This window comes from Daphnia magna, linkage group LG10 (assembly GCF_020631705.1).
Source record: "Daphnia magna isolate NIES linkage group LG10, ASM2063170v1.1, whole genome shotgun sequence".
In the NCBI taxonomy this organism is placed as follows: domain Eukaryota; kingdom Metazoa; phylum Arthropoda; class Branchiopoda; order Diplostraca; family Daphniidae; genus Daphnia; species Daphnia magna.
Genome location: NC_059191.1, coordinates 2,625,119 through 2,695,638, shown reverse-complemented (window position 1 = coordinate 2,695,638; position 70,520 = coordinate 2,625,119). Strand labels below are relative to the sequence as shown.

The window sequence follows — 70,520 nt, the reverse complement described above, 5'->3', positions numbered from 1 at the left end:
AGTGTTGAACTCGACAAAAGGTGGATGGTCAGAGCAATGTCTGGATTGGTCTCGATGGAGACAAGAGAACAGGTTGTGACTGTTAAAAGCGAGAGCATTGATAACAACACAATATGTACCTCAGAAGAAATAGGTTCAGTTCCATCGGTTACGAATTGGACTCCTGCCTCCTCTAATGCAACATTCAACCCAAGCCTCCATAATGGTAGGTTTGTTCCGTCAAACGTGATCACGTGGCTCACACGTCTGTTTGAACAATTGCCTGTGCATGCCATTCTATACTCTTTGTATAAAAGAAAATAATTATTAAGCAACAAACGAGTCTCATAATCTGTTGAAAATATTAACGAAATACAGGAGTGTATGACAGGTTACTTGTAAAATGTATTGTAGAAACTTGAGAAGAAGCTTTTACAATATTACCTTTCAGATAAGAAGATAGTTGAGAGAGTGTGGGACTATACGTAGGGAGACAACTGAGGAAAGAGAGGTACTAAACAATATCTTTCCCGAACAAGTGCACGTCTTTTGTTTTGTTTTTGTTTTTTTTAACAAGAAGTGCTAAACAGCATCTTTCCTAAAAGTGTGTGTCTTTTTGTCTCTTCAACAAGTCTAAGTCTACAATTATAAGTTAAATGAGCTGTAACATACCAATTGGGAACGGTTGAACAACGTTATAGGGAATATCCAATTCACTGAATTAAATTCACTGAATTGAACTGATACATTTAAAAAGATTCGTTAGCTCACAGAGCTCAGAAGGGAGCCGGGATGGAACCGGAAAGGAAACTAAAAAAGGACTCGTCGGGCGCCCGAAAGGAACTGTCTATGAGAGGAAAGCCACGGCACTTTCAGATGGAAAATATGTGGCCGTGACCCAAATAAAGAAAACAATAGGGAAAGAAAGCCCCGTGCAAGTGCAACCCACGATTTGAGTTGACAGTTCCGCCAACTCATTTAAATCGAATTTTAGGGAGGTTAAGAAGTACCCATCCGCTAGGATAAAAGGTGAGAAGAATTATAGTTTTAGGCCGTACTCTCTAAAAAGAGATGTCTAGAAAGGTAGACAATTGTCTACTTTTATCTAGACATTTTTTAAACTTAGTAACTCCGAGACATTGTGTCTAAAATTATACAGACACAGTGTCTTGTGGTGTGGCGGGTAAATGCCCCTATGTCGTTCCCCGTGTTACCTAGGCAAGGGATTTTTTTCTTAATTTTGCTTTCAAGGTCGTTTTGAATGTATTTCCGAAAGAGATATTTCGGAACACTTAATTGTCTTTAGATTAAATACCTTTAGTGCATAAACAGAACATCAATTGTTTTATCTTTATAAGCAAATAAATCTACAGGACTCGAACCCTGACCTCAAGATCAAGATCAAGACGATGTCGAACTTAGGTTAAACCAGAAGCGTATAAATTGCAATTAAACAATTTATGCTAAATATTTTTTTAAATTTTAAACTTCAGCATGAATTATTAAGTTTAAAGTAGTTTTTTATTATTTGAAATTAAAATTCTATCATCAGTATACTTGCTTCGAAAATTATTCATTGTCGAATAATATATATTTTCTGTAAGTTAATTTCCAATGGCTTGGTTCCCGTAAGCTAAACGGCAAGCTTGTGCAAACAAACTCACGACTTATATATATTTTATTCATTTTTTGTAATAAATTTAAAAATAAACCATCCGGCAAATAGATAACTACTCCTTTATTTTTTTTAAATTTTTTGTATTAAATGCTGGACTTAAAATAAAAATACGTCCAAGGAAAAATTTGCACACGGTTAAGTTCTCCCCTTTTGGAAACAAATAAATTTTGACAATTAATAATGAAACTTAGCGATCGGCCCCAATTAGCTCTAATCGAGTTAACCACCCCGCCCCGATAAAGTGCATTCGGGGCTGAATTGAGGTGCCACTTTTTTACCGGGGCGGTGTGGGGGGAAATTTGAGGTTAACCCGTTACCTCGACGCAATTTTTAAACAATGCCGTTCTTTCAGTTTCAGAGTAAAAATCGGGGCAGGCGGGTAGAACGAGCTATTATCGGGGTTGTTATCGGATCAATCGGGTGAAACAGTCAATCGATTATGTTTTTTGCATCGATGAATCGATTGATTGCAATCGGGGTAGCTTCCCTGATTAAGTACCTCGATCAAACCCCAATTGAATTCGGGAAGAAGAATTTTCCACCCTGTGCCACGCCTCGTTGGCCCGAAATGAAAAAACCGATTGGCAAAAAAGCGCCCCGATTGGCTCGAGGCCGATCCTTAAACGAAACAATTGAAAATCTTCTTGGCTGTGGGAAGGAGGTCCATAGAATATAATTTTCGCACATCCATTGCACTTCCAAGGTGACTAGCCGACGGACATCTTTGGAGTACATGGATATCTAACGGATGTTCGGCCATCCGACGGCAGAAATGTGCTATATGGGTGCTGTAAACCACTAAGCAGCCAATAACTGAAATGTCGGAAAACCCGATATCAACCGAAGAAATTCGACGATAGGAGCAAGGAAACCAAGCTTCAATGCCTCCATCCACTCGTCCACAATGTCGGATGTGCAAAAATTTGACTATCTTAAGGGGAGGCATACTTGTGCGTAGGAAATCTGAAGCTGACCATTCTGCCATCCCTTTCACAATCATTTCAACTATATTTTGTCACTGAATCAAAATATTGTGAAATACTTGTGATATGTTTGCTGCTAGGGATGCCCAACAGCTGTCTTATATAATTATCAGCTTAGTATAATTTTAAAATAATTTAAAACTTGCATAGACTTGTATTATTTTCATTGTATTATTTTTATTTTGCTGTTCCTATTACACTACGAATCACTCATACAAATTATCGAGCACACTTATATAAAAAAATGTAAATGAAACAGTAAAACTTAATTTCTCGTTACGGTTTTTTTCAAAATTTTTATAAAAAGCCAAGAGTTTGTCTTAAACCTCCCCCCTCCCCCCCAAAAAAAAACCCAGGCTAGCCCTTCCATGTGAAAAGCCAAAAACATTGTGGTGGAAAATTAAAGTCCCCTTGAGTTTTAAACAAAATTTTTTTGTTTGTCAATAAAAAACAAAACATTAACAAATCTTCTTTGCTGTGAAATGGACGTCCGTAGAATCAAATTTTTGAACATCCATTTGCACTTAAATTGTTGCTATCCGATGGACATCCCTGGAACTACTCATAGAGTACATAGATATCAAACAGATGTTCGGCCATTAATCGGACATCCCACGGCAGCAGTGTGCTATGTAGGTCGCCTTCCCAGTTGAGGCCTACGGAAGAATATTCCAACCAGAAGCTTGAGCATACCTCCAGAAGCCATAAAGAAAAGCGGAAAATCGTAAAAGAAGAACTGAAACGGCAGATGAACTTCGATTTATTGCTGTTTTGGAAACTGGAACACTTCGCCATTTTAGAGGATTCTGATGCAGTGGAGCCGGACTACCCACTTAGCTCCTTTAGAGACAAAATCACCCGTTAAGAAGACGAGCGATACTGCACCCAATCTGCGATACTCAACCCCGATCTGCAAGCCGTTTTAATGCGATTCCATTTACATCGAATCGCATGGATAGCAGACATCGAAAAAGCATTTTTGAACATCGCCCTGCATCCTGAAGACGCTGAGGGTGGAAGATTCCTGTGGGTTACAGAGCCAGAAACGCCAGGCTCACCTCTAGCCGCCTACAAGTGGAAACAAGTTCCATTTGAACTTAGCTCTAGCCCATTCTTGCTAAGAGTTACCCTTAACAAGCACCTAGACGGCATGGAGCTAAAGCCACAGTAAAACAGCTGAAGGAGCAAATTTACGTCGACGACTACCTCGGTGGCGCCGATAGCATTTCCACAGCGAAAACAAGGATACCAGAAACAAAATCCATCTTCCAGGAGGCAAAACGAGTCTTTTCCGCCAGCTTAGCCTCATGGTGGTTAGGGTTTGGGGAACGCATGGTGCGGACGATGAAGCATTTACTGCGGCGATCGAATGGTCACGCATGCTTGAAATATGACGAAATAGAAGTCAGTCTTATTGAGACCAAAAGTGTGGTGAATGCCAGGCCACTCATTTATGTGGGAAAAGGCAACGACGACCCGCTACCCATCACCCAAAATCAGTTTCTCAATAATAGACGTTCGAATTGTACTCCACCAGAGCCAGCAGTGAACCTCATGACTCCCGATGCAAACAACGCACGCCTATTGAAAATGTATCGGCAACGCCGGGAATATGTCAGCAACATCTGCGAGCGCTTCATGACTGACTACCTACTCCAAATCGACAAGTTCCACTGCAAAGAAATACACGGGCTGACCTATACTTCACGTTGTGGGCTTTAATAAGTGGTGATATTTAAATGTGAACATGGGTGATCAAAATGGTGGTGATAACATTTTTCAAAATATTAATCTCTTTGAGCTTTAAAAAAAAAGAGAAAATTCAGGCCTGAATGCTAAAAGATCACAAAAACAAACAAAAACGACTAAACAGCACCACAGGCTTTGGGCTCGGCCTCCAATAGATGGGCGAGCATTTTCATCGATCCGGTATGGGGATTTTTTTTTTCGGTGAGGGGATTGCGAGGATCGTGGTACGCGGTGCCATCCCAAATTCAATAATAGGTAATTCTCTATAGGGCTTTTCGACCTCTTTTTGTTACCCTTTCCAGATTATGCAACGCACAATCTATGGAACATTTCGTCTGCTATGACAGTATTTTTTATTAGAATTTTTTTTATTATGGCAACGCCACACGGGAGCAATCATAAACAAAACAATCGTCATCTTTACTTATATTTGGTTTTAATATTGAAAAAGAAAAAATTCCCAATGAAAAATTTTTTTTTTTGCGTTTTGTCGCTTAGGTCTAATACTGCGCTAGATCGATTGAATGAAAAAAATGTGTTTCATTGGGAATTTTTTTTTCAAATATTTTCAATGAAATACACCGAGTAGATAGCCCTTATTAATGACCTTTCGATTGCCGTAAAATTGATGTAAATCCGCTTAAAACTTAGATCGTAATTAACTTTTTTATTTTATGATATTTTGGAAGGGGTGGAAAGAGGAGGGACCAAAAATAGAAATATTTTTTACGTTGTTTGGTTATTAATATAAACCAAGCTAAACAGAAAATATGTCTCTTAGATTCTTTATTATCTCTAGAATGTTTTGATATGATAGTTTACTTTGATTTTTATAGCATAAGAACCAAAAATGTCAATAAAATTTACTCCCCTTCCCGACATCCATTGCGGTGGCCATTTTGATGACACACCTAATTCAAATTTGAATTCTGACGATTACTTATTATTATTCAAACGTTGTAAATTACCATGAATGTTTTATGAACACACAAGTACCTTTTAAAGAGAATCTCGGTGTATTCTAAAGAGTAAGTAGCAAGTGTCTTACTCAAATACAACACAAAACTTATACAACGAATGAAAAAAACAAATGGTTTTTATAATTTTATTGTTAAAATACATTTATACATTTAAAAATACCTAATTAGATTTAAAAGTGTGTCCTAAGTTGTATGGTAGGCTTGGAAAGTTGCTTTCCAACTGAATGTTCAGTTGCTGGTTGTTGTCTCGTTTTCAAACCAGTAAGATTCCGGTACCTGGAAAGGGAAAATATAAGGGTGAAGTCAGGGCTATAGCCAAGAGAGGCAAGAGAAGAGGCAGAGGTAGAAAGGGAAGAGACAGAAGGAAAGAGATGACGGCACAGAAATGACCGAAGAGGACTATAATTTTTCAATTAGAACCGAGGAAACGGAAACTATTATTCAAGAGAATAGTGAAGAAGAAGGAGAAACAGTGAAAGGAGAGGAAAGTGAAGAAGAAGATTCCGAATCAACCCACATGACAATTTAATGCAGTAACTCATCCTAAATCTGTCTTACTAGGACGTGCAGTACTTGACCGCAAAAGGACGTTAGGACGACGCGCTTAAGCCATGGTCCATTTAAAAAAGAAATCACGTCCCTCGGAAGACGTCTTATTTTGAACCATTTCTTTAAAAGCCACGTTGCCACAATTAACAGTGTAGCGTTGGGGTTCAACTTTGTAAGAAATACGTACACCACATCAAATAATAATCTAGAATTGCTTTTTTTAATACGTCATGAATACGTACTACGCGTTTAATACGTACTAGGATTTCTTTATTCTGTCCTGAAATCCTACAATGACGGCTTAAAGATGTTCGTTGGAAATCTTATGCAGACTCCACCAAGCAAGACGAAGATGGACATTATGTTTCACCGCTCCCATGGAATGAGAGCAAACAAAACCTAAACAAGAATGATGTCATGGCAGAGAGTCGGGCACGGGCGCTGATGAGAAGAATTGAGAAGGATACGGAGACGAAGACTTCATACTGTTGTAAGATAGAGGAATTGAGTAGGGACACACTTAGAAAATACTAAACGTTCGACTGTATTACAGACACTGGAGTCATACACGAAGGAGACACACACAATATGGAACCAGTCTAACTACCAGACTGACCTGGCTTGATACTTGTATCAACCACTACTCCCTTGATTGGACCTAGGTATCCTATCTTACAAGATTATACCGACGTTCCAGAGTATGGTGGCTACCATACTCTAGTCCGTAATTTGGTACGCTGGCTACTTGCATCTAGCCATAGTTTTGGTACAATACGAAGCCGAGTTCAGCTAACTGACATAACTTTGGTTCATCTCTAGATCAGACACTAATATCAAGGGTATCTACACGATTCTACCCCATCATCTGGTTGTCCGTAAGGACAAAATCACTAACAAAGTGAAACCTGTTTTCAATGGTTCTGAGAAGCCGAAAACAGGATTTAGTGCCAATGACTGTCTCGAAGAATCTCTATCAGAATCCTGACATTCTTGGTGTTATCTTGTCGTTTAGGCTCAACTAAATTGCCTGTACAGCTGATATCAGACAAGTATTTTTAATGGTAAAATTGCTAAACGAGGACGCAAAAGCGTTAAGATTCCTTTTAGAAGACGAAAATGTCCCAGGATCACTGCAAACTTAGAAAAGGGATAAATTACCATTTGGGCTAACATGTAACCCGGCAGTGCTCAGGACCATCCTAAAGAAACACCTCGAGTCTTAAGAAGGCGAACTAACAGGAAGCAGTCGACAAATGTTACACCATATATATTGTTGCGGTTATTGAAGCCCCATGGACTAGTTGTCACGTCCGGCGCTCCTGTATCGGCTATTGACCGCAACTGTACCCGAGATGTCCGGCAGTCTTGTCAAAACGAAGAGTTGCAACAGATTTCAAGGTTGGGGATGAAGTCCTGGTGTATGAACCTTTTCGCAAAATAGGGCGGTCTGAAAAGTTACTAGATCGATGGCGAGGACCCTACGTGGTTGTCCGTGAAACGTCGTCGTTAAATTACGAGGTAAAGTGGCCACGGGCGCGGAAATCAGAAATTGTTCACGTGGTCAGCATGAAAAAATTTGCTAGAGGTTCGCCAGAGGTGACGGGTAGGCCTAACGAAGAAAACTTCCTAGGGGATACTTTACCAGTAACGCCGCCACTGGAGGGGAGTCAACGGTTTTAACAACTGAACCCCGACGTGGAAAAGACCCAACCATGCATCAGCAGAGAGAGGAGAAAGGGGGAGGAACTGCACGCCTAGAAGAAATCCAGGAGGAGCCAGAGGAGGAGGAGGGTGTCGATCCCAAAATATCCCGCCCGGAACCACAAGCACCTGAGCAAAGTAAGGGAGGGGAGAGGAGATCGGAGGGAAGTCGAAAAAAACCCAATCGCTAAGGCAACCCAATAACCTTCAGCCCCTTTATGCTACGCTTGACGCTACTATGTGGGGCAATCCCATGTTGGGCATCTCCTCGGGAGAGATTCGTAATGAGTGGGGCAGTTTTTCAAAATCTTGGGGAAGTCAACTTCAGCGATTCGGAATGGGTAGTCGTGACTGAGGTGTCTTTTCGACAAGTTGAGGCTACCCTGGGCCATCTTGGACAATGGCTGGCGGAGAAACTAACACAGCACGATGGTGGGCCGCTAAACGAGGATTTTAAGATCGGTAATGGAATCAAAGAACAATTAACGGAACGTGCGACAGGCTGCCTAGAGGAACTAGGGGTAGTCAAGAGTAGATTCAATCACCTGAAAGAAGCAATATCCGGAAAACAGCAGAGGGCCAAGAGATGATTAATTGATGCCGGTGGGAGTGCCCTGAAATGGCTTTTCGGCGTAGCAACGGATCGAGAACTGGAGGAGCTTAGTAAACATCTCGACTCTCTGTCAAAAGAGACATCCGGTATTGTGAGCACGCTGGCTGAGCAAGCGACCCTTGTCAATGAAAGCTTGTGGGAACTACATGAGCACACTGTAGTCTTGGGTCAATTGGAGCGAGCCCATCAGACGCTGGAAAAGGAATTAAATAGAGCCAAAATAAATTTCGTAAACGCAATGAATGTACTGGAACGATAATCAATAGTCACGGCAAGAGTGGATGAGGCTTTCCGATCGGCACACCGGTTATTGGAATGGACCAAGATGACAGTAGACAACACAAGCATTGGGTTAGCTCTACTGGCGTCTGGCCGATTGCCTCCCGAAATGTTTCCTCCCGCATAATTAAGAACGGTTCTGTCAGAAATCCGTTCCTCTCTAGCCTCAGGGTTGGCCCTAACTCCCGCACTTCAAAGAGGAGATCTTTGGCGGGCTTATCAGGAGGCTAATGTTGTGACAGCATCCACAGAGAATGGTCTCAAGTTATTCATTCATTTCCCTATAGTAGAATTTGAAAAGACTTTTGAGTTATATGACATTTTTGTGTTACCCGTGTATGACGCAGAAGGTGGGGTAGGACTTCGTCATTCTTCTTTACCCAAATTTTTGGCAGTAGCAGGAGATCAACAAACGTTCATCGAATTAACCGAGGAAGAAGTAAGATCCTGCAAAGATAACTCGGGTTCGGTATGCCCCCTCGCAAGGGCCATCTAGCGGAAAAATGCAAAGAAAACGTGTTCCATGGCGTTGTTTTTACAAGATACAGAAAAGCAAAAACTTGATTGTGAACACTTGTTTGTTAAATGGAAAGGACCTGAAATTTTGTATATTGGACAGCGTCAGTGGGCGTTTTCAATAGGGAGAACCCAAACGTTGGTAATCACGTGCCCGGCGTGAGCTGGAAGTCGGAAACAGTATAAACGAGAGTTGGCGACCGTCGAAATTGTGGAAATTCCAAAAGGGTGTTCGGGTCAGACAGATGACTGGATCCTTCAGGCAAGCTATCAGAGGGAGTCAGCCACTTCCTGGGAGGATTCCTCGCCATCCCAACTGAAGGGCATCAAGTGGACACTCCCAACAGGATCGATAGACAAGCCCCAAAAATCGGCGTCGACGTCACTACAGGCTATGATCTTCTCGACCCTTGGAAAAAACAAGGCAGCCAGAACAATGGCCGATATAGTTGGGAAATCTACACGTCAGCTGAAAGAAGAGGATGAAATCCGAATACGTCTACAGTCAACCCCGCCGTCTTACCCATACGAGTTGTTGATGGGTACGATACTCACGGTTATGGCAAATCTCATTTTGTGGTTTCTATTTTACAGGGAAAAGCAACAACATGACCGGGAAAGAATCGAGGTGAGAAAGCGACTCGAGGTGTTGGAGACAACAGGCAGCGTGGAAGGTGCAGGTGACGGAGAGCAGGCTGCACAACGGAGCACTCAGCTGGCTAAGTTGGAGGTTCGAATAATAGAACATGAGCAGCACTGTATTGAGACGCTTCGAAGTCTGGAGCAGTTAACTAAATAGAAGCGGCAAATCCCCCTACGGATGTTATTCCATTTTCTGATGACTGTTTTATTTTTTCTTGATGCTTCGCATAGTGTTGACCTTGTAATGGGTAGACCAGATCAAATGGCTTCCATAGTTTAGTCAAAAGAGGCTATAGCGCTCTTACAGTATCCGAATAAAAGTAAAGAAAGCTTTGAACCATGGGCCTTAGTGGGAAACAGTAGTATAGTGAATTGTAGAAATTTTAGCAAAAGGGAGAAGTTTCGAAATTTGGATTCGTTTTTCTGGTTAAAAATAAATAATAGCGGTCGGGACGACTCGCTATCTAGGGAGGGAGATGTCGCGGTTATTGAAGCCCCATGGACTAGTTGTCACGTCCGGCGCTCCTGTATCGGCTTTTGACCGCAACTCTACCCGAGATGTCCGGCAGTCTTGTCAACAGATATTTCTCCCGGTAGCTGATGTCTACGTTAGTGCATAAATACTTGTGTGTGTCCCTTGCTGCGCCCCAGTCTAGTTGTAACTGTTTGTTAGTACTGTGTGTGTGTGAGCGCATCGACAGTGAATACAATCTATCTTAATCGCTACTTGAGTCTCAGCATTATTCCTCCGTGCTACAATATGTAGACTACTACATGTCAAATCGCCTACATTAGAAGCGGCAAAGACCGTAATCGGTACAATGCTGAAGCTTTTTGCAGAGGCAAAAATGGAATAGGAGAACTCATCCAGTTGTTGGTGCAGAGCGCGGATGGACGCGACCCTCTTTGATTCATTGGACCTATAACACTGCAGTTCAAGATACTACGTGTACGTGTTCTGTGACGCTTCAACAAAAGCATATGGAGCAGCCAAGAACTCCCAAATTCATCCTACTTGTTTGTTATAAAACTAGAGCAGCACCAATCCCGAAAAACGAAGTTTCACTACCAAAGCCGGAACTGCTTAGCGCCGAACTCGGCAGTGTGGTCTTAACTGAACGAATTGTCAACGCCATCGACAAAGTGAAGTGGGAAGCGACACTATGGACTGACTCTATGGAAGCGTTAGGGTGGATATAAGGAGATCAAAGACGGTGGAAACTATTCGTAAGAAATAGAGGAGAAGCAATTCAGAAAAGATTCGAACCAGAACATTGGAAACATTGTCCTGGAAAAGACAATCAAGCGGATTTCACATCTCGAAGTTTCTCCGTAAAAAATTTACAGAGGCTTTTTCCTGGTGGGGAGGTCCCTCCTTGCTGAAACAAGAATCGACTGAATGGCCTTATCAAGACAACCCGATTTCGGATGATATACAATCAATGGAAGTCGAGACAAAATCCAAGTAAAGAATGCAAATTCTAGCAGTTTGTAATATTTCAGATTGGCTGGACTCATTGGTTTTGAGAGTAAGCTTTATCTGCGGTTATTGAGAACAATAGCCTGGATATTTAGAATAGTCAACACAGCAATAGTGTCACACTTGACTTTCAAAGGATGTATAAAATCTCAGAAAAAAAAGAATTCACAAGAAATGAATTACACTCTTGCGAAAATAGTGGGTTTTATACTAGCCTTGAAAAAACGCCCTTTCCCTAAGGTTACCCGACTCTAATGTACTTTCTTATTCTATTCTGGAATTTTTACTTATTAAAGAGTAATGCCCGATGAAATCACAACAAGTTTTAATATTCGTAACTACAGCGTCGGCTGTAGCGTCTCTAGGAAGAGATAAGCACATCTGCTATTGTTCCCCCACGACAGGTCCCCCTTCTTTAAGACAGTAGACCCAACTGTACTACAAATAGCATGGAAAGTGAAACAACATGATAAAAGGTGGGAAACTGGAAAGAGCAAAAGAACTTGAAGATTTTTCTACAGTTATTAAAAGATAGCTGAAGAGAGGTAATAGCGGGAGATGATTAAAAAAAGTGATGTAAATTCATCTGTGAACTTTAAAAAAATTCACTTTTTTTTCTAAACTAGAACCTCGTTTTTTCTTTCTTCAGCACAATAAAATGCCTACACTTCTTGTGTCTCTATTTCCTTTCTCCCGCGTTCTACGGGGGGAGGGTTGTCTTACCGCTCATGTGTGGCTAAGCGCACACTGAGCTTATACAATTTGTATGCGAGGGCAATTATCCCTAAGGCAAGAAGTGAGATTGCAGTCACCAATTCGTAAGGGTAACGTATAGAAGACGTTTCTTTTTGTTTTCAGTCTCAATGGTGAGATTGTGGATTTGCTCTCCTGTAATTTCCGTTGGAAGGCTGGCTTGAGCATTGCGATGTAACAGTTGACTGATGATGTCTATTGACGATGTGTTTTCTCGCGGAAGTTCCACGAAGGTATGTTTCTTGCTCGCAGTAGTGTTGACATCTTGAGAGAAAATTTTAACTCTCGGTAGGACAACTTCTTGTAATTTTGATGCCTTTATGTTGCGTTCCATACTAGCTGGGGAAACCCATTCTTCTGTACGTGTGGTGCATCCCAAAGGTATTTCGAACATTCCTACCAGCGGTAATGTTGCTGTTCTTAGTGGTTGTTGTTCGCCACCAGGTGGAAACGAGAAAACAATTTCATGCGGCTTTGTTGCTGAATAAACCCATTGGTTGGTTCCCATGTTAACGACTTCAGGACCACGCCATTCCGTAAATTTCTTTCTGCATTGTGTATTAATTATTGGTGTATCATTCAGGAACACAGCTATTCCGCAGGATTTTCGAGCAGTTCTTTTATTGATGCCGTTGTGGAACTTGCAGAGAGGGCGTCCTACCTTACTGCAGTCTTGAACATCATCTTTGGAAAGTTCCAAAAACGTTTCGATGTCTGCGGACACAACAAGGTAATCTGGTAAATTTCCGAACAAAACGCAATGAGTTTCATTATCTGTTGCTCCTGGCAGGTTGATAATCTGGAAGAGCTTGTAGGGGAGAACGGGGTCAACTTGGACATGGGTCATATTGGACAAAGACCCTAAGTGCTACATGTTATGGGAAAAAATTATTTTTTTTAAATTTTTGTATAGACTGCAATGTTTAACGTTCTAGAAAAAATATTGATTAAAATCGAATCATTATTGTTCTTGTTATCGCAAAATTAAAAAAATGGCCCTGTTTGATGTAATATTCTTCCCTATTACTGTAAGTATTTTTAAAGTGAAAAACACTACAAATGAATAAAATAATGATATGTGAAATAGCCAATTCATTTCTTTAATGATTGATAAAAAACTTAAATTTTAATGCCTTTCCAGTGTTAAGTTATTAACGAAATGCTTAATAGCACCGGGTTGGGTCATTTTGGACACACAGTTTTGGGGTCATATCGGACAACTTCGATATTGGAGTGGGAGGTGCTTGTGGAGAAGCCATATACGCCCGTTTGTTTACATTCGCTAAAAATAAGATCTCGATTACAAATCGATACTCGATACTCTGTTAAGCCCTCCCATTTTACTCTACCCGCCTACAAATTGTCCATTTCAGCCCCCTATTTCGTAAAATGAAATAACTCTCTATTTTTCATTTCTATTGCAAATATTTCAATATGAATGAATAAAATATTGAATAAGCAATCTACCCATATTTTTTTTAAATTTATTTTATGTCTCCTTATGAGGAAAACTGGCAGTGTCCAATCTCACACCGTCACTGTCCAGTTTCGCCCCGCCGTTTAAATAAAAACAAAAAAAAACCGACTTCATTAAAATCCTTATAACTCGTTTATTTTAAGATTTAAAAATTACAAAAAAATTGTGGAGTTACCCAAGAAGGTGCTGCACCATTAACTAAAAATAAATATTAGAAAAAGAACATAGAAAACTAAATAAAGAGGAAAGAAATTTTTTGTCCAGTTTGACCCCGTTCTCCCCTACTGCTGGGCGTGGTCAAAAATAGGAACATGTATGTGTTGGGAATATGGTGTGAAATGTAACTCCATTTAGCAACAGCACATATATGTGTATATTTAATCGTCTCATAGACGTATCACCTCTTGTTGTAAAAGATATTGAAACTTACCTCAATAAACTTGTAGGAATTAAACAAGATATAAGTAGAATACAATGATGATGAAACACTTGTCTATTCAACACGAGGTGAGAAGATTACACACAGAATATGGTACAGAATAGTAGTCAAATGATATAGCAGACAGAAACGAGATCAGACAGAATAAACAGTGTTGCCAGATTGTTAATAAAGGATACACGCATCTGTATTTCCAACACTCTCTCTCAGATGCGTCTTTCCTGTTTCCAGTAATCCCTAGTGTGGAACTTGAACAATACCCAGCCTATTACGGAGATCAGTTAAGCGTGATACAGGAAGTGGCTTGGTTAAAATGTCCGCCAGTTGATCAGCCGATTTCCTGTACTCAAGGACTATCTCTTTTTTCCTCTGCTGCTCTCTGATGTAGTGATAGTGAATGTCAACCATCTTGGTGCTCTGCCGCTGATGTTGATGAGCCGTTAGTAAAATCGCCGCTTGGTTGTCACAAAAGATTCGAACAGGCAGCTGCCCCCCTCCTGAAATGAGATCGGGAAGAATGCGACGAATCCATACAGCGTCTGAAGCCGTTTCGCTAACTGCTATGTTCTCCGAAACTGTCGGGGATTTCGAAACACACTTCTGACGACGACTTTTCCATGCAATTGGTCCTCCATGTAGAAGGAATACGCTTCCTGTTGTGGACTTCCTGCTGTCGAGACACCCTGCATGATCTGAATCTGAGTAAGCGAGTAGTGTCGGACCTGATGTAGATCCATTGTAACAGATGCCAAATTGTGAGGTGCCCTTCAAATAGGAGATAATTCGACGAACGGCATTCCAATGGGTTTGATCATCTTTTCTGAATATCGTGAGACCAAACCGACGGCAAAAGAAATATCCGGCCTAGTCATTAAAGCCAGATAAAGAAGACTGCCCACGGCTTCTCTGTAAGGGACATTGATGAGTAAACTTTGGTCGTTTACTGGTTTGATGAGACGCACATTTGGATCGGCCGGAACGTCCTTTGGAGCACATGACTCCATGTTGAAAGCCCCAACGATCTTGGTAATGTAGTCTTCCTGCGAAAGATAGATTTTCCGTGCCACACGATCCCTGTTGATGTCAATGCCAACGAAGCGGGTGACTGGATGAGTCCTTATCTTGAAAGTTTCGTCCATAGTGGTCAGAAGAGCGTCGATTGCTGACTGCTGGCTGCTGGCAATGATGGCGTCGTCAACCCAGATAGCCAAGTATGTGCGCTCCTCGACCCTCAAGCGAATAAAAAAGCATGGGTCAGCAGTGCTGGATTTAAAACTCTGATCCTTAAGGAAACTGGTGAAGAGTTCCCCCCAGACATGTGGAGCCTGCTTGAGACCATACATGCTCCTCTTCAGTCTGCACACATCTTGCTCTCGTCCAGAGAGAATGAAACCCTCTGGCTGTTCCATAAAAATTTCCTCTTCAAGAAGAGGTTGGAGAAAAGCGTTTCTGACATCTGATTTGTGCATTTACAAATCTTGTGAGGCAATAACTGAAAACAAAGCTCTTAAAGTGTCGTGTGAGACCACAGCAGCGTATGTCTCGTCGAAATCGATTCCAGGTCGCTGGCTGAAACCTTTGGCCACTAGTCTCGCCTTGTATCTTGGTGGTACTCCATTTGGGGCTGGTTGGACTTTAAAAACCCAGCGACACTTAATTGGTGTTCTTTCAGGTGGGCAAAGAACAATTTCCCAAGTGTCGTTCTCTATCAACGCGTCGTACTCTTCCTGAATTGAATCCTTCCACTTTTCGTACTCGGGACAATTCATGGCATCCTTGTAACTGGAGGGTTCATAAGGTGCACTGTATCCAAACTTGGCCGACCTTGCCTTCCATTCTCTTTTTGGAATTCTAGCCCTCAAAGAGCGTCGCGATGGCAGATGTTGATCATCTTCTGGCTCTCTCTTGTCAGGTGGATTCGTGACGTCTTTTGAAGGGTCGATTTCTTCCGGAGAAGGAGATGGCTGCTTTTCTTCAACTGTAATCGGATCATCAACCCCTTTAACCAGCAAATCCGCTGATGTCGGCTCGACTAAAGAAATAGTGTGTTGATTGGGTTCAAAAACAATTGAATTATTATTAGGAGGGTGAACATGAGCAGACGTCTCCTTTGGTACATCGGCGAGGCGGTGATGCTCATCGAAGATTTCATCCCTACTGATCTTGATGGCTCTTGTTACAGGCTCCCAAAAACGATAAGCCTTCAGAGTTAAACTGTAACCAACGAAGATGCAGCGTAAACTCTTTTGGTCAAGCTTGCGTCGTTCAGCTTTTGGAACATGAACAAACGAAATTGATCCGAAAACGCGCAGATGAGAGAGATTAGGTCGCTTGTTGTGGTATTTTTCAAAAGGAGTGACAGGAAAAGACGTTTTGCAGAGAACCCGATTCAATGAGTAAACTGTGAAGTTGGCCGCCTCAGCCCACAGACAAAGTGGAAGTCGACAGTCCTTAATGAGCTCGGTGGTTCCACTGCTAACTTCCTCTCCCCACTACTCAGATGGGGCTGGAGAATCGTAAAGACAGCTGCGCGCCCCTTCTGTGACGGTGCGAATACCTCTTTCTGACACTCCATCTTGTTCAGGGGTGTGCGGTGCACTAGACTCGTGACGGATTCCTTTTCGCAACAGCCACTCAGCAAAAACGTTGCTTGACCACTCTCCACCTCCATCAGTTCTCAGAGTGCGGACAAGATTGCCAGTTTCTCCTCGTAAAACATTGATGAGTTCCATGAACTTAGAAGCCGCTTCCGATTTGTATTTGAGGAAAAATATGAATCTCCAACTGCTGTAATCATCTATAAATAAGACGAAATACAGAGCTCCATTAGGTGTAGCTTTTTCCATTGGACCACAAAGATCAGAATTAATCAGCTGGCCAGTGTAGGTCGCTCGAACTCGCCCAACTGGAAACTTTAGTCGTTGATGTTTTCCATATGCGCATCCAGTGCACGGTTCCGAAGGAATGACTGTACTGGCTATGTCAAGTCCATCAACTACTCCGCTGGAGGCCATTTTGACGATCGTGTTATAACTGACATGAGCTAACCGCCGATGCCACGTTGAAATGCCTGGTGAGATAGACGAAGGACGTGCAATAGTTGATTCAGCCTCTTCTTCATAGCGTGGGTTAATGGCGAGATGATATAGTGTGCGCCCGACACGTTTCCCGAACATTATGTTTTCTTCATCTGCAGATGAGAAATGAACATTTGCGCCTGTTAAAGTGGCCATCCACCCAAGATCCGTGGCAGCTGCAATCGAAAACAAATTCATTCCAAGACCCGGAACATACAGAACTCCTTTTATTGTGGCTGGTTTCTTGACTCCGTTTGTCGTAACGATCCAAACCTGAACGTCTCCAGAGCCCCTTACAGGATAGTTTGAGGAACCTATTCCCTTGACAGTCCAAGAACCATCTGGTACGCTGGTGAAATTGGTCAGCCACTCTCTCTGATCCGTCATATGTTGAGTGGCACCGGAATCTGCAAACCAGTCTCCATTGCTTCTTGTTTCAAAACGCGGAGTGATGGACATTAGGCTATAATCCTGATCCTCCAGAGGAACATCGATGACTGAATCAAAGATTGCCTTTTTTCCGTGATCTCTCTTGACTCGTTTAGCCATCTGCTCTCTCTCACGATCTGTGCGTTCATGGCGCTTCCTTGTGTTGCAATAAACAGTATTGTGATTATCCATTGTACAGTAATCACATTTCTTTGTTGATTTGTTGTGTTGATCGTCATGCTGACTGGCCTGACGATCATTTTCATGCTAATGGCGAGTGTTGCTTCATCCTCCTCTTTTAGGGTGGTTACGATTGTTGTGGTGTGATGAACCAGCCGTTGGATGAGCATAAAGACCATGTTGTGTAGACTGATTGTTCCCACCATCAGACGGGACCGATTGTTTTGCGTGAAAAGCCGCCTCTTGACTGCTGCCTCCTTTAGGAGTCCATCGACCGATTTCTCTTTCTTCTTGCAAAAGAAGAGACGTGAGAGAGACTATTGTCTGTCTATCCACAGATATGTGTCTCCAAGATGACACAAAATTTCGAAAAGGAGCTGGGAGAGTGCATACAATCTTCGTAATAATGTAAAACCCCTACTTACTTCATCTTTAAGTAAATAGCTTTTACTCTGTTGCAGACGGCCCCGTCTGTCTCCTTACTCCACCTATGAGTCCCTTTCTGTATTGTTTGGGTGCCCTGAGGGCCCTTGTGATTGTCCCTTGTGACCGTCAGTTGGCGTGACTGTCACGTAAGCCGGCCGGCGCACGAGAAAGACGGTGAGACCTGGCGTAGCAGTTGAGACAAGTGTGTCTCCGTAAGTCTTACTGTCGTAAGCCAGTTTAAGAGAGAGCTTTGGCCAATACCTGGCTCCTTCGCGTGCATCGTGTTTCTTGTGTTTAATATATTCGTGTAAGCACCCTAATTCATTTGTCGTGTACTTATTTATTCGTGTAATTTAACCAATCTGATTAGTCGCATCCGCTCGTCGGGTGAGCAGATTGCAACAACTCGATTAAGGGAAGCTGCGGACTTCGTTCGATGGTATATTCCCGTAAAATGTTAACATGATTCAAACAAGTCGAGGAATGTCTCAAACGATTGGAGGCATACATACAGGCCGTAGCCGTATAGCCAGGGTCAAGCACAACAAAGACACAAATAAGACAAGTTTAAACGGGGAACGAGCAAGCCAGTAGCAGGTCGAATAAACGACCTGACACTTGACTCGCGAAGGGGTGAATCAACACTAGACTGGGTGAACAGCCCAGTGTTGACTAACGAAGAATTACAATTGATGGGGTTTTATACGACAAACAAAGTCAACGCGATCACCAACGCAAGGTGAGCGTAATGAAAGGATGGAAAGGAAAATGACTTGTTTCCAGGAATGAGAGGGAGGATATTTTTCCAAGAAAGAGTGAGCTGATGCATTCCTTACAATAAGCTCTCTTTCTTCTATAGCCTTGTCAACTTCATCTAGGTGATGAGCAATTGCCTTGATGTCAGCGATATGCGTTTTCATATCATTGCCCTCCTTGTATTGGTATTGATAGAATCTGGCCTGAAGATCGTAGAGATTGTCTGAGGCTTGCTCGAGATGTTGGGCAGATAGAACCTGCCACATCTGATATGCTGATGTGCAGTCTATGAGAATCCTTTGCTGAGATACTTCAATCGTGGACAAGATATAGCCCCTTGCCTTACAATCTCTTTGTTTCCAGCTCGCAATGGCATCTGCGTTGGCAAGATTGCCAGCAAGATTCTGCTTGTTGAAAGAGAAAAGAGTTGAAAGATAAATGGTGTCTAAAGTGAACAAAGCTAATTTAGACTTTTTATACCATATCGGGAAGTAGTTCTTCTCCCTGGACAATGCCAAACAAGTTGTGTTGTTCGAGAAGAACCCATAGTCCTAACTTCCACACAGAGAAATTTATGCCATCATATGTAGCAATATGTGCTGTTTCTTTTGAGTTTGACATAGCGCTTGTAGTGTTCTATCGCGTCAATTCTGGGCCCATAACCTGTTGGGAATATGGTGTGAAATGTAACTCCATTTAGTAACAGCACATATATGTGTATATATAATTCTCTCATAGACGTATCACCTCTTGGTGTAAAAGATATTGAAACTTACCTAAATAAACTTGTAGGAATTAAACAAGATATAAGTAGAGTACAATGATGATGAAACACTTGTCTATTCAACACGAGGTGAGAAGATTACACACAGAATATGGTACAGAATAGTAGTCAAGTGATATAGCAGACAGAAACGAGATCAGACAGAATAAACAGTGTTGCCAGATTGTTAATAAAGGATACACGCATCTGTATTTCCAACAGTATGAAGAGGCGAAAGGAATTTTCCATGACCGCTACTGAGACAATAGACTCTCGGTAAGCGACCCAAAGTTCGTCGCTAGAAATAGAACATCCTCTTGGTAATTGACCATTGATGGTTTTGATGACTTTGTTGATTTTAGCTGGAGAGATGATTTGAGGGGCCAAATGCCCGTTGGCTAGGAGACTAAAACCGACGTCGAGGCTATCAGCCAGGTGTTGTAGCCACAGCAAGATTTGATTCATTGCTTCAAATGTTTCATCCAGTTGGAAAAAATATTAGAAGTGACTCAGTTCTACGTTTTCCATGTCAGCTATTTTTTCCATAATGTTTGTGGTCACATTTTTCAGCATGGAGTATTGGCCTCGTAGTTCTCTAATTAAGTTTGCGTTAGTTCTTGTTTCCCACAGTGATTCATTCAAAACTGTTGCTTGCTTGTCGAAAATATGGATTACTTTTCGTTGATTTCGGGAGAGAAGTTGAGTTTGATTGTTCAGCTCTTCCAAATCTTTCTGTGTCGACACTTCAAAAAGCCATTGAAGGATTGTTCCTCCCCCGTCAACGAGACTTTTACGATTTCTTTGGTTTGTATTCAAGGCTTTTTTATATTTGATAATTAATCTGCCGCGTTCTCCATTTCTTTCAGGAAAGACTACATTCTGTTGGTGATTCCCTTGGCTGCTATTTTTCGGGGTCTTGAACCTTGATTCTTCCATCTTTCTGCTGGAGGAGAGGAGGTCACTTCATTACCGGTAGTGTCAGGTGACACGGGAATTCCCTCAGATACTGTTACTTCTTCTTCAGGTTAAGGTTGTGAATGAACTGAATCGCCGAAATTCCCGGCGAGGCCAAATTCTTCTCTACGTTCGACGCGGCCAACGGGAATTATCAAATCCCCCTGTCACCCGCATCGCAACACCTGACCGTTTTGATGACTCCATGGGGAAGATATAAATACCTGCGTGCGCCGATCGGCGGTGGAATGGGGTACGCACTGCTCCAGCTCCACGGATCTACAGGGAAACTCGTCGACGTGAATTTGCGTTGGTGTACCAAAACGGAATTCCAATATGCCATAGTGGAGCTGGAGCTCACCGCGGTCGAGTGGGCGATGCGGAAATGCCGTCTCTACCTACTAGGTCTGCAGGGGTTCCAGCTCGTTGTCGACCACCAAGCCCTAGTTACCATCTTGGACAAGTACACCTTAGACGCTGTAAAGAATCCCAAGCTGCAGCGCCTCAAGGAGCGCTTATCGCCATTCGTCTTTACCCCGGCGTGACGCAAGGGACGCACCCACTCCATTCCAGACGCTCTCTCCAGAGCACCAGTGAATGACCCCGGCCCCGACGACGAGGCCACCAATTCCGATGTCCAAGCATTCGCCAGACGCGTAATGGTCTTCCAAATCAATAGCATGGAATCGGCCACCGACGACGAGGTGACCGCGGAGACGCCCCACCTACCAGATCGCCTCCTAGACGAACTGAGAGAAGCCGCCGCATCAGATCCGGACTATAACGTGCTCATGACGGCCGTCGCAACCAGTTTCTCCGCCCCCCGTCATCAAACGGCTCAGTATATCCGCCAGTACTGGTTAATCCGCGAAGAATCGGTGGTGGACGACGGGCTCGTCTTATTCGGCCTCCGCATCGTCATCCCTGGATCGGCCCGCAAAGACGTTCTACACAAACTTCACGCGGCCCATCAAGGGATCGTCCGGATGAAGCGACGGGCGCGCCAGACCTTATCCTAGCCCGGGATCACCAACGACCTCACGGGTGAGAGCTGCCAATCGTGCCAAGAGCGGCTGCCAGGCCAACCACAAGAGCCCCTTCTGCGCGATCCCCCGTCACGGGTGTTCGAAGACGTATCGGCGGATCTCTTCCAGGTGGGATCCTTACACTTCCTCGTCTACGCAGACAGCCTCTCCGGCTGGCCCATCGTTCATCAATGGTGGCACGACACATCGGTCCGTGAAGACACCCAGGCCATTGTCGGGAACTTCGTTGATCTGGGGGTTCCGGTTCAGATGCACCCGACAACGGCCCACAGTTCAACGCCCACAGCTTTCAAACCAAGTTGTGCCAGTGGGGAGTGGCTTGGGGCAACTCGACGCTACACTACCCCCAATGCAGCGGCCACGCAGAGGCAGTGGTCGCTGCCATGAAAGACCTGGTGACCAAAATTTCCCGCCGCGGTGATATAACGTCGGACGAGTTAGCCCGCGGTATGTTAGAATTCCGGAACACCCCCAGGGAGAACGGCCTATCTCCGGCGGAAATGGTTTTCGGCCACCCCCTACGATCCATCATTCTGCACACCGGACATCGTACGCCACCCGCTTGCAAGCGGTTATGGAGGGACGCAACCGGCAAGCTGAGCTCGACGCCGCGGTCAAGTTTAAATACGATGAACGCTCCCGGCCCCTCGCCCCCCTGCCGCTGGGTTCCCACGTCCGCGTGCGCGACCCGGCCTCAAAACTTGCGTTCATCGTTTTTACGCTCGTGGCAGTGCCGGATTACCCATTGGGCAAACCTGGGCAGCTGCCCGGGGCCCCGAGAGCTGGGAGGGGGCCTCGGCTTCTTAAGCCGGATGCGGATGCATCGCTGGAGGGGTCGTTGGCCTTGAATTAGTTGAGTCAATCATTGCGTCAGTTAGTGTCTCGATGGGTTTTATGACTGGTGTTTTGCGTAGAATTAGCACTGTTAGTTGAGAGCCAACGACTAGGACCAAAAATGAAGAAAAGTGACAGTGGAAATTTAAAAAGGAAAAAAGCAGCTGAGCGCGTTGATTTTGTAGCTTAACTTCCTAAAGTGACCTCTTTTTTTCAAAAAAATCTACTTTGCTTACTCTCAGTGAAGAGGAAATACCTGATGAAAGCTTCGAAAAGATTCAGGAAAACTGTGAAGTACCAGGTTTGACAACAAACGTATTAGATGGCCCAAGTAGGATAGACAATGAAGAATTTGAGACCATCAATCAAGCTGTGCCAAGTACTGTGGCTCTTGAAACACCATCTGAGCAAAAACCACTAACAATTTACTAACAAACAGCTAGCATACTGATAAGAATAATTTTGGGTTTCCATATGCTACCCGATTACCCGACCCCATAATGACAATAACGAGTAATGGAAAGACTATTTTGTATTGCAAAAATTGTTCTACTTCACCGGGGGGTAGGGGAGTCTACCGATGATACAGTCTACACTTTTTCAAGACATTCAATACCTAGGGCAAAAAAAAGGTGTCTGGACTGACACTACCCAACCCCCCTTATGATGATTTTGCGCCAAAACCGCCCTACCTCTCCTTAAAAAGGTAAACTATTAATATTTTCTACCCACAGATGGCTTTTTAAAAAAAAATCGGTGTTCACCTTTTTGTGCAGGATACTGTACCTTGCTATTATATCGTGGTTCAACCATGGTCTGGACTGTGGTTGAGCTTTTAGAAAAGATCTCGTTCAATTTGGTAGAGCTCAACCTTGGTTGATCTTTTAGTGAACCATAAAACGGAAATCGAGCTCAACTGTGACGAATTGGTTAACGAAAAAATACTAGTCGGGGAGCCGAGGAGGTTTTTGTCAGAAACCATTTGTACAAAGGTTTAAGACGATATTATTACTAACTAAGAAACGCTGAGAACGAAACCCTAATTCTGGTCCACCACAAATTATGCAAATATGTCACCAGGTGATCCCGAAGTCGGCACGATCAGGGACCCAAACCTCTGAAAAATATCTGTTTCTCTGACCATTCTGTTTCAGATACTTTGAAAACCGAAATGTCTGTTTTTGATTTCGGTTCTCACCTTAACACAAAAGAATTGGCCGCTTCTTTTCGGATATCGTGGTTTCAGTAGAAGGATAGGAGAAGTGGCGTTTTTTTCATGAAAAGTGGGGGTAGGGCCTACAACATCCCTGTAAAAAACAATAACAGAAGGCAGAGATAGGGGTAATACGGGCTTGTGGTATATAAGAAAAATAAGGGAGGTATAAGGCAAGATCGTTCCGATGAAGCCGTTTCTTACTCGAAATCGAACGTAGAATACAAACAACTGAAGCCCTCTGAATTCAAATTGACCTTCGAATCGAACATGTATTGATAGATTATTTTTCAAATTTCTCATTGCATCGAATCAAAAGAATGTCCTCTAATATTGAAGGAGTCAAATTATTCCGATAAGCAGAAAGAACAAACTTGAGGCTAGAGAAACATCTTTCTACACTGACTTGAGTAACAGGTACCCCATGAACAATTTCGGCTAGAATAAATAATTCTGGCATGTCAGTTCGTGCATTATACCACCACTCCAGTAAATTTTCAGTCGAATTTATTCGCGGATGACCCTCAAAGTTTTCCAGAAGGTGGTCGATTCGTTTGTTTTCAATGGTGAATGCCGGAGAAACCATAAAATTTTCACGTTCCCGCATGGCTGATTCAAACTTATCAAGGGGCCCAATGAAAGACTCAGCGTGTCCGTGTGGGAAAGAGTTATTGTTAGAGTTTCTGTCTAACCTCATTTGATGGACAGCTTGCCACAGATTGACCAAATAAGCTTTGGCTTTTACCCTCTCATCAGTAGACAGAATTACCTAACAAACAAAACATGTTAATCTTAGTTACACAAAGCGAAGCTATTTAATTTTACAACTAACCTTAATTCTAGGATCTAGATATATTGCTGATCGGAAAATATCATTATCCATCAACAAATTTTCCCGTGTTTGAAGGGCCACGGAAAAAGCTTTCGCAAATACTGTGTCGATTTCTTCTACGTCCATTTTATACGACGTCCACAATTTGTAAAAATCTCCTATGGTCAGCTGTTGCATTTGCAACCTGACTGATGCTTTTCGGGCCGGCTCGAGAACGGAGCATATCTCCTGAATGCCAATCCTTTGAATCTCACTGATCTTTAAATCTGCATGAGAATTTTCTATTTCAGTAATGAATTCCCGAAGCTCAAGAAGACGAGCTAGCATCGCAAGTGTCGAGTTCCACCTGTCGTTATCAAATAATAGTTTAAAAAAGGGACATACGACGGTTATTTATATCTCACCTGGTTTTCCCATCAAGTATTGTTTTTTTCAATTTACTACGCCGAATCGAAACCATAAACACCTGATTTTTCAAAGCTTTCATCGCCGCACGGGCTTTTCCAATTAATCTGTCAACAGATTTCAATTTAAGCGCGTCCAGCACTGCGAGTTGTAATGTGTGCGCTGCACACCGAAATCCGCGCACAACATCGCGAATGCTTTCCGAGAGTTCGTTAATAACAAGTTCTTCTTCTTCTTCGTCATTATTTATGTTCAGTTCGTCAAAATCAATGTCTTCTTCTTCTTCGTCTCCATCCAAGAAAAGTTGCACAGATTTAATCATGTTGCTGCCGTTATCAGTTGTAAGGGAATATATATGATTGGCAGAAATCCCGTAACTGAAGATGCATTCTAGCATCAATTCTTTTATATGTTCTCCTGTATGTCTCCCATACACTTCTATCATTCCAAGGGTTTTTAGAATTATTTTACCTTTTTCAGCATATTGGATGTTTATTCCAAGTATAGAACGATCAAGACGTGTGCAACAGTCAAATTTCACACATAAGAGTTTCCCAGCTACCTCTTTGGAAATAGAGGCGCGTCTATCAGATGCCACTTTAAGTATTTCTTGGCGAACGTTTTGACAATTAATCGCAAAATTAGGTTCAAGAGCTTTAATTATAGGGTCAATAATCATTTGAAAACCACTATCTTCTATTAATGAAATAGGGCGCCCATTGACAGCCACGATATTTACGCACGCTGCCATCAGTTTTTCTTTACTCATCTTAATTGTAATTTTGTTTAATTTTAATTGAGGAGAGTCTTCATGGTCTTCATTATTTTTACGCTTTCTTGCGTTTTCTTTTAATTTCATTATCTCAGAAAAAATATCAGCATGAAAGGCCCTAATATGACTTTCTAAATTAGTAGCATGTTTCCCTTTCAAAACTCGCTTGCATTCCCCTATTTTGCACCTACTTGTATTTCCAGTTGCATCGTAATCGAAGTAATTGTGACAAGGGTTTTCGTTATTCCTCCCCATGCTTACACGACACGAAATAAGAAACACGAATAACGGTGAAAACTTGGAACACACACACACACACGAACAAGGGGACGCAATATAGACCTATCCTTAAAAAACAGCTGATAGTATTGTATGAAACAGAAAAAAGGGGTAAAAAACGCCCCTCTTTCGGTGGTCTATTTGCATATTTTTCGATTTTCTGTTTGGGTTTTTCTTTGTGGCCAAAACAGGGGAGCGGGTTAAAATACCGGTATTTTTCTGTTGTTTTTTCATCGTTTCGATACGCTGGGCGTGATATAACACCAAATCTGAAATCACGGGTACAACATATTTTTTAAATTATTATATAGAGAATGGTATTGTGAGTAATAATATGAAAGGCCAGAACTGGTTTTGTGGTGCAAAATACACACCAGAACAGGGTGTGTAATAGCTTTTTTACCATAAAACCTAAAATTAGTTGTACTAAATACTAAATATACGATAAAATAGAGAAAGAAAAACTCTCTTTAAATATGCACTCCCAAAATAGATTAAGAGGTGCAAAATGATGACCAGAATGAAGTGCGTAACTTAAATTTGGGTACCGGGTAGCAAATCTTCGTGTACGGCAATGCTGCTTTCAGCCCGCGTTTTTTTTAATCTCAATGCAAGCATTGAGACCAGTATTACTAGTAACTACTAAAAAACATCTGAAATAATCAAAAGAATTCTTACATTTACTGCTATACAGTTTTTATTTAATAAAAATTTTAAACTTGGCAACGCAGTTGTCGTCTGCTATGTTGTTGGCAAAACAATTGTGACGCAATTACCTGCGCGGATTTTCAAATGTAACAAACAAGTAAAAAATGAGTTTCACCAGTGTTACCGAAGCAGATTCCACCAGGATTTGTGTTTTACATGTGAACGATGAAGTTCAATCGAAAGATAAAGTTTTGCTGTTTACGGAAACATCCTTAGCAAAGTGCAAAAATGCTGAAGTGGTGTTTCGTTTTCGTAGCAATTCAAAGTTTTCTAAAATCCAAATTCCAACAGCTCTGAGTGATAGTATTGGCTATCATGTGAAATGCTACAAAAATTACACGGCAGTTTCACAAGATGAAATAAAAGCTGCCACTGGTAAATTAGCTGAGCAAAGCTCTGAAGCACAACTTCAAGTTGTCGTAGAAAGTATTCAGCCAACACCAGGACTTGAGTCGGGTAATATTAAAATTTACTAATAGAATGTTTTCTTTTCATCTAACTTTCATTTGTGTTGGTGTGTTGAAATAGATAACTTAAACGTCGTAGTTCGCTCGTTGCGTTCTGGAGAGAAACGTAATCCAACACCAAATGTTGTTTTCGATAACAACTGTATATTCTGTGGAAAAACGCGAATAGTATTGAAAGACAAAGCTCGAGAACCTTTGAGTCAATGCCAAACTATGGATTTGAGAGGGAAAATAGAAGAGGATGCCAAACTCCTAAACGATACAAATTTTTTTGGAAAAATTACGGCGATTGGTGATTTTATCGCCAATGAAGTCAAGTATCACCGCTCATGTCGAACAGTTTATCATAACAGAGCTGACACCATTAAAAAGCAGAGTGTTAATAAAGCAGCTTTTGCCTGGCAGAGGAAAACAGATGTCTGCGAAAGAGCCTTCCAAACAACAACTGCGTTTATGGAAACCAAACTATTTTTTTTCGGTGATGTTTTGCGTATGGCAGACATTTTGAGACATTATTTTTTTGCTTTGGAAGAATTTGGCCTCTGCGATGCTGACATTGAAAAAGAAAATGCCAAAAAAATTCGTTTGGGGGAAAAATTCTTAATTCATTTTGGTGGCCGAGTGAAGTCGTTCATCCATCCAACGATTAGTATAGGAAAAATAGTTTTCAAATCCACACTTTCTATGGATGAAGCATTGAGCACAAAATTTGGTAAAGACAAGAAGATTCCCGTTCAGGTAAAGATATTTTAAAAATCGATGTATGTTGTTGATTGTATAAAGTAATATTATTTCCTTCCTTTTAGATCAGGAATGCGGCTTATATTCTTCGCAACGTCATTTTTAAGCAGCCCAAAAAAGCATTTTCTACCAAAGTAACTGTAAATGATGTGATGGAAGGAGAAGTTCAAGTTCCACCACTTCTAAAAGAGTTTTTTGAGTGCCTTGTTGCTGGTCACATCAACCCAGCCAAAATTCGAGAAGGAAAACAGATAAGAATAAAATCTTTGTGTGAAGATTCAATTTTCTCTGTCACCAATGGAAGGTAGAGACCTTCGAAACATGTTGTTCTTTCATTGGTAATGAAATCTGTAACAGAGAGCCGGAAAGTGTGTTGGGAATATATCTCGTTCCCAACATCCGACAACACGAGCTGGAAGACGGACGCGACTTCCATTACGTTTTATTGAATATGATTTGGGTGGCCCTCGCTAAGAGGCCACCATGTCACAATTTATTTTGTGTAGCCCCGCCCCTCGGCCTACCGGCCGGAAAATGTACAGGGCAAGGGGCAATCAGTTACAAAATATACCTCACACCGTCTAGACAGCAGCCAGTGCTCCCGTGTGTTCTTATTTCATCATCACATTTTTCTCTTTACTAAGGTAAGTTCAGTCACGGGCTGAACAATATCCTACATGGTCCTTCGAACCGGAGACTAATATCTTACATGGTCCTTCGAACTAGTTAAGTAATTTAAATTTACTAAGAAATTTCGCTGTAAGTAGACTGTGGGGAGACGTAACTCACCCCTAAAATTTTTTCTTTCTTTTCTTATTCGGTGAACACCACGTGTTAGCCGCAGGGCAAATTTTTCCCTTTTTTCATTTTTTGCTACTTACGTCGTAGTAACTGCGACAGTAGACGGGTAAATAATTGTCTTGTAAAAAAAAATTTTTTTTTTCTTTTCTCCTTTTTTTTCTCCACCGCGTGGTCAGTGGCGGCCATTACGGTGGGTTCAACCTAGCTCAAACTAGGAATCTTTGGAGAGACCTCCACGAAGGTTACCTCCCCGTAAAATATTTTTTTTTTGTTGAAACACTTTAATTCTTTTTTCTTTTTTTCTCGTTTGCTACTTTTTTTTCTCTTCCCTATTTCGAGCCAAAGAGTTTGAGTTTTTTTTTTTGCCTCTCACTCACGTGGTCGGTGGCGGCCATATTGGATTGAATTTCGTTACTCTTCCTTTTCAAAAAATTTTTTTTTCTTCTTCTTTGTTTTGTTGGAGGTTCCTCCATTAATTTCCCTTCTTCTCGTTTGTCCTCCGCCATAGCGGAGCACCTCGGGTCTCCAAACAAGCCTAAAAAATTAGGGACTCAGAGAAGATCAAAAGGGCGCAGAGGCGTAAGGCGGGTCTGGAAAGGCCGTGGACAGGGCCCACACTTCCGAGAAGATTCCACAACACCCCGGAAGGTCGGCGCCAAGTTGCAGTCTACAACCACCACGTGGAAGCAACCGCTGCAGCCAATCCAGATACCCAAAAGACAACAACCTCGCTCCTGGAGTCTCTTCTCCCAATAATCGTGCGGCACATGCCACTCTCGGAATTGAAGGAGGCCATCACTCCAAAGTACTCCGGAGACATCCGGTACAAACCGAAGGTAGAGGAAGGGGCGGCAGCATCAGCAACACCAATCGGGCACCCCGAACGCGATCCCGGGCCTTCAACAGCGGAAGCCCCGGATAACGACCTGATACAACTGTTCCCAGAGGAAGAACCGGAGCCCCTCCCACCACCAAGTCGTATCGAATATAATGAATTTAAGTATGGCTCGAAAATCAAAGGTGGACGCGGACATCCTCTAAACCTTCCACACCTCGACCCAACGCCTTATATTCCACCTGATACCCGAAATAAATTCCGCCCCAAAAGTATCCTGGACAAACCGCACCGCGACCCGACCCCCGTGATCAAACCCATCACCATCAACGAGACAGAAGGAAAGAAAGAAGAGAAGGAAGAAGAGAAAGAGAAAGGAAAAGAAGGACAAGAAATAGTAATAGAAGAAGAAGAAGACATCATAATTATCGAAATTGACCCTGACGATCTAATCGATCTCTACCACGAATTGTGATTGTTCTTCTGTAATAAACATAAAACTAAAAATCCATTGTTGCCATTTCCTTTTCTTTTTTCTAAACTGGAGAGTAATTTAATAATTACACTCCCTAAACGAAAAAACTTTCTCACATATTTAGAAATTAGGCAACGCCAATCTCTATTTATTTAAATTTCGAGGCAGCAAACGCCATCTAGCGCTCGAAATTCTAATCACTTTTCTCAAACTTTCAAAAAACTTTCAAAATTCCATTCTAACTGAAAGCAAACGCCATCTGGCGTTCAAATCTACAAACCTATTACTCAATTTTTTTTCCTTCCCTCTCAAATTCAAATATTTTTTTTCTTTTTCTCATCTACTGAACGCCTAGGCCATCTGGCGCTCAGAATAAGCAATCTTTTTTCCTTTTCAAAAAATTTAAACATTTTTCTTCATCTACTGAACGCCTACGCCATCTGGCGCTCAAAATAGCAAACTTTTTTCCCTTTTTAAATTGTCAAACATTTTCTTCAGAGCTGAACGTCTTACGCCATCTAGCGCTCAGATTCGAAACTCTTTCCTCCTTTTTTGTTGGTGATCTCAAAATCAAAAATTTTTTTTTTCTCTTTCAAAGAAACGAACGTCTACGCCACATAGCGTTCAAAATTACAACTTCTTTTGTACACTTCAGAAATTCTGATTTTTTCTTTTTATATTGAAGTAGTACGCCACTAATTATTATATTCTTTCCAAGAATTCCAAAATTTTCATTTATTTCATAAAAAATTGCAAATTAATGCCACCTAGCCTTTAGAAATAACGCTATGGTGGATCCCTTTTTTTTTAACTTATGATTTCTTCGCTACTCTTGAAACCTTGCTTTGAATTCTTTATGCCATTGGAGGAGCCAAATTTTTTTTGCACTCCGCTTAATGTCCAATAATCTTAGATCGTGCTAAGCCATTGTCCAAACCTCGTGACACCTGTATAACTGACAACAAAGTCGGTAAAGTGCTCTAAGTTACCGAAAGCTAACTAAGAGCCAAATTTATTCGCCACATCTCACAGTCGCCTAATAAAGGAAGGAAGAACATCCCAAGCCAGTGGAGTTTAAAAAATACGCCCACTGTTTGGAGTACAGCGAAACGCTACTCCCTTCCATTACTCGCAACTGGTGGCAACACGAAAGCTAAAAGCTTTCAATTTTTCGCCCACTTCTTTAAGGGAAATCCAGAAGTCGGACCCAGCTGTTACTACTAAGAATCAAGCAACGGAAAAGGTCGGCAAAACCCGACATCAACTGAAGAAATTTCGGTGATAGGAGCAGGAAAATCCAAGCCTCCCTTTTCTCTTTTTGCCTGAGTTCGTTCCAGCAACCAAAATAAAAATGTCACGAGGGGCATCGGCAACACGAGCAGGCCTGAAAGGCCACCTTACTAGGACGATGGACAAAATCAAGCAGTACAAAAACCTCTCCATGACGGCAGAACTGGATAACGACCTTGCAACGGAAACCGAACTCCTCAAGCAACGTTACCAGAAATTCATCAAGGCAAGCGACCAAGTTAGATGGAACTTACAATCCACTAACGCCACCGAGGAGCAAATCGAACAAGATTACTCCGCAGTGGCAGAAGTCGAAGAAGACATGAGTGCTGTACTCGCTCTAGCCAAAAACAAACGCGAGGAGTACAAACGGCAACTGGACGCTGAGTTCCAAGACCAGCAAAGAAAAGACGAGCGAAAACGGGAAGAAGACAGAAGCAAGGTGCTGCATGATTTGCTCACACAACAGCAGCAAGCCTTTGCAGCACAAGTCCTTCAGCAACAACAGGCCTACGCGCAACAAATTCAGCAGCTGATAGCTCAAAACCAAGCTACGGCACAAATTGCAGCCGCAGCCGCTGCTGCTCCAATAGCAGCCGCTTCTGCTCCAGTAGCAGCCATACCTGCACCACAATCAACACGCCTTCCCCAAAGGCAAATCAAACATTTTAAAGGAGATATCCTTGAGTGGACGTCATTCTGGGAGAGCTTTAACGCCTCCATCCACTCGTCCACAATGTCGGACGTCCAAAAATTCGACTATCTCAAAGAATATCTCAAGGGGGAAGCATACTTGTGCGTGGAAAACTTGGAACTGACTGCAGCAAACTACAACATCGCCATTGCTGAATTGAAAAGGGTCTATGCCAAACCAAAGGCCCTCATTCAAACCCATCTATGCAAATTTGATAACCTGGCTCCTGTTAAGTCTATGACAGACGTATCGGCTCTTCGAAGACTTCAGCTCACCGTCCAGTCGCACATAAATGCCTTGGAGACACTCGGGGTACAAAAAGACACCTTTGGAGGACTCCTTGGCACAAAATTAATGAAATTGCTTCCTGCAGAATTGCAGAAAGAATGGTCGAGTTCCGATGCAAACGACATCACCGACATGACAGCCCTGCTGAATTTCATCAGGGATCAAGTCGACGCTGCTGAAAGGTACAGCCGATGGAAATCGGAAACGGTTAAACTCCACAGCAGACGACAACAACTACACCAGCTGCTACAGCCTCTCAACTGGCGATTGGAGCTAGATCCCAACTAGCTCCACAAGCCAGAAGATATTCAAAACAAAGCACACAGCCATCAAATACACCACCAGGACGACAAGACAACTTCATCGTCCGACAATGCACAAGACCGTGCATTTTCTGTGGGGAAATACACTACCCCACGGTTTGTCCAGTAAACCTCAAGGACAAAAAGGCCATAATCGCCAGGCAGAAAAGGTGCGTCAGATGTTTCAGCCCTAATCACTGTTATGATCGAGTAGGCGAGTAAACGGCTCGATCGCGAATCTTTGTATTTCGCACAGGGAAACGACGACCTTCGTTCTACTCGGTCGTCACGAGACTGAGGCCTAGCTGTTAGCTCTCGGCTTGACATGGGGGCACTCTAGCGGCCAGACAGGTCACAACATCCCCCCACAAGCTTTCACAGAATGGGGAAGCGAACAAACAACGGACAAAAAAGGGAAAAAGCACACTCGAGATCTGAATTAAGAATGAAGGCGATAGGTTGCATGAAGACAGCGATAAATGGCAGGGGGAGCATGAAGTGAACATAACATAAAGTGGCTGTAATTGTTATAGATCGAGGCGATTGGGGGCTCGGCGTTCACGATGGCTACGTCGCGGGGGGGAATCAGATGATGAGCGATTGGTTGCTGGATGTGGAGCGGTTCCGTTTGCTTCCTCATCGCGAGGTGGCGTGTTCGGGCTTCCTTCAGGATCTGGGGCAACTGCGGCTCGGATCGGACGTAGGAAGCGCCGGTTTCGCCACAGGACGCTCCCGCTTGCAAATTTTACGCGATAGGAGCGGAATTTCCCGATGGCTACGATGACGCCGACTTTTTCCCATAACTTGGTTTTCTCATCTTGAATGCGGACTTCAGTTCCGATTTTGAGCGGTGCCAAAGCATGAGCGTGTGCGTCGTAGTAGATTTTCGCTTTGGCTGAAGCGGCGGCGATGCGATCACGCTCCATTGTGGCGGCTTTCCAGCGAGGTGCATATGAAGAATGGTGGGCCGGTACGATTGAACGCAGGTTGTGGACGAAGACAATTTCGGCCGGGGAAGATCCCGTTTCTCCAGGGGTGTTGCGTAGCTCTAGTAGGCCCTGGGAAAATGCTTCGGTGGAAAAATCGCCAGTGGGGGCGAGCTTGAGCACCAAAGACTCCATTGTTTTGACGGCCGCTTCGGCGTGGCCGTTGCCCTGAGGATAGTGCGGAGACGATGGGGCCGGCGCTACACCCCAACGATGAAGAAATTGCTGGAAAGATCCTGCTGCAAACTGGGGTCCGCCGTCCGAGCGGAATCGGATGGGCACGCCTAAATCGACGAAGTTCTCGGCGATGGCTGCAATGACGTCTTTGGCCGTCGGATCTCGATGCCACTTGTGTACTGCCGGCTAGCCGGACAAGCGATCGATATAGACCAGCACGTGCAGATTCCCGTGCTGGAAAAGGTCAGCCGAGACGTCCTCGAAGATGCGATGCGGTGGTGGCTCCACCAACATGGGTTCCCTGGGTAGGCTCGGGCGGACTTGCTGGCATGATTGGCACCCTTCGATGAGTAGGACTATGTCGTTGGACATTCCGGGCCAGTAAAGCGCCTGCCGCGCGCGTCGTTTCGTCCTAGTGATGCCTTGGTGGGACGAATGGAGCTTCTGGAGGATATCACGTCGCGCTGCTTGGGGCACCACGATCCGACCGTTGTATAGCACCAATCCGTCGTCGACGGAAAGATCCATGCGGATGGCCCAGAATTGACGGATGTTGGCAGACGTGTGGCGGCGCTCCGACGGAAAGCCGTTTGAAATGGCCTGGATTAACTCGTCGTAGGCCGTGTCCGTTGCGGCTAACGATCGCAAATTGTCAAGAAGTGGGTCGCGCAGGTACGGTGTAGTTTCCGGAGCCTCCTCGTCACTCACCGACTGAATGCGACGTACGATGTAGTGATGCGCGTGCGATGAGATGTCCGCGTTGACGGCGACGTCTTCTTCCGAGGGCTGGCCGACGGGGGAGCGGGATAAAGCGTCGGGAATGGAATGATCTTTACCCTTCCTCCAAATCGTGGTGAAGACAAATGGAGAGAGACGTTCTTTGAGGCGTTGTAATTTGGGGTTTTCCACCATGTCGAGAGTCTGCCGGTCCAAGATCGAGACGAGTGGCTGGTGGTCGACCAATAGTGTGAATTTCGGGAGACCTAACAGAAACAAACGACACTTGCGCACCGCCCATTCGACGGCCGCCAACTCAAGCTCGACAATAGCATAGCGTGTCTCCGGATCAGTGCACCAGCGGGAATTGCATTCCACGAGCTTCCAGATTGTGCCGTGCCGTTGCAGCAGGGCGTAGCCCAATCCGTGTTTGATTGACGCGTCCGTCTGTAGCATAGTTTCCAGCTGCGGGTCGAACTGCGTGAGGATTGGGGGACTGATGAGCGCCTTCTTGACGTCCTGGAACGCTTTTTCGTGGTCTGGGGTCCAGATGAATGGGTTGGACGTGCGTAGCAGTGGGCGGAGTGGTTCTTTTAACCCGCTTATGGAGCTGGAGAAACCGGCGAGCTGTTCCACTAGGCCTAAAAATGAGCGGAGTTCGGTGATGTCCTGTGGCCGTGGAAAGTCGGCGATTGCCTTTAATTTGTCGGGGTCCGCGCCGATGCCGCCGCGCTGGATGATGTAGCCGACCCATTTCACGCGCTCCTGAGCAAAGAAGAATTTTTTCGGATTGAACGTGAAGCCGGCGTCGCGTGCCGCTTGGAGCACGGAGCAGACGCCTCGCACGTGGGCCGGGAAGGAGCGGTCGAAGCGCAGCAGGTCGTCCACGACGCGCACGGTGTTGGATAGGTGGCTGAAAGCAGCGTCGGCTCGGCGATTGAACTCGTCGCTGCTGCAGCTCAGCCCCATGGAAGCTCGCAAGTACTTATACCGACCCCACGGGGTCATAAAGACCGTGAGGTGTTGACTGGCTTCATCCAATGGGATCTGGAAGTAACCATTTTTGGCGTCGAAGCAACTAAAGTAGACGGCGTCGCTGTCGACTTCCGATACGGCGTCGCGGGGTGTCCGAACTGGATGGGTTGGCCGGCGAACGTATCTGTTTAACCGGGTATGGTCAACGCAAACACGTAGTCTCCCATCCTGTTTCCGCAAGACGACGAGGGGGGCAGCCCAGTCGGACGGTTCGGTCACGCGGACAATAATTCCGGCGGCTTCCATATCGTCCAACATTTGTTTCACTTCCGGTCGGTCAGCATACGCAATGGGGCGGGCGCCGTTGACGTAGTACGGCACGAAGTCGTTGGTCAGCTCGATGGTCATGGCTGGTCCATCAATACAGCGTAGGCCCTGGGACTGGTCGAAAACGACGTCGAAGTGAGCCATGATGGCCGAACGGGTTTGGCTGATAAATTCCTCCGTCGGTTTTTCGGGTAGAGGGCCACCTAAGAAGGAAATAGGATCGGATGGTGGGGTGGACTGACCGACGGATCGGATGGACGATTGGTCGCCGGCTGGAAGGGGTTTAGGATAAGTGGGGTGCAAAATGCCCAGCGAAATGCAATCTACGCAAGAAAGTAGCATGCCACGTATTGCCGGGCAAAAGATCACGGTGCATTGCGCCTCGCGCGGTCCGTAGCGGACTGTAAGTTCCAGCTGTCCGATGGATAGTAGAGTGGAGGAGCGGTCTGCCTGGACGAGGTCGTATTTGGCTCCGGAAAGGTCAGTTTCGGCAAGGCCGAGGCTGTTCAACACGTCGAGACCGGCGACGGATACTTCCGCTCCCGGATCCGGAATTGCTGATGTAACTGCGGTAAATGCTCTTGCGGAGCCCGTGCGTAAATCCAGGGTGATAATTGGAGTTTTCCGGTGACCATTAGTGACCTGAAGGTTGCACACAGCAATGTGCGGCACCTTGGCCTTGAATCGGACCGATTTCTCTCGCGACGTGGACTCACTTTGCGGTCGTTTCGGGCAGCGTGGCGAAAAATGATCTGCTTCGTTGCAGATATGGCACTTCCGACCGATGGCCGGGCAAACTTCTTCCTTGTTATGGGCCGATCTGCCGCAAGTGTTGCATGTTGCTGTTCCGGGTGGCAGTGGCTGTCGACGTGGCCTGGCATTTAACGCGTTGACGGATGATTGTCCGCTTAGCGTGCGTTCGTTAGCGCGGGCGGATTCCTCTCCGCGGCATAAGTTCACCGCTTGCTGCAGGGTCGGGAAGGGGGATAGACTCAATAATTTCCTTCGCGATTCGCCGTCTCTCACGCCGGCCATGACTCGGGTCGCCAAACGCTCGTCCGAGCAATGAATACAGAGTTCCGCCGTTCCCGCCAGTCTCTTCAACCGGATAAAAAATTCGTCGAAAGTTTCGTTGGCTGATTGGTGACATTCTTCGAATGCAACGCGGTCCAATGCCACGTTTCGCTTTAGGCGAATATGGTTTGCGATGGCGTCCAAGATTTCCGATGGCAGAGTGGTATTGTTGGGCGTAAAATTCAAAGCCACCTCAACAGTTTGTTGCATCGTGGTGTCTAGCGATAGGCGGAGGGCAGCTGTCTGCTCCTCCACCGGGTAGGTCGATAGTTGGTTCAGTCGGCCAAAGTCGTCCCATCGGTTGCGCCACGTCTTGAAATCAACGAGCGGAATATCACCGTGTAATTTCTCGAGTGACGACGTATCAAGCCGACGTCTGGGAGTAGGAATTGCTGCGGTGGGGGCTAGTTGAGGTGGCGGAGGTGGAGGCGGCGGATTTGGTGGCACGATATTTCCGCGAGGGGCGTTGAGGAGAAGCTGCAGCTGATTTGATATCGTATCAAATTTGGTTTGAAGGGCGGCTTGCCCTTGCTCGAGGAAGTCGAAACGGGCTGCAGCGTCGGCGGCGGCGTCGTCTGCGTCACCCATTTTGCCGCGTACGTTGGACGAACTGGTAGGCGTGTTGGTGTAATCAAAGCGCAGCATTGAACGCAACCGGACGGAGCACTGTGTCACACGATGTCGCAGGATAAACTTTGGTCGACGTAACGACGACGCAAGATGGCGGGGCTAAACCATGGGATGTTGAGAACGACCACGCGAAAGGGGAGTGGAAGGGCGATAACGGGCAATTCGTACGTGTGGTGGCTTCCAGTTAGTCAAAGAGATTTGGGGAAAAAAAAACACACAGAGGGAATACGAACGTGTTTCTACAACTGCACCATGTTATGATAGAGTAGGCGAGTAAACGGCTCGATCGCGAATCTTTGTATTTCGCACAGGGAAACGACGACCTTCGTTCTACTCGGTCGTCACGAGACTGAGGCCTAGCTGTTAGCTCTCGGCTTGACATGGGGGCACTCTAGCGGCCAGACAGGTCACAACAATCACGAAACTTCAAACTGCCCCACCAACTACTTATGCAAACACTGCCAGGCGACACACCACACCGCCCTCTGTGACAAAATGGTGACAAGATTTGCACACACTGGAAACAATGCCCCAACGAACGTCATGGCATCTGTCTCCAGTGCAAACACCTACGGCGATCTCGTGGTGAAAACGGCAACAGTGATGGTGGTAGGCCCCAATGGTAAAGAAACCAGGGCAATATTATTTATTGATGATGGCAGCCATAGATCCTGGGTCACCAGATCTATTTCGAAATCGCTGAATTTGAAGATAGTGGCTGTGGAAAATATCGGGACGAGAGTCTTCAAACAAAGAAAACCCAATCCAGTAGAGCAAATCAACACAGTGGAATTGACAGTTCGGGGCACCTGGAAAGGAGCCCCACTCGTCAAAATAACAGCCCTGGAAACGGACTACATCGGAGACACTGGACCCTACTCCCACACGGCATTCGCAAGACACCTGTGGTTGGAAGACGAAAAAATGGCTGACGACAGGTTTGAAACCAACAGCCAAGAAAAAGAAGTCGGCATTTTAATCGGAGTCGACCAAATGTTTAAAATCATTCCTAACGAACCGGCTATCCAAAGTCCGAGAGCATACAACACAAAACTAGGTCGCATGATAGCTGGACCTTCGAAGGAAAAAAGATCGAAAAAAGAAAAGGCAATAATCCAGCAAATGCTACAATGCAGTAGCTTTTCCAATCATCAGACAGTATCATCGTACGCAGCCAGATGTCTCGATTCAGAATTTTATTTTACGAATCCCTCCGAAGATATGGACGTAATGGGAGCCGGCAAGGAGGCCAAAGAATTTTCGCCCGCCCAGCCGAGGCCTACGGAAGAAATTTCCAGCCAGGAGCTCAACCATACCTCCAAAAACAAAAAGGAAAAACGGAAAATCGTAAAAGAAGAATTGAAACGGCAAACGGACTTTGACTTATCTCTGTTCTGGAAGCTGGAACACTTTGCCATTTTAGACGATTGTGATGCAGTGGAGCCAGACGATGCTCTCAGCTCCTTTGGCGACAAAATCACCCGTCAAAAAGATGGGCGATACTGCACCCCAATCCCGTGGAAAACGGACAAATGGAGGCTAGAAAAGAATTTCCTGATGGCAAAAGGAAGACTGGAGAGTCTATTGAAAAGACTCAAAAGAACACCAGAACTTCTATCAGCCTACCATAAGGAAATAGACCAGCTTCGCGTCCAAAACTTCGTAGAGGAGGCAGACCAGAATTACGAAGGACTCCACACTTATCTGCCACACCATCCTGTCATCCGACAGGACAAAAAATCCACGAAGATTCGACTGGTATTCGACGGGGCGGCAAAATCAAAGTATGGCCCAAGCCTCAACGATGTCTTAGAAACCGGCCCGAACCTAAATCCCGATCTGCTAGCCGTCTTAATGCGATTCCGTTTGAACAAAATCGCATGGATAGCAGACATCGAAAAAGCTTTCTTAAACATCGCCCTGCATCCTGAAGACGCCGAAGCTGTCAGATTCCTGTGGATCACGGAGCCAGAAACGCCAAATTCGCCTCTAGTGGCATACAAGTGGAAACGAGTCCCATTTGGGCTCAGCTCCAGCCCATTTTTGCTGCGAGCTACCCTAAACAAACACCTAGACGGCATGGAATCAATCTACTCCACCACAGTAAGACAGCTCAAGGAGCAAATTTATGTTGACGACTACCTTGGAGGCGCCGACAACATTTCCACAGCCAAAACCAGGATACAGGAGACGAAATCCATCTTCCAGGAGGCAAAACTCAACATGCGAAGTTGGGTCACCAACGACAAAACAGTTCGCAAATTTCTCAGTGAAAAGGGGCTCATCAACCCCATAGTGAAAATTTTTACTCAGAAACTGGAAGAAGGTCAGCCTAAGGTCCTAGGGATTCGATGGGATACCGAATCTGACACCTTCCAATTCGATCCCGCACCTATCATCGAAGCTGCGACAGAATTGGGAGAACTAGTGACCAAAAGAAATATTTTAAGAATATCGGCAAGAGTATTCGATCCCATTGGGTTTCTAGCACCCACAACGCTCCTGCTGAAAATAATCTACCAGAAACTTTGGGAAGCCGAAATTGACTGGGATGTGGAAGCGCCTCCTGAAATACGGAAGACATGGATAGCAGCCATGACTGGGTTGAACGAGTTTGCCAACTTAAAAATCCCACGTTGGATAGGCTACTCGAAAAGGGTCATAAAAAATGCAGAAATTCATGTCTTCGGCGACGCATCCGAGGCCGCTTATGGAGCCGTTGCCTACGCAAGGCTACAAAGCAAAAACGGCGACACAGTCATCCATTTTCTTGCTAGCAAGACAAAAGTGGCGCCTCTCCCAAAGAAAAAGGTCACCTTACCAAGATTGGAGCTTTTAAGCTCACTTTTGGCGGCACGATTGGGAGAAAAACTCAAGAACTTTCTCCACATCGAATCGTGGCGAACTATATTCTGGGCTGACTCTCTAGTGGCACTTGGCTGGATCCGAGGAGACACCAACAGGTGGAAACCATTCGTCAGGAACCAAGTCGATGCTATTAAGAAACTTTCTGGCCCAAATTGGTGGCGGCACTGTCCAGGCGTCCAAAATCCTGCGGATCTCGCCTCGCGGGGAGCGCCAGCCGCAACGCTGGTACACTCCGAGCTATGGTGGAACGGACCATCATGGCTGAAAGAAGACGAAACCAAATGGCCGGATTCAACGCCCGAGGTAGAAGAACCCAGTATCCATGAAAGAATCGAAGCGGAAGCAAAACCAAAAACCGTCACCATGTCGGTAGCTTCCGTGGAGCCAGACACTCCAGTGGAATGGCACCTGGATCGAATTCCGTCTTGGAATCGACTACTCAGAAGAACTGCTTGGATACTGAGATTCGCCTCCAAAAACCGCCCCACAAACGCCACACAAGTGAAGACTCCAATCAAGACAGGAGACGGAAAACAGATAATGGTAGAACATCTAAAAGTAGAGGAACTGACGAATGCAGAGCTATTTCAGGATCTGCAAGAAGGGCGGCAACCGCACCATAAGGAGAAAATTGCCGCACTCCGACCCGTGTGGGACGCAAGAGACAAGTTGATTAGAATAACAGGAAGAGTAGAGCTAGCGCTAAGAGACAGGGAGATTGAACCCGCCATCTTGCTTCCCGCTCAACATCCAGTCGTCAAACTAATCATCCAAGATCGACACGTCTCGCTAAAACACGCTGGAGTTAAAACCACTCTATCGGATCTAAGAGAACGTTTTTGGATCATCAAAGGACGCCAACAGACCAAATCAGTCTGGCACGCCTGCGTCAAGTGCCAACGGCTATCTTCACTGCCATTCAGAGAAATAGCTGCACCTCTACCGATTAATCGACTGAAACAAGCGAAAGCCTTCGAAATCACGGGTGTTGATTTCGCAGGGCCGCTATATTACAAACACCCAACATTGCGTAAGAAACGCAAGCAAACGGATCCTACATCCTCCACGGATCCCTCGCAAACGGATGGTTCGGCTTTGGAGCCTACGGTAGACCCTCCAGCGATGGAGCCCATTGAAGAACCTCCAACCACAGAACCATCGGAGGAAAATGAAGAAAATCTCCAATTGGACGAATCCTCAGCCAAAAAGAAAGGCACAATTAAACAGCCAAAGAGCTATGCCTGCCTATTTACCTGTGCTGTAACGAGGGCCGTCCATCTGGAGCTAACAAAAACGATGTCCGCGCGCGACTTCCTCCTCGCATTTCGAAGATTTTCCGCCAGGAGAGGTAGCGTCTCCATCATGTATTCGGACAATGCCCAAACCTTCAGATGCGTCTCGAAACACTTGAAAGTCTTAAGATCCGACCCAGCGATCCACGACCTTCTGGCAATGCGGAAAACCGAATGGATTTTCTCGGCCAGCCTAGCCCCATGGTGGGGAGGGTTCTGGGAGCGCATGGTGCGGACGATGAAGGATTTGTTGAGGCGCTCCAATGGTCGTGCATGTCTGGAATACGACGAGCTAGAGGTTAGTCTCATTGAAACCGAGAGCGTGGTGAATGCACGGCCACTAACCTACGTGGCAGAAGGGAGCGACGACCCGCTCCCCATCACCCCGAACCAGTTTCTCAACAATAGGCGTTCGAACTGCACTCCGCCGGAGCCAGCCGAAAACCTCATGGCTCCCGACGCAACCAATTTGAAACTGCTGGAAATGGATCGTCAACGTAGGGAGTATGTCAGCGATATCTGCGAACGATTTGTGACGGATTACCTTCTCCAAATCGACAAGTTCCACTGTAAAGGGGGACCCGGCCGCAAGATCCGGGTAGGAGAAGTTGTCATCATTCACGATGACAACACCAAGCGCCTTATGTGGACGATAGGAGTAGTGAAGGAGCTAATCACTAGCAGAGACGGGTTGATCCGTTCGGTTATGGTCAAGACGCCGAACGGGAATCTTATCAACCGTGCCATTCAATCGTTACACCCCTTAGAGCTACGTGAGGATCAGCCGGACGACGTCATTCCACCTACGCCAGAGCTGGAATTGGAACCAGAAGAAGCAACTCCACCCGTGGCCGCCGCAGATCCAGTCGAGCAGGGAGAGCCGTGGACCACGGGCTCTGGTGGGGAGTGTGTTGGGAATATATCTCGTTCCCAACATCCGACAACACGAGCTGGAAGACGGACGCGACTTCCATTACGTTTTATTTCATATGATTTGGGTGGCCCTCGCTAGGAGGCCACCATGTCACAATTTATTTTGTGTAGCCCCGCCCCTCGGCCTACCGGCCGGAAAATGTACAGGGCAAGGGGCAATCAGTTACAAAATATACCTCACACCGTCTAGACAGCAGCCAGTGCTCCCGTGTGTTCTTATTTCATCATCACATTTTTCTCTTTACTAAGGTAAGTTCAGTCACGGGCTGAACAATATCCTACAAAGTGATTGAAGTCCTCAACAAACTGGGACACGGTATAAATTATCACGCAGCAGAAGAACTCGAAACAGAGCTAACCTTTTCTACATGTCGTGAATCAAGACTTTTACCGTGGGGTTTAGAACGTCAACAACATCTACAAACTGGTAAATGTGAACATGCTTCTTACTTCAAGATAAAGATTAACAAAATTAGTATGGGTTATATAATTATAGGAGTCGCCTTTGACAACTACGATCGATTTGTGGAAACCCTTACTGGGAAAGACACACTTCACGATACCGTAGGTATCGTGTATCAAGATGTCTCTGAATGTATCCAGGAAAATCCGGACGAAGATGAAGTCAATCCGGAGGACAATGAAGACAACCAAGCAACATCATTTGACGGAAGACGACCGTCATACGACCGGACTATACTGATTGAGCTCAGTTTAGGTTCGGGTTGAGCTCAAAAGTTGACGATAAAACGCACCCATAGTTGGTTTACGGACGAGTCGGCCCGACCTAGTTAATTGCCCGTCAGATGGCAGTTCGTGATCCGCAACATCTGTTAAAGTCAACCATCGTCAGCAAGGTAGACCGAAAGTAGTAATGGAGAAGCTGAGAATACAACTGGTCTACAGCAGAGAAGCAACGTTTTAACAGGTTGCTGAGTAAGTTAATTTCTTTTTTGAGTTACCAAATTGTTATTGCATGCAAAAAAATCGTGTTTTTGGTGATCGTTTTCAAGCGGCTCCTCCTGCCGTCCAATGGGCATCTATTTCATCTAATGATAAATTGGGCAGCCAAAGTCTAACACCAGGAAGCTTGACTGAAAGTATTGATGGTGGTCTAACATTGGAGGTCCCTGAACTGTCGTCTGCTAGGTGATTCGTCTGCTATTTCCACGGACAAATTTTGGGGCACTCGCTAGGGGCGCTGACTACCCGGATCAGTCATAACATTCCCTCCAAAACGTTGTCAACAATGGGGAGAGTAGTCGCTTGTGACTGTTTTCCGCGGATGCTGGATTAAAAATTCAAAATATACTACAAAAAAAAAGGAAACCTGAATCAATTCCTCTTCGTATTACATACCTTAATATACATTAATACACATTAATTGACCATCTTAGACAGTTTGCGCAGCTTATGCTGCTCTTCTTTTAATTTCTGACTAAAGGTACGTTCACACGACATAAATTATTAATTTGTTGCACTAATCACTTACTAAATCGCAGGATAACTGGTGGTCCGAAAACACGCAAGGCTTAGGCGATGAAGAAGAGCCAGCCAAAGAAGAGGAAGAAGTTCCTTGCGTTCGTCCAACTAAACCCAAGACCCGCAAACAGAAAATCAGAACCAAGGCTCTGAAATGGCAAGACTGCGGCGAAAGAAACTGAAAGCAGCTAAAAAGCGTTTGCTGGAACTTGACAGGTAGTTTTGATCTGTTTAAATATGAATATCGTTTCCTATTGTCCATCCCTTTTTCATTAGACAGAGGTAAATTCGCCGTGAAATTCGAAGTCTGAAGAGCTGACTGCCAAGTGGATTGAAATAAGAAAGAAGAAAAAAGAGGCCAAAATGTTTAAGTCAGCCATGCTGGGCTGACATAAATACGTGCCCCCGCCAATTGAGGTGAACCTCAGTTATGAGATTACTGGCACTCTTCATGGATTGAAAACAGAAGGCTCCGGCTATTAATTTCATGATTTAAAAGATAAGCGCATCTTCTATTTTAACATGCAATATCTTTCCTTATCCAGGCCATGTCTTGATCGAGCGGTTTAAATCAATTCAGCGACACAACATAATTGAGCCCCGAGTCGGACAGACGGTCGTGTTCAAGTACAAGCATCAAGTCTTTACAAAACGCAGCTACTGGGAGCCTAGGGGTCTTAAAGCGGGTAATCGTAACGAGTAAAAACTCCCGTACAATAAGATGATGCGTTTAATGTGAATGACACAGTTGCCATTGCAATAAAAAAATATGTCGCGTTCGCCTATTTATTTGTTCTATCATTGTTTTCTTTTCTGAGTAAAACCAAAGGAGGGGGGAGGGATAGCTATCCCATGGTTGCTTCGAAAACCACCCTTCTTCTAAAATAGCAGCGGCACTAAAGTTTTCCCGCCATTCAGAGGGGGTGCATATTTAGGGAGTCGGGTTACAGTACAAACGCACGGCAACTGATAAAATTTACTGACACTAGCAACGACGCGTCTTATGTTCTGACTAGTAATTTTGGGCCCGTCCAGGGCCGGGAGATAGGTGGCGCTAGCGTATTTTTAACGCTTTTCTCGCCATTTAATTCTGCCAAACTGTTAACGTTAAATTTTTGCCCGTCTACTCTTAAAGCTTTCTGCGTTCCCATTTTTTGCCCGACGACCCGTTCACTGTCTCTACCCGCCAAGATGTCCGCCTAGTTGCCCGTCCTCTCCCTCATAGTCTGCACGTCAACCTATTTTGCCTCCCAAAACGACCGCTGTAGGTGCCCGTCGTCCCAGTCGGTGGCCCTGCCCGTTTAAACCCTCACAGTGTCAGCCCGTCAAATCGCTACCTGTATATGCCCGTCTAATATCTCACAGTCTCTGCCCATCGGCCCAATCTCTGTCCACTAAAACGCCCCTGTAGTGGACCGTCTGCCCTGTCCTTGCCCCTGCCCGCCCTCTCCATCACAGTTTCTGTTCGTCAACTCACTCGCTGCCCACAAAAAACCCGCTGTAGTTGCCCGTCGACCCTATCGTTGCCTTTGCCCGTCCGCCCCCTCATAGTCTGTGCCCGTCAACCCAATCCCTGTATCTGCCCGTCGACTCACTCACAGTCTCTGCCCGTCCTCCCACTCGTTGCCCACAAAAATGCCCAATGAATTGCCCGTCAACTTATTTAAATCGGGTTAACCGCCTCGCCCCGGGAAAAGGCAATCGGGGATGAATCGGTGTGCCATTTCGTCAGCCAGGGCGGGGCGGGGCAAAAATGGAGGTTAACCCGCTTGGCCCGACGACATTTACAAAAATGGCGCCTGAATTCAAACTACAAATTTGGGTCGGGTTTTTATCGGGGCAACCGGGGCGAACTCCCCGATTTTCATCATAATAATCGATTTCCACTTGATCGATTATGTTTTAACGTCGATCGATTGATTGCAATCGGGGTTGAATCCCCGATTAGGCACCCCGATTGAGATCGGGGTTCAAAAATTTTCACTCCAAACCCCGAACGCCCCGCCCCGAGACCCAAATTTCGAAACCCGATTGGAAAAATGCGCCCCGAATTAAGGTCGGGGCCGATCCCTAGTTCTCTTTATGACACTCTAATATGCAGTAGAGGACGGAGACATTCAAACTTGTATTTATGTCTGTCACGTAGCTGACGTTTTTAGCATCAACGCATGCAATAACGGCTGTATAAAGTTTTACAAACAAATTTCAGATGGATGTCGATGGAAGATGAACTTACTCTGATGGGGACAGGGCAATTGTCGTTTAAATATGGGGAAAACGGTGATGATGCGGTGGTTGCGGACGACGGGTGGGATGAAGCGCTGCCACTCTTGACCGGAAGAGTATTGAATAGAGCACGACAAGAATGCGCGTTTACCATAGCTGGATTTTACATACAATTACATGCAGGCACTTGATGAGAGTGACAATGAGCAAATGGAAACCCATCCAACAAAAGAAAACGTGGGAACATGGGGTGATCATAATGGAGTGAATCTGGTATTTACATGCGATATCAAAATTCATTTAATCGAGAAAAAAATTTGTTTTCAACAATCGTCTGTACAACATGCTGATTATCTCCGCCGCTGCCGGATGTCTACAAACTTTGGCAACAATGTGTATGATACTCTTTTACATCTTAAAAAATATATATATATATTTCATTCAGATTAAATTATGAAGCCATATTCCTCCTCGTCGATTCAAGATCTGCACGAGTTGCCCACGATGGGTGATCGAACAGTTACCACAAGGAGAAGGTGGTGATCCGTAGAGATGAAATAAATCAGACGTAAGTCTTTTTGACTTTTTGAACCGCCGGCTTCAAGTCAAGCGTGCTCGTGGTATTATTAGCATTGGCATTGTTTTTCTCATTGGCCATTTTCAGTACGGCGCTGTTAAGACTGTCAACGAAGTTGTTCATTTTGCTTGGCTCGTTGCACGATCCATTTGTCTCGTTAAGCCTGCTTAATCTCCTTTGTTCCAGGTATGGTGCTCCGTTAAAACCACCAGAAGACGATGCAAAAGAGTCGCCCATTTTGCATCGTCGGGAAAACATCAAACCACTGAGGAAGCCCACAACCAGTGAAGCAAAACACGACACCACAACGGCGATTGTGAACGTTTCTGCCGTATAGATGCCAAATGATGACTGTGAGGCACCCACTTTTGGACCTGAAACAGGGAAAATAAATTCTATTAAATTTGATTTTTTTTTTTTTTTAAGTTCATCATGGCAAAAAGACGATTTGAAGTTACTGAAGAGTCTGCGTGCTACAAGGTAGAGCCGTCTATGGTTTTGGAGAGGGGGTAATTGAAGTCAAGATATTGAACGCAAAAATTGTCTAAGGATGTGATTCAAGTTCGCGTTGGTTTCATTTGTTTTGTCATTTTAATCGAGATATGGGGTATGTCAGTTCGACTACTGAATCCCAGCCTCACCTGCAGCGTTGATGACGTTATCGTCAAAGACGTCGTGACCAGGTTCAATATAGGGTCTTTTATGCTCGCCTTCCTCCACTATCACGTTCGTTTCTAATTCCACGTCTAACCCTATTATGTATACAGACAAATAAATCGCTTGTCAATAGCCACACTTTTTGAAATTTAATTTGGGTTATGACAAATTTGAAAACGCTAATTTATCGATGGTAATAAGCATATAAGCATGCTTTCATTCTAATGCGCTCTCACCCGCCCTTCCCAGCGAGAATTTAGAAAAAAAAAATTATACAGGAGAAAACATAAAATGCCGATAAAGCAGCCGGAACCACACAGAAAAAAAAATTTAAAAAAAAGCCGTGCCGTCTAGCGATAAGCAGAAACGATAAAGTTTGATGAGGACTGACCCTGGTGCATACGGCGGGGACTTGGCCAAGTCGTGCTACTAAAAGAAATGGTGGTGGAAGAAGTTGTGGTACTAGCGGTACTGCTACCAGTGGTAGTGGTGTCGGGGGTGGCAGTCGTGCTGGATATCAAACTTTCCGTCGCTGCCGCTGCCTCCGCCGCCGACGTCGCACAGGGACATTGACACGGGGCACAGAGCGGCTCCTCGGGAACTACACACACACACACACAAGACGCAACAACCCAAACGTCACAAAACAACGAAAAAAACAACAGACAAAGGAGACAAACGGCCAAACTAATGCAAACTGAGCTAAGAAGCAACTGAAACTAGGAAGGTACAAAATATCCAAAAACAACTTAGATAATCGAAAATGCTCACCAACTGTTTCGGCCGATGGTGATGACGGAGTCCTGTTTTTCGTTTTAATGATAGCTGTTTTTTTGGAACATAAAAAAAACAAAAAAAAACAATGGAACATTAGTCGTGTGATAGAAAATAAAGTTTAAAGGGACTTGTTTGTTTTTACCATTATCCGGACACTGATCAGAATATCCCGTAAAAATGCTTTGGATAAGTGCAGATTGGGCGGTAGGTGCGACTGATGCTACGGTGACGCAACGGGACGTGGCGGCGTTCCATGCACAGTAGGGGTCTTGCAGAGCCACGCATTCACTGCAACCGAACAAAAAAACATAATCCATCAGGACAAAAGTCTCGAATGGCAATATGACAGATCGATAGAACAACAAAGCAGGAAAAAAAGAAATGGCATCATCAGATAAAATAAACACCCACCTGCAAGTGATGACGCTGTCTGTGTAGCAACGGTGGAGTGGAATCGTTTGTATTTCGTCATTGGAAACCACAATGAGTCGAGGTCCCATTTTGTCTGTTTGCGGAACAAACCGCAAGTTGGTGATGGCAGCTTCCGTTTCAAAAACTTTGATTTCTTCGATGACGACCGGTCGCACTTTGCTGACCGAGTCGTACGACTCTGTGTTGATCGCTCGAATCACTTTGCCTTTGTCGGTCCCGATAATGAGTATATCGTAAGTTTTACCATCGGCTGTCCGCACTTGAGGATCCACGGCCAGTTTGGTAAATTTATACCTGACGTTAAATCGTTAAATTAGTATCCCATTGCTCAGTTTGAAAAGAAACAAAAATATATACTGTATATACAAAATAAATAAATAAAATGGCAAAAATAAAAACGATATTTACTTGAGGGAAGTGTGAGTGACGAGGGGTACCCCGTAAAAGGCGGGTACAGATTCATCCATCAGCGAGTGAGACTTGATGAAGTTGAGCGTCACTTCGGGGAGGGTACGCGAGTCGTTAACGCACTGGCCAGGTCGAGGCTCGGGAACGTCATTGCCGCTCACGGGTAACCAATTAGCATTCATCGAAGTTTGTTCCTATACAATTTTTCGTTTGTTTGTTTATTTATTTGTTTGTTGAGTCGGATAACGAATAAAGGAGGGGAGCAACAGAAAACAATAGACAATGGATGAGTGAATGAGATGTGGCTACAGCGAAGGAGGACGTAACGTATGGCTTTGTGCAGTTACCTTGAAAGCACCGTCGAACGAATCCATCACGTCTTGGAGGCGAAAGGCGCAGATGGCCGAACCGTAAATGGAGTTCTCCGGCGTGGTGAAGACGCCGTAGATCAAACGCTCCGTCCTGTGCCCATAAGTTCCTTCTACAACGTCGCTCGTCGATTCTGCATGTAAAAACGAGTGAAGGTAGTTAAGTCTCTAGTCTTTTCAAGTGCACCAATCATCGAGCTGCCAGTCGCAATCAGCGCACTCCTCTCTCTCTGAAAACTTGGCTGACGTAGTCATGAGGATACAGCTTCACTCGGCATAACTCATTCCCATCGACTGCGGGCCCGTTTGCTCGCCCAAACGAGCTCGTTTCATTATACAACGATAATTAGTTAGTTGCCAGGCATAAGAAAGACAGACTGAGAACGAGAGAGAGAGAGAGGGGGGGTACAAAACGAGGCAAACTGAGACTCGACGGCAAGGGAAAGAAACTTAACACCCACAGTTGAGAATGGTAGGCGTTGGCGAAGGAAGAAAACTTACGGATTTCGTCAAAGTAGAATGGGAAATCGCCGGGCAGAGAGCAGTTGAGACGAGATTTCAGAAATGATGTCCAACGATTAGACCAACGATGCGGGCCTCCCTTGTCGTTTTTGCACACGCGGCCTACGCGTGAATACACCGTCTATAGTGAATTATAAGCCATCAGTGATGTTTAATGTTCGGGGAATTTTTGAAATGTTATTCTATGTATTTGTTTTTTATTTAGTTTTTTTTTTACCTTGCCACAATTGATGTATTCGACAGCTGTTTCACGTAAAAAGAAATAAACGTAATCCCCATCGGCTACGGAGCTGACGAAATTGGGAGCTGCAATCGTCGTGTAATAAAAGAAGACATATTTATTAGAACAATGATTCGTAATAAAAATATTGAAATTCTTAGTTTTACCGTTCAAATGTTTAAAATCGTATTGCTCTGTTCGCAGGGGATCCTTGTAAATTAGCGGATCCAAACCGGAAAAATCGGAAACGGTTCCAGCGTACAATTCACCGTCTAAATATTATCAATGAGAAAGAGAGAGAGAGAGAGACAGATTAGGTATTAGCAAGTTCTCTCTGTAAGACTTAGTCTAAAGCTCCAACGTACCGGAAAACACAGCCGTACTGTTGTGATTAGGATCATAAGGGCTTAGTCCCTTTCCGGAGAACTCTCTGAGAACTTCCACTCCGCTTGCCTGCAAACGTGAAACGGATGTAAACACAATGATTTCCCATTGGTCTCTAAATATTATAGAACATACAACTGAGGGAATGAGGTCGGTCTGACTTACATTACGGCCGTATCTGCGGCAAAGCGGATTGTAAGCGTTCGTTCCACAGACAAGCATCTCCTCGTCGTTGATCCGGGCAAGCACTCGGATGTAATTTTGACAATCATCCTTTTTTCGTTAGTCAACGAAGAGTTGGGGGCGAAACGGAAAAAAAAAAATAAGGTAAACAAGCCAAGATTAGATTATGATGACGCACGTGTCTTCAAACAACAAAGTTATCTATTCTGTGCGTGTACAGAACGCTGACGTGTTGAACTTCTTACCTCTGATTTGCCTTTGACGAGACACATTTCCCGGTGAGTCGAAGCCGGATACCATTCAACCCTCTGTCAAGAAGCAGAAAAAAATATATAATAAAATATTAATTTATGCATACAATTAGAGGGAGGTCAGACGGAGGAGGGAGTTATCGATTTAATGGTTCAAATGGATAGATTTGTGAGTAAGACATTAATAGACTGGGATATCATCATTTGCGTGTGGACATTTTTGTGAATAGTTTGTCTACGTTGGGATGTGTTTAAATGGCCAATGTAAATTGGCCGGAAATGGCCGGAAGGACTATCCCACATAAAAGGATGGCGACCCAAACAAAAGAAATGCTTACACACACACAGACACACACTGACGATTCCCTGAATGGACTATGCAAATGCGGCGAAGGCGAGGACAACGAACAGACAGATAAAAAAAAAATAATAATAAGACAACCGTAGTTTCATTGAACCAAAAGCTCCGAGTGCAGTCCGATATGGAATGGAGGACAATCGCCACTTCCTAACTTGGGCAGGTTGTGAGACAGGTTGGTTTTAGCTTACCTTTTGCCTCCCTTCATTCTATTTTTCCTTCCTCTCTTATGCGCTTTTTCTTCTGTTTCTTTTCTTTTTCTTTTAAACGATGCATTACATTTTATATTCTTTACGCGAGCTTTTACGACCCAACTCCTCAAACCCTAGCATGTCTTGTTTCAAACATGCGAATAACGGGATGAGTCACTGCCTTTTAACCACGGTTCTTTTTTTTTTTCTACTTGCCACTCCATCTTCTGCGTTCAACTTTTTTTTTTTTTTTCTGGAAGGGGGGATGAGTGGTGGAATCATGAAGAATGCATAAAAAAAAAAAAGAAAAACTACGGAAGAAAAGAATGATGTACAACTGACCTGAGCTCGATTTTCTGTCATTTCATTCAGACTCAAATTGTAGATGATATTCCTGTAGATAAAAAGGGGTAAAGAAAAATGTCGGTTAACTTCCAGTTCTCTAATTAAAGTTAATTGTTGTTTTTTTTAAGAGAATGATGGGAAGGGGGAAAAAAAGACACGTGATGAAGAGAAAAATGTGAGAGTATGAATGTACCTTGCGCCGACTAGGATGGAATCGCCGTTCGTTTCCAGTAATTTAAAATGATCCGGGTGAGAGTGGTTTCCGTGGAAGCGTTGTACTTGTTCCGGAGCTACATAATAAAGAAAAAAAAAAAAAACAAAAAACATCAGTTATATTTTTAGATTGATATCAGTGGTTAATCACTCGCTTCCTTCAGTCACGCGTGCGCCCTCAAACACATTCGGTTGGAAACCAAAAGAGCAGGAAGTTGTTTGTTAGGAACGTAAAAAGAAAATAAGAAAATAAGAAGAAGAAACCGTACACTACTGTAAGGCACGAAGTTACGGCACATCGACGACGACAAGGCAACGTCGTTTTCTGTCGTGACCCACAACGTGACCGACATAAAAAAAATCCCTCCACTCCACCCCAAACAAAAATTTGAGGAGGGCCCTGCAACACTAGCGAACGTAACAGTATGATGCTATTTACTAGGCCACCGAAGCGAACAACTAAATTAATCACTAGAAAACGAATCGTGAGTACACGAATCGTTACGTCAGTGCGCTATGTCCGGTTCAACGGGTTACACCATGTCTAAGTCTTCCAGGAAAACAAAAAACAAAGGAGCAAAAGATGTGAAAGCAGAGCAACATAACAGATGAGGGCTTCATCTAAACAGTCATCTGGCGCTCTGAAACAGAAAGAGAAGAAATAAAATAAAATACTACCTCGGGACTCGGAAAGAAATTATGATTATTCATGACAATGAATGCTGCGAATGGCCTGAAGTGTTTTTCAACACACATCTCTCAGGGACAATTTCTCGGTAGACGTAATAATTGAAAATGAGTGCATTTACTGAATAGTGAGCCTTGTATCATAGAGAGCTACTAGGAACAAGAAGGGGGGAGAAACAAGACAATAACAAAGACGAAAGAAAAGAGGTGGCGAGATTCAATTAGACTAGTAAAGAAAAATTCGTTTGCCTGTGTGGGGTCTCGAATACAAATCCAGCTGACCATAACCGAAAGAAGATTTTTTTTCTTCTTCTTATTGTGGTACAGCAGAATAAAAGAAGATGGGTGGTCTTTCTAACTAAGGGATCGGCGAAGACAACCCTTACAAGACATGCTTCATTATATTTTACCCTCTACTTTTGTGTGTGTGTGAAGAGTTATACAAGAAAAGCTAAATTCTTTATTACCACTAGACCTCCAAGTGGATGCATCTTACACGAGATTGAAGAGGGTGGATGTTACATGGATGAGAACGAAATTTCTCACCGAGATATGGCCAAAGGAAAACAATAAGCAGATACCCAAGATTCTTATATACAACCGCATATATGCCTATGTGATTAAAAATTCAACAACAACAAAATACTGCAGTAGAAATCATATATACCGACCAGACCGTTTTTCTTTCTCGGCAGGTCATTGTGTTTTTGTTTTTGGATTCGATAGCTGTCGGGTAAACAATATGCTACAAGCTTGATGATCCCAGCATCAAAGAAGAAGGCAAGTTGGAAACTAACGAGGGGGCACTCCAAATATTTAAAAAGGAATAGGCAATCAGGCATCATTGTGTTTGTCCCGTCATTTTTAGAAAAGAAAAGTATAGGCAAAGTTAAGGAAGAATACGAGAACGTGTGCATTATGATGGATGAGCACGTTTGCTTCTGACGGGTTTATAGGAAATAATGCAATTTCCGCTGGTTGAATTAGTTCTTTTCTTTTTATTATTTCGTGTTCCGTTATTTAACGATGTGGCTTTTATTTCATTTTTTTTTTTTTTCGCTTTAGCTTTTGTTGGTTGTTCTGGATGGATCGTGAAATGTTCTGGACTGCGTTCAAACTAATGATTAAAACTTTTTCCCTCTATCTGGCTGTCCTTTCCGTTTTCCTTTTGGGTTAAACAACACGACACTTCAGGCATTGCATTCTTTTGGGCGTTGAAATTCCTCTTTTTTGCCCTGCCAAACTGCCGTTACAAAGACTCAAACTCACGTCACGTTACCAAAGGGACCTTTGTTTTCGTGTCTATATCCCGCTCGTTCGCTCCCCGACTCGCTACTCAAATAAAACCCGTTTATAATTGGAACAGAGAAGATGTTAAAAAATTAAAACGGTTGTTAATTCGTAAAGAATTTTTCAATCGATTAACGGGTCAGAATTTCTAATTCAGTAAACAATTATTTCTATTTTTGATCATATTATGGGCGGTTGTATTATTTGGCGTTTTGTGGCTTTGTAAAGGATGCACGCCATCGCATCATTGATCGTATGATTCATTAGTCGAAAGTTCAAATGTCGAAATCACCTTGCCAATGCCTGCTGGTCGCCGAGGTGGAGAGCAATCACGAGGACATAAATTCCCCCCCGTTTTCCCAAGTTATATGCAAACGCACAGCGGGATAGAAAGAAAGAAAGAAAAAAAACCCAAAGCAACGTATACAAGTACAATATTTTTTGCAGGGGAGGAAAAACAAAAGAATTTTCTAGCAATGGGAGTCGATCACGCCATCTACTCATCAACGAAAACTGCATGACGGTTTTCGTGTAGACGTCGTGTGCTCCCCCCTCCTGTACGTACAGGATGTCTACCCGTTGTTGCTTAGACCACTTACCGTCGTGTATCAACTACCCAGCAAATAGGTGAAGAAAAAGAGCTTCAAATTCACGTATTGGTTACCAGACGACCGACTGCTGTGTGTGGAGTTTCCCGACACCTCCACTAACCGATCGTGAAATTTCTCCAATTTCGGAGGGGGGAGAAAATCAACGGAAGCCTTCTCGACTTTTGTTCTTCTTCTGACCCAACGGCTTTTTTTTTGTGTGTCTGTCTTTGTGTTTCCAAGCCATCCGTCATACTAGCAAGCAAAATGGCCTCCAACACTTTTGACTCGAGTCCAAACTTCTCTCTTTGCGTTCGAGTGTCTAATAATGAAAACCCCATGGCGTAAGTTTATTCTTCTCTGTCCATTTCTCATGTGGAGTGTTAGGAAACGGTTTAACGGCAGAAGACGGAAAACCTGGAGCTATTTCAATTAACCCTGGTATAATGTCTGATGCACACAATCGATTGCTTTTCGATTTAAGGAATCGAAAGATTTTCTAAATGAATTCCTATTGTTTTCTTCGTTGTTTCCCATCGTTGGTAGTTTGGTACGAGTGGGCAAACGAACGAGGAAGAGGATTGATATATTATTATTCATCGTTGGAAATGATACAACGTTAGAAAAGAAGCCTGCAACAACATGCAAAGCGGAGGTAATAAGTCAATGTGAAACGAGTCGTTGTCAAAAACAAAACAAAAAAGAAATCTCCCCCCGTTTACGTTCTACGCAATAGGGTAGACTGAACAGAAAAAGGAAAATGGAAATATATTAATACATATGCTTTTCGAACCCTACGCAACTCCAAAGCTAATGGATAGATGTATTCAACAAGTGGCGTGGCAACTGGAAAGACTGTTGAAGAGGGGAGGGTCGACCGGCCAACCGTGGATGGAGGGGTTGATTTTTTTTTTCTTTTTAAGGTTAACGAAATATACCCTGTGGCGCCAGGGGGGGGGGAAGCATCTTTTCCTCAACTCGTCATTTGTATTGCAACCGATGCCGAGACCTCCCCGAGACTTCAGATAGCTCTTGGTTATGTTAGCAGAGTCCTCTGGTGGTCACCTCCAACTTACCCTGGCTCTTTGTGTGAAACCCCTCAAAGCAACATTTACAAAGGTCCAAGGTTAGACATGCCCGCCGGCTAGAATGGAGGCGCGGGGGCCGTCAAACCAGAAATGAACTTTTTTTTTCTTTTTTTAAATTCAAATGAACAACGGCGTTTTTTTTTTTTAAAGGGGTGGGTGGAAATGTTGAGTCACGTATTTTAACCGGAGCGTCGATTGTTTTCTCCACACGTCATTTCATAATTTTTTCGAAAAAAAAAAAAATGGCTGACGCATGAAACAAGCAGTAGTCGACATTTGCAACATATCGATCAACATAAAAATCGTGCGCAAAAAAAGAAAACACGAAAATGGGAGCTGGTTTTTGGCCAACGACTACCAGAGAACTTGTGTTAACCAACACATGTCTCTACTGCTAGACGTAAAACAGACAATGTTTTGTTTTTTTGGCCACACCTTCTTTTTCTTTCTTTCTATTTCCCACACATAGAGTGCGTCTTGAAGCACGTGACGAGAAGCAGAACCTCGTGACAGGGGGAAGTGCACAGAGAATCCCCTTAAAAATAGCCTTCGGGCTTGTTGTTGATGTTCTCTATGTGTGTAAATATATATGAAAATGCTCTTGTTTCTTGGCTGATAATTCAGTTGCCACGTCGGTCTTTTTTCGGTCACTGCCGGTGAACGCCCTGCCGATACAGTGGAGTGGCCTTTTTTTTCTTATTTTTTCCTATTTGCCCTTCGGCATTGGAAGGTGCACGCAGGTGGTGGTCTGCAAAAGGCCACGAGAAGCTGCTCTAAAGATGTTGAAACTGTTCTCAGACCAGATGGCCCCATCTTCAAGAATAAATACAAAGTGACGTTTTGGGGGCTTTCTCTTCTTCTTTTTCGATTCTCAAACAGTTTTATGATCCCCCTCCTCACCATTTAAAGCTCAAGAGATTTATGGACTTTTTCATCAGACGACATTTTTTTCTTTTTCTTTTTGGGAGGGGGGGTGGACTTTTTCTCTGTTACGAGGTCTTGGCACCGACTAGGAAATTGGAGCCTTTCTTTTCTCGAGAGAGAGAGAGAATAAGAAAACGTGGGTGTGGTAGAGTATTGTAAAAAAAAACGAAGACATTTTGCGCACACTCACAGCGAAGCCGGGAATGTATTTGCGTTGTCGGTTGTTTTGCGGTTTAGCCACTGAAGCGGAACTAAATATACTCCGGAAACAAGACCCGTTTTTCTTCGTATGAATGGCGGTCGACGCAACGATATCGGAAACAAACCACACACACACACAAAACTGAGTTCCTTTTCTTTTTTATTTTTGGGCTCTTTTCCAATAGTAAATTGGGAGATGGACGTGTAGACGGAAGCCCTTGTGTGAGTTGTACTAAGAATACCACGACCAACTAAGCGTGTAAACGACACGTGCAAACATTCCGTGATTTCTATGGCGGAAAAAATAAAAATAAACAAGACAATAGACGACACAAAAAAAGAAGAAGAAGAACCCGGACAACTGTCGGCGGAAAATACCGGATCATTGGTATCATTTTCTGCTTGGCAGGTATTGCAAGCGGATTTCGATCGTTTTACAGTTTTTCGGAAAACGTTACCGCTGCTATTTGCGACCTGCTTTTCTTTTGTTTGTTCTCTTTTAGCTTTAACCCAACGCGATTTTTTGGGTTTTGTTTCCTTGATCCGTTTACAATAGGAGACTGAGAGAGAGACATCTTTTTTTTTTTTTGAATTGAGTGGCAACAATGAAGCCCATTGGAAAAAAGAAATAAAACAAAAATTCTTAAGAGATTTCTAGAGGCTGAGCCAGATCCTTCCGGCTGGATCAGAGGAGCTATAGACCGGCAGGAGGCGGTATCTGCGAGCGGACCAACAATAGGACTCTAGACGCGCATAAACCTTAGTTCTATGAATATATATATTTTTTAAAAAGAGCTAAAGAAAATCTTCTTTTTCAATGCATTTCCACGTTCCGGTACTGAGAATTCCGCAAGGTTTTTTCTTTTCTTTTTTTTTGTACAAGAAAATGAAGAGAAAAAGAGACAGGGCTTGAAAAATGGAAGAGACAATCCTGAAAACGTAGCCGATGAGAAGTTCCCACAAGGTTGACCCCCCCTCCCAAATAAAAATAGGTAAAAAAAAAAAAAAAAAAAATCTTTTCTAGTCAACTTTAAAATTCCCGTGACTGATACAGAACCGTTCCGCAACCAGAACCAATCAGCTCCTTTTGAACTCCATATCCCCCTCTCCCGTGTACTCATCGCCTGATGAAAACATTCCGACCGGATACGTTCCGATTTTTCCGCATCAACTCTCCTTTTTCTTTTCTTTTTTTTTTTTAACATTGTCTTTCTGCTTTTCCAGTCTGATTATCATTCGCATCATGCCTATCGTTCTAATTATCATTATTTTTCATATATTCTTGTATCCCGTTGGTTTATTTAAACACGCGGAGGAATTCAGCTCTCATCGTTTGGACACGCTGAAGAGAAAGGAGAAAAAAAAAATCAGATGACTCTTTGAAAAAGAAACGTAAAAAAAAAGAAAACGATCGATAGATTGATATAACGAGGCAGCGGCTAATCAAAAATTCATAGTCGACGAAGACATAAAAAAAAATGTTGTGTTTTATATCGCTCGGATGCAAATGTGCTTTACACCAGTAGAAGCGAGCCGTTGATAATGGCTTTCTCAGCACATGATTCCGATTCTCTGTGTTGTCTTCCCTGATCGAAGCCCCGTGTTTGCAACAGCCTGACATACAAACCGGTCGATCCAGGTGGGTGGGCCTCAGAGAATAACATAAAAAAAAAAGGAAAAGAAAAGCAAGAAGTAGAAGGCCAACTTGAGTATAGCCATAATAATAAGCACAACCCAAAAATATGAAAATGGACAGACGGGAATGAGAAAGAAAAAATTCAGCTGACAGGTGAGGATTTTTTTGATCGACTGTTTAGCGGAATAACAAGACGGGGCTTCTCCGTTCATGGTTGGCCGAGTACACGAAAGAGACCTTTCAAGTTGGGAGGGCAAAATAAAAGAAAAGATTTTCACCAAAACATGATCAACGGGGGTAATGAAGAGAAAGTAGTCATTATACGATTTACTCCCACAAGAAAAGCGAATGCACAGATGGTCGATTCTATTTATCCACATTCAATTAAATTGTACCCAATCGACTGGCATTTTATCTAGCGTTAAACAAGAAAAGGAAAAAAAAAAAATCCACAATTTATGTACGTTCTTCAATCGTCCCCAATACAGCAAATAAGATAAGAAAAAAAAAAGTCCATAAAAATAATGGAAAACAGGTGGGTGCGAAAGGTCGGCTAAAGGTTATCAGTTCTAGCGATGACGCTATGTGCTTTACCTCGTTCCCAAGAGATCAGTGTAACAAGCGAGCAAACAGCAATAGGTCGAACCAAAGTTTTCTAATCAGACACACAAAACACACACACACGCCGCAAAAACTCCCATCTTTTTACAATTTTCCTTTAAATTCTAAAGTAGACTCCGACAAGACGTCGTCGTCAATGCCGCCTGCATAGACACCGACCAAACGTCTCGACCGGTCGAAATGTGCTATAGGTCTCTCTACCTGTGTCTATATGCCACACGCCAGTGAGACGAAAATAGCGCCGAGATGGCGAGAGGGATATACGGCTTGTTTGTCTTATCCAAACAAACGGACCTTCTCCTTAATATTTTTTGTCTCTCCAAAATATCGTCACTCTATTTCTAGTCGGGACGATGCGGATACTCTTCAACACATAAACAGGAGGCCCACGATATGGCTATAATGGCGGCCAGTCTTGATTTTTTCTCATCCGATAAACAATGTCAAAGTGTATCGATAAGAAACAAAAAAAAAAGGGGGGGGGACGCTGTTTTAACGAAACGTTGCTAACTGCGTTACGGTCGAGTATTTAAAAACCTTGACGAAGATTGAACTATTTTCGGGAATGACGACGGTGAATTTCAAGTTGGCCGCCAACGCAACGATGTCATTGAGCCATTACAAGGATCAAAGCTTGGCAGGAGATTGAAAGTCGTTCACTGACGCAACGATGTATTGCACCTCTTCGATTCGATTCGATAGAAAGTGATCGTCATAAATCAGCGCTCATTCAATTAGGGAAAATTTGTATCGCACAAATCAGCCGAAATTGAGCTAGTCGCGCAGAGAGAATAGAAACCCATTTCGAAAATTGAATTTCGTAACGTGATATTCTGCGAACGGAGATGAGAATAAATGGAAAACCGTACACGATGTTATAAAGGACTAGGTACGTTTTTTAAAATAGATTTTTGTTCGATCGCTGTCTCGTTTTCACACGAGTTGCGGGCGTGAAAACCAATCAGTTGGGCCGTGTCCATCGATCGAATTCCACTCGGGCACAAATGCGCCACTATCAGTCCGCCCACTCTGACGATGAAGAAAAATGCGGGCCGAGGTTTCGCATTACTCTTCGATATTATTCAATCTACTCCTCCCATTTTGATCTCATTTCTCTCCCTTCAATACCCAAAGTGGATTTTGATTGATGGCATCGGTGATGATATCGGACTGAAGCTGCACGAAATGTATACACACACTCAGCAGAGCATTACGTCGGAGACCTTCTTTTGTTTTCTTTCATCAGTACCAGGCCAAACGGTCACACCCCCCTCTTTAAAATAAAAAAAACGCACAATGGGGAATAACATTCAAGCATGAAAGGCTTCCGGCAACGACTTAGCCGACATGTAACAAAAATAAAATAAAAAAAAAAGTCCCGTACTGGATTAAAAATCAAGGCCCCATTTACATCATCGGAGACTATGGGGTGTGTCACAAACGACGAGGGGATTCCGGCTTATTGAAGCAAATTATATAGGACACGGAATAGGTCAGAAAAGCATAGAGCGGGTTCAAATGGGATAAAGCGGAAAGAAGAAGAAGAAGAAAAACCGCAAATTTGATGGGTTGAAATTCATTGATTTTTACGATGAGTATGACGACACATGCCAGAAGGCCCGCTATCGGCATCTGAAGGTCTCGTGACCCTATGACCTTCTATTTTCTTCTTACACTTTTGAAGTAGCTGTTTCTTTTTGTTTTTTGTTTTTTGTTCTTTGATCTTAATGATTGCTAGATTATTTTTTTAAGAAAAAAAAAGAAACAAGAAAACTAGTTTTCATTTGGAAGTAGTAGTGACTGGAGAAAAGACAAAAAATCATAAATAAAAAAAGCCCCTCTCTGTGAGAAAATCGTTCAAGGCCGAACCGTCATCCATCAACTTTCGAATTGGCTCCGTCCGGGACCTTGAGGGTTGTTGAATTGATAGCGATATAGCCAAGCCGAAACTCCTCTAGTAGACGCATCCAAGTGATAAACAAAGAGAAAAAGTTTTTCCTTTATAGCATCCGTGGCCGTCTATCTCGGCGCAAACGAGACTTGAACAAGAGAAACATAACAAGACGAATTATGTATATGTGCCAGGATCGCTTCACGAAAGTTGTACTCATCAAATGAGACGAATGGTTGGAAAACAGGAGCACAATTGTGTGTGTGTGTGTGAAAAGGGCGAGAGAGAGAGAGAGAAAACACGATCAAACAAATCAAAAGGATTCAATTTGTTAAATGAAAACAAATGTTCCGCCGTCACAGTTTGGGAGAGAGAAAAAAATTCAAGTGTTCCAGCAAGTCTTTTGTACCGTTTTCCGGCCAGCGACAGTTCAAAAAACACAGAAGTATATAGACATTGAAAAAATAAAAGGGCGAAAATTGAATAAAAAAATTCAGTTTCTCTTTGTGTGTCGTCATTGTGACTTTTGCATCTCTACCGTTGGACGGCAACGGCTCGTGACGGTGAAAAAAAGGCGACGTTTTTTGTTGTTGTTAGTTATCAATTGATTTTGCATGTTTCATTCTATTAGCTATCTTTCGAGCAAAGTCTCCACGCTCGAGCTCTTGAGACAGAAATGCAATCGTGCTCAAAGCTCTTATTTTCATTTTCACTGCCATCGTGTTGCAGAAATTCACAGAAATTTAGCTTTCACAGGTAGGGGTTTTTTGTTGTGTTGTTGTCCGTGTACGTGAATGCAGAGTGGCCAGATTGCACGAGACACTTTGTCTGACGCCGGTGGGGGAAAAAATAGATGATTCATCTAGCGGACATTTCTTTCAGCAACGCTATGGCGTAACAAACGTTACGAACCCACACATTATTATTTTTTTTAAGTTTTATTTTTCCCCATTTTCTTTGTTCCTACTCCACATTTGGCTGTTTTCTTATATTCGAAGATTGTCCCCACGACCGTCGACAGCGACAAAGTGTATCGATGATGGGAATACGTAATGACATATAACCTCTATGAATAATTCATTCAGTTCGGAATACATGCGTATATTCCTGTGTGTAGAGACCGAAAACCATGCTAAGCCACCGACCGGGAGGAGCCTCAACTAGTAAATAAAAAAGCACGAAGAAGACGAAAGGAAAAGAAAAGAAGAAGAAAAAAAAAGAAAAGAGACGAATAAAAAGAAAATGGAAATGATTTTAAAGCGACAGAAGAATCGTACATGTCCGACGACATGTATATATACGTCGTTTAAATAATCACCGGCTCCCGTTGATGGCCAGACTAAATATGCAAATGAGTTGCCATGGATCAGTGAGGTAGATGCGACCAGAATATTTAAATGTGTGCTTTTTTTTTTTAAACTTAACCAGTCGTTCGGCTAGGATTTAGAATTTAGGAGAGGGGGAGGTTTTGTTTTTTTCCATGAATCTTCCGGTTGGTTTTTTTTTGTTTTTCATTTACATATTCAATCAGTCGTCTACTCCTTTTTGGCACATGAGACTGGCGACACGAAAGAAACATCGAGGATGAATAAACGTGACGTCAGTTTGACAAAGACGGAGATACCGTTTGTCGACCGAGATCAGATGATGTTCAAAGATAACCAGTTAACAAGATTTAGGCATTCAGGAAAGATGCAGACGAAGAGGAAGAAAAAGGGGAGAAGAAAAAAAAAATTGTTTTTATCAATCACGACCGGTGATCATCGAAAATTCAATTCACGGGGCGACGGGGAGCTAATGGGAATAGGTAAACAACACCAGCGCCATTTCTCCATGGTAACCAATGGAAAACGCAAAGGAGAATGAAACAATCCCAAGTCGAGTTTCGAAAACAAAACTAAATTTGGAATGATTTCCTAATAAAACCCTGGCCAGCTTTTATTGGGAAACGAATAGAATCCGCTCTGAAAAAAAGAAAAATCCAAATGTTTTGGCGCTAAAATTTGATTTGGTGGTCTGTGGAAACCTGCCCGTTTCCCAGCTGTTTTGTTTTTGAAAAAAAAAAAAAAAAAATGGAAACAGCAGTGGGTGTATTATAATAAAGAAGGAGGAGTGAGCTTACCCAGCGTGATGGATCTCCTGGGCAGGATGTCATCTTGCCAACCGGCGTGAACCAACGTCCAACAGCTCACCGCCGCCACCAGGTAACAGAGAGGCAGGAGCGATTGGAGACGCGGCCGGAACACTGTCCGCCTCTGGCAAAAGCTCGTTGATGATGTGGATGACATCGCATGGCTGCTACTACGTCTCCTTTCCGTCGTCTGATGAGATGAGGCCATTGTCCAATATTTTGTATTTCTATATTTCTTCCTTCTTCTGGTGGACTCTCCTTTTCTTTGTCGTCTTTCGTTTGCTTTTTTATTGGCCCTGATGATTATTGTCTGTCGTTTCTATGTTTGCCGCCAGCGCGTGTCCAGGATGGAAGGATCAGCGACAAAAAGGGCGTCACAGGTTGCGTGGAATCACTGCACCATTGTTGCGGATTGGCGAAACCGAAAGCCAATACAGGTGGAGATCGGAACAGGAAAAACACCAAACAAAAACGAGCCAAAAAAAAAAAAAAATTGTCCTTGGCTCGTAACCAGTTTGCGCGCGGTGCCGTCAAAATTGGCTGCTGTCGGCAGTCGACCTACTTGGCGGCTCTCTAAGCAGAAGACCCTGCAATTTCCGAGATGAGTGGGTTGAGAAAGAGAGGGGCAAAAGGAATAAACAGTAAAGAGAATCATGAGTTACAGTATATTTAGCATAGCCGTACATGGTATTGCAATCAAGAGGCGTGTTTGGGCAGCAAGAAGCTGGTCGGTGGGGCATTAACCAGTTCAAAATCGGCTGCCGCTGGCTTCTCTACGACAAAAAAAAAACCCTTTTTTCTTTCTTTCTCTCTTCTTCTAAACTTTGGCTTCCTACATTTTCTTTTTTTATTTGAACTGCTGAAAAGAAAAAAGAAAAAACTAACTTTCGAAATAATCTATAGGATCTTTTCAATTTTACCCTTTTCTTCTTCCTCTCTCCCCCCACTTTGATTGTTTATTTTGTGAACGCGATATGAAAACGAGATGCAAACGCTCTAGAGGCGTGAGAAGAACAGAAAAACAAAAAATGGGCTGGTGTAAAAATGTTGCATTTTCGCTTTCTCTCTACAACGCGACACACTCTCTACTTTTTTTTGCACTTTTTTTTTTTCCTTTTTCCCAGGTGCTTTAGTTAAACTTGTTTTTTTTTTTGGCTGCCCACCCTTTTCTCGGTATTCGTCTCGTTACTGCAGGTGTTGAATTAAAATAAAAGAAACTCGCCGAGAAAAAGGAGAGCAAAAAAATAAATAAATAAAATAAAGTTTCAGAATTTAATACCAGTAGCGGAATTTTCGGTATTTTAAGACCGGATGGATTTTTTTTTTGGGGGGGGTTTAATTTAGTTTTTTTTTTTTTTTAAGGATAACGGATGAGCCGGACACGACGGTTTTGATCGGCTTCATCCTGTGAAAGAAGAGAGCCATCAACTTGTTCAACTCCGGATATTGGCTTATTGCGGTCGTTCTGTGTCTATCCGCCATCTATCCCGATTTCGTGCAAAACAAGGTTCTGGACGGGAAACTCTGCGCACTTGGGCCAAGCCAATCACGTCCTATTTTTGAAGTCAAGAGCTTCGTGACGTCAATTCCTTTCAGACCTTTAGATTTTCTTCCTGCTTTTTGGCCGACCATCGTCTTCCTGATTCGTACGCAGACACACACAGCATCAGCTGATTTTGTCCAGAATTACGATTTTTAAAACAATATTTTTTTAAAAAAGGGGGTAGTAGGAAATGGAAATGAAAATAGATGCTGCGTAGTGGAGGGTTGCTGGTAATGGCGTCGGTCTGATGCGTGTTAACACCATCATCAGTTTGCGGGACTATTGTAATGACCTGCAGGATATTCTCTGTTTTCTCTCCACAATCGGTGTGTTCTCTGTGCACACACAAACACACACACACACACCATCTCTCTCTCTTTCTCATCTGTATATTTCTTACGTTTTCTCTTTTATTTCATTTCGTCCCTATCGCTGACTTGATGATGCCGGTTGTTGCCCTAATCACGCCGTGTGTATTCAAATGCGCACGGCAACTCAGCGAGTCGGTCATCATCATTACCGATACGGAACCCCAGTGTCTGCTGAGGAGGAGAGAGAGAGAAAGAAAAGAACATCCCGAAATGTTATACAGGAGAAGGAGAACAATTTGACTAAAGCCCCGCTAACGGCGTTTGTAATGGCGGCGGCCGACAGACGTGAAAAAAGAGAAGCGGACGGACGAGATCACAGGATATGGGTGGGTGAGGGGGAATGGCTGATACGCCACATCCTCGTCAACGCCCCAATATCCAGGTCACCTGGGCCGATGCCAATACATTTATTTTATTTTTTTGGGGGTACTATTCAGACGGATTTTTGATTTTTTTTATTTATTTTTCTTTATGCCCTGATCGACGATCCGGTTCCTGGTCTGTTCGACTGCGTCCCCGCCCTAATCAAATAACCCGTACGACTTGTTTTGTGGCATGGAGGTCACACTCGACAATCCAAATTGACGTTAAAAGAAACTCGTATCGTTTAACATTTAATACCAACATTTTTATTTTTATTTTTTTTTATTTTGTGTCTTTCTACCATGACGCTTTTATCTGCCAAAATATGCTGGAATTTCTGAAAAATGATTGACAAAAGCTATTAAGGATGAAGAAGGGAAAACGTCTGAATTGGGAGGGGGGATTGGTAATCAAAAATGTGCCATCTATCCGGACTATTACTTAATTCGCAATCCTGTCTACTTGGCTGATTCGCAAATCCATCACACAGAACGGGAAGCAATAATATAGCACGATTGCCACACCAACGAACGACCAATCATTGCGAAACGGGGGGAGAAAAGGGCAAAAAAGAAAACAAGAAATGAACGCATTTAACGATGGCAGACAATCGGGGAAAGGGATTCAGCACGACGTCCACAATTTTGGCGGGCGAATTTTTTGATCACCGCCATAAATTGGATGTTGGGGAAGGGTATCAAACATGGCCGACTGGTGGGACACGCCAAATTGAGGAAATGTGCGAAATTGTCACGGCATTTTTTTTTTTTTTTGGTTTTTTTTTGTCTTTTTTGTCTGTTTTTAACAAACAAAAAATAACCAAATCGAAATGTTACCTGTAAAAGCTGCGTCCGCTGTTTGAGAAATGATTTTAATCCAGAGAATGTATGTGTGTCGTGGTCTCGAATCACTCGTGCTCAATTAAGACAGTTTCGAAATCAACAAGAGAACAACTAGAACTGCACACAGTAGATAGGCAATGTCTGTGTGAACGTTGCCAGTCAAACAAGTTCAGAGGGGGAGGGGGGGGTTTCCTTCGTATTTTTCCAATCAACTGAGCGACGAGCAGCACGAACCTACTAGCACAAATGGTAAAACCCAACTGATCCAAGCCCACCGCTTGGTCCGCTAGTCATACACCGTCAAGCGCTTGGCTTGGTTTCCCCCTGTCCCCCTCCCTTCCTTCTTTTTCTTTTTCTTTTTCTTTTAGTTTTTTCTTTTTTACTACTACTACGACTACGATAGGACTTTTCTTTACTATTCTGTATACGATAGCTGGCGTGTGTAGTGTTTAACGTATACAGAGTGGGGGGCTGTCTTTTTCAGTGGGCACTGGGCTATATAGAAAGAGAGAAAAAGTACTGCTGGCAGCGCCGCCAAATGGCCAGATTGTAGCCGCAGGGATTGGTGGACGATCTTGGACTCCCGGTTGACCGTCTTTTTCTTTAACACATTTTTTTTGTTTTTTTTTGTTTTTTTTTTTGTTTTATTTATTATATTTCTTATTTTTGATTTTTTGTTTGATTTTTTTTAAAGAATTGTTTAAAGAATCTATTTAATTCCTGCAGGGCAATGGTCTTTTCTTTTAACCCGATGGAAAGGCAAGATAGACACACACACACACACGCGCATTTGAAATATAAACAAAAAGTCCGTAGGAAGGAGTGATCCAAAGCAAAAGAGAATACTAGATTTTTATTTCAGACAGTTCCCTTTTTTTTTTTCTTCTCTTTCTTGGACGTTATATATAGTATAAACTAAGACGACGACTGCTATTTACTAAAGACTCGGTCTCTTCGTAGGAACTTTTCTTCTTTTTTTTTGGATTTTCTTTTATTTTTAGTTTTTTTTTTTTTTTCATTTGTCATTGGAAATGGAAATCGAAAAAAAGAAAAAAGACAGTCAACATCAAAGAGACGAATGCGAATGGCGACACGAGAGTGGTGATGATGGCGTTTTCCCTCTTCTACACCAGATGAAACTCCTTTTTGAACAAAAAGAAAGAAAGAAAAAGGATTGGGATAAGTATAGGCTCAAACGGGCAAAGGTCTTTTTTTTTTTGGATTGGACATCCACAGATAATTCGTTTGATTTCAGATGACTATCGAAACAAGACAACTTGGAAAAAGCCAAAAAAACCAAGAAAAATGATAATGAATAAATAAATAAAAGGAAAGCCATTTCGACTCTTGATTTTGATGTACAGATTTCTCAAGCGTCGCGTTTAAATATAGAAGACATTGAATTCGAAATGGATTGGCAGTTGTGGACGCACTTCATTGCACGCAATGGATAGAAGCTTTTAATAGCGTTCAGTTTCACTACCACAAAACCAAATGGCAGTTTTTTGTTTTGTTTTGTTTTTTCGTTTTTATTTTAAAAAAAGAAAATAAAAAAGAAGTCAACTCTTAGCGGGAGAACGACGAAACCGAGGCCTTGGTGTTTATAATGCACTAGAGGAATAAGGGTGGGGAGGGGGATTTCAGCGGAATCGGATGATTTCTTTTTCTCCCCCTCTGTTTTTTTTCCTTTTCTTTCTTACCTTCAAGATTTTTCGAAACACCTGGCGGTAGCCAGAGGCGAAACGAGACCAGGTACTCTGCGCTGTCTCGCTTTTAGTTACTTTGCCCTTAAGATTCGTTAAAAAAGAAAAAAGAGGGACTCGGGGAAGGTAGGAAGGCGAACCAAGAAGAAGAAGGAGAAGAAGAAGAAGAAGAGGAGGAACGAACCCACTTGCCCCCAAGTCATCAAAGCGATCAGACAGTCATAGACCGGAGTAATACTGCGGGGGGAGAAGAAGAAGACTCTCCGCGGGGTCAGCGGAGGGTTTCTGGTTTGCCAGGGGTTCTGGCCAGGCGCTGCTGGGAGTAAAACGACCCTAGAAGAAGATGAGGAGGACAGTGGAGAGATAGGGCAAAAGAAGAAGGGGGGGGGAGGAACCTCCCCGAAACAAAAGAGCGACGATGAATCCAAACAACCGTTGGCAAAGTGAAACAAAAAAAAAGGGAAGGTAGGATGGAAAATAAAGAGAATAAAACAGATAGGGAAGAAAGAAAAGGAAGAAAGAAAGAAAAAAAAAAAACAAGATGACAAAAGAACATCCAGGTGAGTCCCCCTTGCAAAGCATTATCTAGTCGAACAACATTGTCTTCTTCTTTTTTGTTTTCTTTTTCGTTTGTTGTTAACTAAAAGGTAAAAGAAAGAAAAGAAAAAGAGAAGAGAGAGAGAGAGACGACGGACCATAGAGGTAGTATACGTCGTCGCCTTGTCGTCCATTCTGCCCTTATATATATAATGTCAGTTCATCCATCGTATCGATTCCGTGTTAGATGAAGGGGAAACGGCCTTTTAAAAATGGTTGATATCATAAAACAGTCAAAAGGGGACCCGTTTTTAGTCTGTCCACTCTTCTATTCGTTTCCGTGCTGGATAAATAACAATCTGAGAAAAGAATAGGTTTCAAAAATCTAGAAAAGTCAAAATGATAACACACGCAACTTAAAAACAATCGAGTTAGTCTAATTCAATAATCCGGCTGTTTGTGTGTACATCATACACGTCGCACTCATCCTGGATTAGACGTACATTTTTGCGCAAAAGAGAAAACGTGAAAGAGAGAGAGAGAGAGAGAGGGAGAATGGAAAAACGTTGCAACGAAAATGCAAGTTGAAATCAAGAGCAATGGAACGACTATGCAAAGTGAAGAGAGAAGATTAGTCGTTGAGGGATTTGCTGCTCGAGTGTAATAGTCGGAGAGAAATCTGGGTTGCTCCGTTCTATCGCAGACATCAAGTACACTGGGGTAATGCACGTAATGAATGAGATCACAACCAGTTGGGAAAAGTGCATTCGCATCACGCAGTCACCACACACACACACACACACACACACATCCCGCGTGACTCTGCAGCACTCGTATATAGAAAGGGGGGGGGAGGGGAAGAAAGGAAAACCTGTTTCCAAATGTGTTTTTCTTTTTCTTTTTTTTTTCAAGGTTTTAACGTTATTCATCTTGCGTCCGTGACGGCTTCGGAACTCGGAAATAAATAAATAAATGCGTACACACACACACACACACGCAGCGCAGTTACACACAAGAAAATGAGAAAACAAAAGGCTGGTCTGATTTGTTTTCCTGTTTTTTTTTTTTGTTTTTTATTTGATAGTAACAACAAGTTTCCAGGGTTTGTTTCTGTTCTGAGATTTCTGGCCACGACAACCGGATCGCCTAGTAAAATAAAAATCAAAGATAATAAAAAAAAAAAAAAAAGAAGAAATAATATTATGTATATTTTGATACAGACAAATATAAACAGGAACATGATGAATAGAGAGAAGCATATCTACATATTGGGAAATAGACACAAAAGGACAACAGCAACAAGTTGCGAGTCATTCGACAAGAGAATTTATTTCATTTTATTTCTTTTTGTGGGGTGTAACTTTGCGTGTTTTTTTTTTTTTTTACATGACACAAATTGGCGAATTTCAGTAGGTTCCATCCGTTGGACGCAAAAAGAGTCGAGTTGGCAGTTTAGCAAAAAACCCAAAAAAAATCTTAATTTTAACTACAATGGGCATTTCTTTAAAAAAAAAATTATTTCTTTACAAAAACTGGCAGGTTTGGGTAAACAGGCGGACGACGCAGCGGTCGCAAAGAGCAAAAGCAGAGATGGAACACACGCTATTGTTCACGCTCTCGTGTATGACACACCCAAGAAGAAAAAGAAAAAGAAAAAAATAAAAAGAATCGAGATAAGAGTTTAGAAAGAAAAAGAAAAAAAAAAAAGAATGAACTTTGCTTTCATTTGCATCTTTTTGAATGGGGCAGCAGCGGGAGTGTACCCGGCCAACTGTTGGGAGCAGCACACCTGTGCCTGTCCAAATTTGTTTCCTCGTCTGCTCCCAGTATGGTGAATTGTAAAATAAAATATAAAAAAAAAAAAAAACATTTAAAAATTAAAAGTAAAGAATAGAAAAAAAATATCAAAATAAGAAAGAAATCGACGATAATGGCTAGATGGTGCTAACGGCGTTGCAACATTAAAACATTTTTCAAAGGTAACTTATTTTCGATTTCCCTTTCAGGCTTTTTCATCGCTTAAAAACAAAAAACAAAACAAAAAACGCGAGGGATTTGTTTTTTTTTTGTTTTGTTTTTTATCAATGACAATCTGCGGGTGCATCAAAATGACGTCACGGCTAACAAGCAAAAACCATTCGGGACCT

The 70,520-nt window shown here is 43.4% G+C and overlaps 5 protein-coding genes across 8 annotated transcripts; 1 reads left to right on the top strand and 4 right to left on the bottom strand.

The window, feature by feature from the left end:
• Positions 1–23,779: 23,779 nt before the first annotated feature.
• Positions 23,780–25,760, bottom strand: LOC123476926. Its single transcript, XM_045179936.1, has 5 exons — positions 25,697–25,760; positions 24,904–25,171; positions 24,733–24,840; positions 24,329–24,674; positions 23,780–24,265 (listed from the first exon to the last, which is right to left on the bottom strand). Exons 1-5 carry the CDS (start codon positions 25,758–25,760, stop codon positions 23,780–23,782), a joined length of 1,272 nt encoding a protein of 423 aa, XP_045035871.1.
• A 7,152-nt stretch (positions 25,761–32,912) lies between these two features.
• On the bottom strand, positions 32,913–33,311 carry LOC123476893. Its single transcript, XM_045179838.1, has one exon. The coding sequence runs from the start codon at positions 33,309–33,311 to the stop codon at positions 32,913–32,915; it is 399 nt and encodes a 132-aa protein (XP_045035773.1).
• Positions 33,312–35,644: 2,333 nt separating this feature from the next.
• Positions 35,645–37,286, bottom strand: LOC123476925. The gene is made up of 3 exons (XM_045179935.1): positions 36,747–37,286; positions 35,937–36,209; positions 35,645–35,770 (listed from the first exon to the last, which is right to left on the bottom strand). Exons 1-3 carry the CDS (start codon positions 37,284–37,286, stop codon positions 35,645–35,647), a joined length of 939 nt encoding a protein of 312 aa, XP_045035870.1.
• A 1,542-nt stretch (positions 37,287–38,828) lies between these two features.
• LOC123476924 lies at positions 38,829–40,404 on the top strand. The gene is made up of 2 exons (XM_045179934.1): positions 38,829–39,566; positions 40,201–40,404. The coding sequence occupies exons 1-2, from the start codon at positions 38,829–38,831 to the stop codon at positions 40,402–40,404; spliced, it is 942 nt and encodes a 313-aa protein (XP_045035869.1).
• A 5,554-nt stretch (positions 40,405–45,958) lies between these two features.
• Positions 45,959–66,410, bottom strand: LOC116932782 (semaphorin-1A). 4 transcript variants are annotated; one of them, XM_032940617.2, is made up of 18 exons: positions 66,128–66,409; positions 63,006–63,601; positions 51,939–52,035; positions 51,743–51,794; positions 50,846–50,908; positions 50,583–50,690; positions 50,399–50,486; positions 50,201–50,305; positions 50,031–50,119; positions 49,793–49,934; positions 49,271–49,425; positions 48,924–49,117; positions 48,495–48,809; positions 48,226–48,371; positions 48,078–48,131; positions 47,698–47,907; positions 47,291–47,401; positions 45,959–47,023 (listed from the first exon to the last, which is right to left on the bottom strand). In XM_032940617.2, exons 2-18 carry the CDS (start codon positions 63,220–63,222, stop codon positions 46,635–46,637), a joined length of 2,535 nt encoding a protein of 844 aa, XP_032796508.2. In that variant the 5' UTR covers positions 63,223–63,601; positions 66,128–66,409; the 3' UTR covers positions 45,959–46,634. The 4 variants fall into 4 exon arrangements, with proteins under 4 accessions (XP_032796508.2, XP_045036365.1, XP_045036366.1 ...); XM_045180430.1 differs by lacking the exon at positions 47,291–47,401 and having other exon boundaries at positions 66,128–66,410; XM_045180431.1 differs by lacking the exon at positions 47,698–47,907.
• Between the last annotated feature and the right edge of the window lie 4,110 nt (positions 66,411–70,520).

Excerpts from the sequence above, each read along its gene's own strand:
- LOC123476924 (XM_045179934.1), top strand. The coding sequence starts at position 38,829 with ATGGCAAAAGGAAGACTGGAGAGTCTATTGAAAAGACTCAAAAGAACA. Across the intron at positions 39,567-40,200 it reads AGGGGCTCATCAACCCCATA|TGGCACTTGGCTGGATCCGA; the intron begins GTGAAAATTTTT and ends CTGACTCTCTAG.
- LOC123476925 (XM_045179935.1), bottom strand. The coding sequence starts at position 37,286 with ATGCTGCGCTTTGATTACACCAACACGCCTACCAGTTCGTCCAACGTA. Across the intron at positions 36,210-36,746 it reads ATATTCGCCTAAAGCGAAAC|GTCACTAATGGTCACCGGAA; the intron begins GTGGCATTGGAC and ends TGCAACCTTCAG. Across the intron at positions 35,771-35,936 it reads CGCGCGAGGCGCAATGCACC|GTGGCCCTCTACCCGAAAAA; the intron begins GTGATCTTTTGC and ends TTTCCTTCTTAG.
- LOC123476893 (XM_045179838.1), bottom strand. The coding sequence starts at position 33,311 with ATGGAGCGTGATCGCATCGCCGCCGCTTCAGCCAAAGCGAAAATCTAC.
- LOC116932782 (XM_032940617.2), bottom strand. The coding sequence starts at position 63,222 with ATGGCCTCATCTCATCAGACGACGGAAAGGAGACGTAGTAGCAGCCAT. Across the intron at positions 52,036-63,005 it reads CAGGAGATCCATCACGCTGG|CTCCGGAACAAGTACAACGC; the intron begins GTAAGCTCACTC and ends TTTATTATGTAG. Across the intron at positions 50,120-50,200 it reads CGATTTTAAACATTTGAACG|CTCCCAATTTCGTCAGCTCC; the intron begins GTAAAACTAAGA and ends CGACGATTGCAG.
- LOC123476926 (XM_045179936.1), bottom strand. The coding sequence starts at position 25,760 with ATGGGGAGGAATAACGAAAACCCTTGTCACAATTACTTCGATTACGAT. Across the intron at positions 25,172-25,696 it reads CGATGCAACTGGAAATACAA|AAGTGTATGGGAGACATACA; the intron begins GTAGGTGCAAAA and ends TTGGAATGATAG. Across the intron at positions 24,841-24,903 it reads GATGTTGTGCGCGGATTTCG|ATTAATTGGAAAAGCCCGTG; the intron begins GTGTGCAGCGCA and ends ATCTGTTGACAG.